Source organism: Lissotriton vulgaris, chromosome 12 (assembly GCF_964263255.1).
Source record: "Lissotriton vulgaris chromosome 12, aLisVul1.2, whole genome shotgun sequence".
In the NCBI taxonomy this organism is placed as follows: Eukaryota; Metazoa; Chordata; class Amphibia; order Caudata; family Salamandridae; genus Lissotriton; species Lissotriton vulgaris.
In genome coordinates, this window is record NC_141700.1 from 629,290,783 (window position 1) to 629,362,871 (window position 72,089).

Here is a 72,089-nt window from a genome sequence, read left to right on the forward strand (position 1 = left end):
AGCAGAGACTAAAATTGTTCGGGCGAGGAGGCGAGGTGACAACATAGGAAGGCAAGAGAGGTTTCTTGCTGGTTTTATGAGATACTAGTCCCTGTATTTAACATAAAGGGGTGGTGGGGCCAAGATCCAAGGTCTTGCCTTAACATATAGAGACTTCAATATGGCTTCGCAGAAAAGGAATGTTGCAAGGAATGAATCTAACTATTCTTGGTTTAGAGATAGATACTTGCCCATCATCAAAATGTGAAATAAATATTCAGTTAAATGACACAGGTTTGTGGCCTTGTAGAACAAAAACACCAGGGAATGAAACTAACCCCACTCAGGTCAGTTTAGAAAGCCCTCACTCACCAACCTGGTTGGTGACATGCTTCATCATTGGGCTCCACTGGAGAGGCCGAATACCCAGTGTGCTTCGACGCCAGATCTACTGCGGAGCGGGTTTTGTGAAATAAATGTGGAGTGAATTAGTTAACAATAATAGTGATAGTTAAAAATGTCTTATGTGTCTCAAAAAAAGTATTTAATGTTTGATCACTAGGACATAAATAAAAATTAGTGTAGGAAAATGGTCCAAATAAATTGTTTGGTTATTTCCAGAATTCCTCAATAGCTATCCCGCATCTAACCCAGATTTGTGCCTTTGCCTGGAAGTCAGTAAACATATCTTGGTAAGAGGGAACCAGTAAGCTCTCTACTTCAGCTTGTAAAACATTGATCTACACTATAGCATTTATTTCTAGGCATTGAGCACTGCCCCTGGTTGCAGGTTATGCAAACATCTCCATAGTGGATTCCATTCACATAATGTTCTCTGCCAGTCATCAACTGAATGTTTATACCTCTTGTGAGGCGAAGCGTAGAGTATTTACCTTCTGTTCTAGGGAGTCAATTTGCATATCTGCTGTCCTTTGAGATTGCTCGACCACCAATACTCTCTAAGATGGTCCCTCTAGTTTTGCTGGCAGGGCTTGCACAGCAGCTGAAAAATCATAAGCCTTTGTGCTAATACCCTCATGAAAAGTGTTGATGGATTTCACCTTAGCCATTCCCAACCACCCTCCCGACAGATGGAAAGTCTCTGTCCTCGACTCAAGCTTGGGAGTTGACTTTCTGCTGCCTGCATACTGCGCTGCATCTCTGGGGTCTTAAAAATCTTCTCCTGACTAGTATTTTTTTTCTTGACTGCCATAATGTCTATATTGTACACCATTCCAAAAGGGCTGCCATAGAGCCCAACTGAGCAATGTGTACTACGTCAGTTTAGGGTGGATACGTAGGAAGTTGAAACCCTCCATGTTCCAAAAATGCCCCAATGCCACTCTGAGGGCAGACAGCATCAGGACCACACGCTAGCTCCACAATACTGTCATGGGATCCAGATGTTGAAATATATGCCACAACCAAGCTCCCCATCAGAATTCCCTACCAACTCCTCCCAGTCCATGTGGGGCACTCCTTCAGCCCTGGTTTCAAAGTCCAGAGTCCAGTTAGCTAACACAAGGAACTCTTATGTGTTCACCAAATCCAGCCGCGAGCGCTTCCACTTCAAAGACTCCCATCCTGTCTCGCCCTGGCTGGGCGAGACAGGATGGGACTGTTAGTACTTGCTAGGTTAGAGAGAAGCCGCTATTACTATACCTTGGGGTAATCTTTTCAGGGATGCTGAGTACTTTGCAGGGCATCGCCCTTCCCGCCCCTTCTAGGCACAGTCTCCAGGGTTTTCATGGTCTAAAGGGTGCCACACCAAGTAAAGGAAGAATCACTACCATGAGCTCCCAAAAAAACATGGCCGTTTTGGACCCTGGTGGGCTACGCCCTAAGATTACCATGTTACTCTTAATTTCCTGTGGAAAGGGATATTGTGCCCAGCTATGCTCGAATTAGGATCGATGTTTAACAAGTCCAGAAAGTGAGGAAGGACACAAAATTAAGAGTCAGGCTCTAAGGAGCATGTGCTTTCAGTTTGGATTACCATCAGCACACCCTGACTGGAACTGCAACCAAACTACAGGCCAGAGCTCGCTGCCTAATATAGTGATGGCCAATTCATTTACTGGTAAACTTGGTTAGTCCAAGGCTTCCTTGTCTGGATCCTTACTACAGTGCTGATTGGAGAGGGAATCCGGCTCTCAGCCGGTACCAGTGAATGATCCCGCCTATGTCCTGGCACTGTGTGAAGACCCTGGGAAACATGCAGGCGTGTCCAGACTTTCATCCTGCTTCTCCCCTCAGAGAAGCAGAAGGCTCACAATATCCAGTGCAAGAGGTAGCAAATGCCTCACTTCACCCACAATCTTAAATCTCTCTACGGTGTCTTGATTGGGCGTAGCTGGAGGTCCAAAGAAACACTTGAACATCACATTTCGCCACCACAAGCAGCAGCCCATCAAGAAAAAGAAAGATACCCCTGCTCTGTGTAACTTCACAACTTACTAACAGATGAACTGAGATTTCAACGTGTTTTTACTTTTTCAAACTCTGAGTCTTTGTAAAGTATGCTGATCTGTGCTCGCCCTGTGGAACCACCAGTTGTATCCACCCGTGTGTGTCATTACACAATGAGTATAGGACATAATACAAGTTGAACATTTTTGGCACTTTGTAGTAAGTTACTTCCCATCGTAACTGATATTTACCAACCTTGGAATAATGAAGCACTGAGTTCAAACCTCCAAGGTGTCAAATGTATGTTTGGCAAGTTACATGGAGATATTTGCAGCGGTCACATAACTGAGATTGTTTACTAGAATTGTAACTTGTGATCTGCCGGTAACACAAGGAATGCCACTGGAAAATCATCAACAAACGGAACCTTTTTGGATAAAATACACATCTGTGACCTACAGCACACTCCCATGCTTTCTAATCTATGTACGATTAGAGCAGTTTTATCACGACTCACACCTGTGACCAGAGAGTGTACAAATATCTCTCCAGCAATTGCAGTAAACAACAGGGTTATATGAACATTCACTCCCCTTCTCATGGTGCTGCATTTTTGGCTCCACCCCCTTCTGCCACTGCACCCCCCCATTTATTAATTTTCTGAGTATACTTATTTCATTTTCAGCACTGTCTTATTTAACATGAGGACTGCAACAGTGAAGAAGAACTATAAGCAGGTTGTACAAATTTCAACAGAGGAGGAAAGGTAAGGAGAAGAAAAACAATGAAAAATGACGCAAGGGGAGAAAAAAGAAGGGGTTAAATAATTTAGAACTGCAGAAAAAGCATGCGCAAAAAATGTGATACTGACAATCAATGTAACAAAAATACAATAACGAAGAAGAAATAAAGTGATGGGGCAAAAGAGTCAAATAACGGAGAGAAAAAAAAGAAAGTAAATGTAGGAAAGTAAGGCAATTAAATGTTTTGGGCTTCTGTTTCGGCTTTGTATATTTTGGACAAATAGTGGGGCTGTGAATGCTGACAATAAATGGAGACCCATACAGACAGTTTCACATTCTGGCAAGAGAATGCAACTATTTTAATATTCTATATAATATGCAAAAAGTTTTATATAAAATAATAAATTATGTCCAAACAATATTAAACAGTCATGGAAACGAGTCTGTTTTTATTAATGTATTTAAAAAAGGTGTTACATTTCTGGTAGTTCCACTGCTTTAATGGAAAATCTTGAAACCTCCTCGTGCCGACGACTCCTCAGAATCGAATGTGACTTACAGGTTTTCACATTGGGCACATTGGGCTAGACTACTTCAGAAATGAATACTGCCACAAGAAATGTCTAGGTCTGATAAGTACTGGAGAGCAAAACGATTTATTAAGTATCCCGCAATCGATAAATAACAAAATGACAGAAACCATAAAAAAAAGCTTTTACTTAACTCTTTAAGTTAAAAAAGTATCCGGGACTATAGTAATTTAGGATGTGGCTATAATTCAGTAAAAAACAGAATATTGCAACTATTGCCACGCCAAATCATAAGCGACAAGAAGCTATGGACAATGGTCAGCTAGATGAGTATAGACGACAAAGGACTTCTTGGACCTGTAAGACATGAGTGAAGTTGATGCATCATGTTAAGAGATGCCTAAGACACTAGCGACAAGGGTGGGCCTTCACTTCCCGCCTTGAGCCTCGGATTCCTCCTCGTCATCTTCATACATTTCACCTTCTTCTTCAGCAGTGGCGTCCTGGTACTGTTGGTACTCGGACACCAGGTCGTTCATGTTGCTCTCTGCCTCGGTGAACTCCATCTCATCCATGCCCTCGCCGGTGTACCAGTGAAGGAAGGCTTTGCGCCTGAACATGGCAGTGAATTGCTCGGAGATGCGCTTGAATAGCTCCTGGATGGCAGTACTGTTTCCGATGAAGGTGGAAGACATTTTGAGACCCCTGGGAGGGATGTCACACACTGCCACCTTCACGTTGTTCGGGATCCACTCCACAAAGTAGCTGCTATTTTTGCTCTGGATGGCCAGCATCTGTTCGTCAACTTCCTTCATGGACATGCGTCCCCGGAAGACAGTAGCGACTGTCAGGTATCGGCCATGGCGAGGATCACATGCGGCCATCATGTTCTTGGCATCAAACATCTGTTGGGTGAGTTCAGGAACAGTCAGGGCCCGGTACTGCTGGCTTCCACGGGCTGTGAGTGGGGCAAAGCCAGGCATGAAGAAGTGGAGACGAGGGAACGGGACCATATTGACTGCAAGCTTCCTAAGGTCAGCGTTGAGCTGACCAGGGAACCTCAACGAGGTAGTAACTCCGCTCATTGTGGCGGACACGAGGTGGTTCAGGTCACCATAGGTGGGGGTGGCCAGTTTGAGGGTCCGGAAGCAGATGTCATACAGGGCTTCATTATCAATGCAGTATGTCTCGTCTGTGTTCTCCACCAGTTGGTGGATGGAGAGTGTAGCGTTGTAGGGCTCCACCACAGTGTCGGACACCTTTGGCGAGGGCACAACACTGAAAGTGTTCATGATGCGGTCAGGGTACTCTTCCCTGACTTTGCTGATCAGGAGCGTGCCCATGCCAGAGCCGGTGCCGCCACCCAGGGAATGGGTCAGTTGGAATCCTTGCAGGCAGTCACAGTTCTCGCATTCTTTCCGCACCACGTCCAGGACGGAGTCCACCAGCTCGGCTCCCTCTGTGTAATGACCTTTTGCCCAGTTGTTACCAGCACCACTCTGCCCTGTGAAGTCAAGCAGAAGAAACATACAACTTTAGGACTTGAACAACATGAGTTATCTCATCAGAACAGATGAGTCCATCTAGGGCTGGAAAAAGACTTTGATTGAGGTTTCACAGCTGTACCCAGATGTCACCTTATGATCTTTAAAGTACATTACACAGCTCCCCCAACCATGTGTCTTAGATCTTTTAGTGAGTGCTCTATCAGTGAAGCAACAGAAGCTCCACCTTCCTAAGGCATCATTCTCCTACAATATATTTCAGCCCTTTCCAAAAAGAAAGACCTTGAATGCCTGATGGATATTCACTTCTTTATCGAATAATAATAACAGCTATATTTCCTGAGCAGTATATCCACTGCCATCTTTTCATGGGTCTACCTCTCCAACCGATTTTGCTAATAATTTTATTCACGTACGATGCTATCTCGTCTTCTCGCAATTTAAACTAGTTTTGCCTCCATCTTTGAAGTAATTGCCGCTGGGGCATGATCATAATTCCCTGGCAGCTAATGACCAACTCAAAAAAGGGCTAGACAGGTGTACACGGATTGAAAGGATAGAGGTTGTAATGGTCTTCTTTTAAATTTCGGAATTTTCCCACATGATTAATTTGCTCTGGTGTACCGCCCGCCTCTGATGCCAACATCATGATGGATAGAAGTGTCCTTCTGCAATTCCAGACCCCTGCAACGCCCAACTCATGAGGAGGTCTGTGTTAGTGTTTGGGTCACGTATTTCTCTGGTATCAGGTGTTTTGGACCTAGTGGGGTAGAGCTGGTCTGTGCTTAGTGAATTCTGCCTGTGATGTACCCAGTGGAAGCAAGGCTAATCCAAAACTCAATTTCTCCTATCCAGAGCCCCTCGACCCCCTCAGACGAGGAGGGCCCTGTGCTGACTAGGAGACAGGGTTTTGTGTGATGCATGTACAGGTAAATGTAATTGCGATGGGAAGTGCGGGTCTGGATTTGCTCATGGATGCATACATATACCATCTGTGTTACTGATTGATTTCCGGGACATGCCTTGTGAGGCTTGCTGTATACATAGCAGGGCGAGTGCTGGTAGGTGGCTAACGAGGGAGCATGTGACACATTTGTGTGGTCGATCTACCTCAACAGAAGGCTGTAAGTGTGACGGGAGGGAGCAAAGAGCCCAACTGCTGAGGGAAACTCAAGGCTAGTAGTAGTCCAGGAATGAAGGCCTTGTGCCTGGGGCTTTTTGTCAACCTGGGCCTCCAATAACTGACTTCAAAAGACCTGGGAAGAGAGTGCTAGCTGTGCAAAGACACAACGTCTGGGCAACACTCGAAGCCTGTACAGCCTGGTTCCACGCTGATGTGTACCGAGACCTGCTCTCTCATCCTATTTCCCATGATGCGAAGTTCATGAGATGAGGGATAGAAGGAAGAGGTTTCTATAGTACAGATTACCACAAAATGCTCTCCACCCTTATTTAAGCCAGCCCAACGTGAATCCCCCTGTTGTTACTTGGGTTACAGCTAAAACACAAGCCCTGCACCTCTGAGGGATATTACCACATTCACCTGCCCCAAACCTGGGCTGCTTCCCACCATAAAAGAGATGCCTGTGGAATTCAATGGCAGCCAAAAAAATACAGAGAGCTAGATAAGACAGGAACTAATGCTAGCAGACCCTTGAGAAAACAGACACAGCCATACCAAGAGGTGCTACTGAGGTATCATCACAAGGAAACCAGCGCATCTAGCTGTAGATACGTACCAAAAATGAAGTTGTCCGGCCTGAAGAGGTGTCCGAAGGCCCCGGATCGTACACTGTCCATGGTTCCAGGCTCCAGGTCCACCAGGATTGCTCGAGGGACATACTTGTGAGCTGCAGGGAAAAGGAATGTGTTACACCAATGTGTACTTTTAAGGAGGGAGATGTGTCTATGTGTGCACAGGAAACTCTGCACTGGCACAGAACTATGAAGGGTGATCTACAAGGATTTGCAAACAGATGCAATGATGGATGAGCGCCTGCCTATAAATACCCGGGTACTCTCAGAAGTAAATACATCGCTGACGCGAAAGACATGTAGGACGAATGCGCAGGATGGTCCCTACTATGTAAGTGGGAACCTAAACAAGGGGCAATGTTATTGGTTTAAAAGCAGACATAAGCTGCACTGTCTTTACTTATCGCTTGTTAATGCCGCTAATTTAACACAACTTTACCAGCAGGTAAAGGGCAGAGCGGAACCCCATGGAATTCCACAGAGTTTTTATGCAACATCGTGGAATTCCGCGTAGTGCAACTCCATGAACTCTGCCCACCCCTAGGGACACTTCTGTAGGCCAGGGAGGGTGAGGCGCATGATTGGGGGTTAAGACAGGTGAGATGCATCTTTAGGGACCAGGCCAGGTGAGGAGCATCTTTAGGGACCAGGGCAAGTGAGGAGCATCTTTAGGGACCAGGGCAAGTGAGGAGCATCTTTAGGGACCAGGGCAAGTGAGGAGTATCTTTAGGGACCAGGCCAAGTGAGGAGCATCTTTAGGGACCAGGCCAAGTGAGGAGCATCTTTAGGGACCAGGCCAAGCGAGGAGCATCTTTAGAGACCAGGGCAAGTGAGGAGCATCTTTAGGGACCAGGCCAAGTGAGGAGCATCTTTAGGGACCAGGCCAAGCGAGGAGCATCTTTAGGGACCAGGGCAAGTGAGGAGCATCTTTAGGGACCAGGGCAAGTGAGGAGCATCTTTAGGGACCAGGCCAAGTGAGGAGCACCTTAAGGGACCAGGGCAAGTGAGGAGCATCTTTAGGGACCAGGGCAAGTGAGGAGCATCTTTAGGGACCAGGGCAAGTGAGGAGCATCTTTAGGGACCAGGCCAAGTGAGGAGCATCTTTAGGGACCAGGCCAAGCGAGGAGCATCTTTAGGGACCAGGGCAAGTGAGGAGCATCTTTAGGGACCAGGCCAAGTGAGGAGCATCTTTAGGGACCAGGCCAAGTGAGGAGCACCTTAAGGGACCAGGGCAAGTGAGGAGCATCTTTAGGGACCAGGGCAAGTGAGGAGCATCTTTAGGGACCAGGCCAAGTGAGGAGCATCTTTAGGGACCAGGGCAAGTGAGGAGCATCTTTAGGGACCAGGGCAAGTGAGGAGCATCTTTAGGGACCAGGGCAAATGAGGAGCATCTTTAGGGACCAGGGCAAGTGAGGAGCATCTTTAGGGACCAGGGCAAGTGAGGAGCATCTTTAGGGACCAGGGCAAGTGAGGAGCATCTTTAGGGACCAGGGCAAGTGAGGAGCGCTGTTGTGAGCGAGAATAGGTGAAGAGCCCTGTAGTGGGTCAGAGTACGTGGAAAAAGTCTTTGTGGCGCACTTTTAAGGGCCAGGGCCGGTTAGTAGCACCTCTGGCAGCAGGGAATGAGGATGACCTTTGGGAACCAGGGCAAGCGAGGAGCGCCTTGGAGTGTCAGGGCAGGTGAGGCACCTCTATTCGGGCCAGGAAGACGAAGAGCACTTCGGTACTGGAAGGAGGGGTGAGCTCCACATCACACAGACAGAACAGGTGTGAGGCAGGCTGGAGGCCCCAGGAAGAGCGTCAACGGACGGTACTCACAGGAGGCCTCGTTGTAGTACACGCTGATCCTTTCCAGCTGCAGGTCGGAGTCTCCTACGTAGTTTCCGCTGGGATCTATTCCGTGCTCGTCACTGATCACCTCCCAGAACTGAGGAGCAAAACAAAAAGATACAAAGAGTCATGAAAGGGCACACATACTCGAGGCACATATCTGAATGGGCGAGCTTGACTGCAGGGAGGGGTGTGGGGGTGTCTGCTGAGCACACGAGGATCAGTAGCGTAGGTTCAGTCGCGTAGCCAGTGTGCCATGGACCTTAGAACTAGGAAGGAAATGGGCCCCTTCTCTGCTGTTTGAATTATAAAATACAGCAGTACTCGGGGTTAAGCAGTGCTTTAAATGGGAAAAAATAAGTGCAGGTACTCATGGATATGAGCTAGAGGTGTGGTGAGTGGGTGGGGCTAAAGGCAACCCATGATGATACTTTATAGCTTCTATACCGTTGCAGCACATGCGAAAACACATGAGAAATGCGTTTATATTTTTTAAAAAACAAAAACAGGTTAACTCATTACACAGAATGGACACCAAACGCGATGACATGTTAACATTTCCTTGTTTTGAATATTTGCAGATTTTTAATGCCATACTGTTGTTTGCTGTTGTTTAGCATAAAACGATATATTCTCAAGGAGCACACACTAAGAAACAAGCAGACATGCACACACAAAGCATCCCACACATCTCCTTTAAATTACCTCCTTAGAGTGTCCCAATTCTCTCCCTCTTTCTCTCGCTTGTCTCTCTCACAAAGACATGCACACACAAGCAGACAAACACCCAGACATGTGCAGAAACTCCCACAAAAGACTTAGGTGGGGTTAAAGCCATTTTAAACTCCTTACTTGCCATGGCTATCTTAATTACTGCTGTCAGTGGACTGCTTTGATTTCTGTGTTTGCACAAATACACACAATAGTAAGAATGTGATTGACAGCACAGGGCCTGAATGGACCATGGTCTGTGAAACAAAGTGTGATGGTGAAGACCCGGACATTATGCAAACGAGCCCATGCTGAATAGTTCAGTTGGGGCTCAGCTCAGGGCTACAGAAGCACCTTGGCTGTCAGAGGCAGGTTCCACTCTGGCAGGCTAGGGCTCACAAGCACTAGAAGCCAGTGAGCCTACCGTTCATGAGTACTTGTACTCACCTCCGCAGTGGAGAACTGCCAGTACTCAGAGTGATAGAAATAAGAAGTTCATGTACTCAGTACTTATAAGTAATGGCCCATTAAAATCACTGGGGTTCAGTGGGCCCCTGAGGCCTCTGGGCCCCGGTGCCACTGCACCACTGGAAGCTTCGCCCATGACAAGATCATCTTGCGGATGTATGCTGCTATATGCAGGCTCCAGCAGCGGCCTATCCATATGGGCTGAGGAGCCATAACCCCGACCATTTTCCAGGCAAGAGGAGTGTCTGTCGGGCTGAACAAAGCCAGCTTGACAGACAATCATAGTTCAGGTCAGGCTATATGTTCAGGCCCCAGGCTGCTTGAGCTTAACTTTGCCAGGCTGAGCATTTCACAGCCCTGTGGGCATGGCCACCTCAGCGTGGCAAAAGTGCCTCGAGGTACTCGTCCTTGTGACCAGGGGGAGTGTCACAGATTGCCTCGGACCTGGGTGCTTCAGTTTTAAGCCCTGGAGTGCCCTTAAGTGCCCAGTGACACCTCATCACAGAGTGAGGTGGGGTTCAGCATTATCCCTGACCCCATCCCACTCTGTGACTGCTGCCTTCCCTCATTGGCTGACCTAAGTCACAACCCTCCCGGGACCTCCAAGGCTTTCCTCTCGGAGAGTTGTTAATATAAGCTTTATGTATTTTTTATGTTTGGTGCGTGCGTGTATGTATGAATGTATGGGTATTTGTTAGTGAGTGTTGTGAATGGGTGTGGGTCCATGTGTTAATGCATAGGTGTGATAGAGGTGCATGTGTCTTCCCCCGCCCCAATCTCTGGTAATATTACCAGCCGCCACTGTCAGGCTCTCTACGACGGGAGCTTGAGTCTGAAAGCAGGCATAGCCCTTGGAAGATTGTCCCATCCCCAGGTAAACGTATTGCCTGCTGGGAGGAAATGCTACTGTGCCCACCATTTTCCCCAGTGACCGCAGCCCCACCCCAATCTAGCTACGTAGCAAATAAATATTTTCCTTTTCCTGCTCTGAGAGCAGTGGGGCAATGCTCCCTTACGTAAGAGCCGCCCCTGCTTCCAAACATTTCCCATTTAGAACAACCTCTCCCATACCTTCAGAGTAAGATGTCCCAACCCCATCTGAAGCCTTCACTTCAGCAACTACCCCTTGTCTCTGGATCTGTGAGCTGCGGCAGCCCATGCCCCAAATCTGGACTCAACATCCTTTGAAAGTAGGGGTTCTCCATTAGAAAAAAAGCTTATCTTCAGAGACCCCCTAGAAACTCGTGTGCTCCAAGAAGAGACGATAGTACTGGGGTTGAAGAAGGACAGTGCCTAGTGAAGAGAGTCAGACTGCTGCGAGGACAGCTCATCCATACCACTTTTTAATGAGAAGACACCGAATTCTTACTTAACAAGCATAATCCTTTCCCATACTAATATAATGTTGGCCTTTTATAACCTGGGTTCCACAAAAAAACTCTTTCTTCTGCAGGCCTCTTTCGTATTTGCCTAATGTTGTAAGAATATACTTGAATATATATAATTAAAGATGAGTATGTCGTTCACTGGAAAACATAGTTAAAAACTTCTGTGTAAACACAAAAGAAAATGGGACCGTCATTTAACTATATTTTAGGAATTGTGTAGCTTTGCATCAAAAATTTGCAGATGTATGCAATTTGTAAAGTGCTCTGACATCGACTTTGATTTGGCCCTCCTCTACCACTACCCCACTCTCTGACTGATCCCAAATCTTTCTGCCTACTATGGACTCCCAAACATCTTTCTAGGCTCTTCCCTCTTTTCTATCCAACCCATCCAAGTATCAGGTGCACATGTCCACCACTGCCAATAACCACCCACATCTTCCAACTCAATTAATCCATCTCTATTCAAAACAATAGAGTAAAAACATGAGATCGCAAGACCACAAACTCGACAAGTTTACCACAACTATTACGACAAGGAGAAAGGGAATGACACATTACTAATCTATTACCTATTTACATCTATCCTTGAGCTCTGGAGTAGTTTGCACCAAAGAGGAGTGGGAGTCTCCATTTGAGCAAGCCATGATGTTGAAGAGAAATGGTTTGGTGGAAAGGAATTGCCGTTTGTGCTGAACCGGATTAGTTCTTTCAAAAGGAGCAATATAAAGTGTAGAAGCCTGAAAATTCTATGTGAAGGAACTACCCCTAATGCAGAAGAAGGGAATAACTCTTTCTAAAGGAGCTAGCCAAGGATCTGAAGAATGATAGCTCTATACAAAATAACTAATCAAGGTGTGGAAGAATACAAGTTCTATGCAAAGGAGCTATCCGTGGTGCTGAATAGCTCCTTTCAAAGCAGACAGCTTTGGTGCTAATGAGCAATAGTTGAGTGTCAACGAGCAAGCCTTGGTGCTGACCTACACGAGCCATCTCAAGTTCTGACAAGTGAGAGTTCTGTGTAAAGGAGATATCCATGATGCAGAACGAGAAAATTATTTCCAAAGGAGCTATCCAATGTGCTAAAGAGTAACAGATCAGAGTAAAAGACCTACCCTTGGTGTGTGCTGAAGGTTCTATATGAAGGAGCTAGCCAAGGTTCTAAACAAGGGCTTTTTCTGCAGAAAGGAGCTGGCCAAGGTGCTGAAGAGAGAAGACTCCTTCCAGTGGAGCTGGCCATGGTGCTGAAGAGGGAAGACTCTTTCCAGGGGAGCTGGCCAAGGTGCCGAAGAGGGATGACTCTTTCCTGAGGGGCTGGCCATGGTAAAGGTGAAGGTTTGGAGTAAAGAACTTGCCCTGGTGAGGAACAGGTATATATCTACCTAATCGAGCAATCTAAAATGATGACAACCGATATTTATTGGTGAAGAAGTTTGCCATGGCCCCGAAAAGTGCTAGTTCCACTCAAACGAGATAGACACTTTACTGAAACAGATAGTTCTAGCCAACGAAGCTTTAGCTCGCAAGAAAGCAGTATTATTTATTCCAAAAGGTGGGATTCCGAATTGTATTGTTTGCGGAATGTCACGAAAATACAGCTTTGCACGGAAGCCATCTTTGGCTAGACATGCTGCTGATAGTGGGAGAAAACAAAGCTTGTTTTCAATGCAATAGCTCAAATACATTTGGTGGTTTTTACTATGGCAGTAGCAAGTACACCAGCTAACTAAACTTCACTAAAAGAAACCAAATATCTACTGAACTGCTCCTGTTATAGATGCCCAACCATACCCTCTATGTACAACTCATGACTTCACACAAGATGACTTAGATGACAACACTGATGTCATCACAGGCGACACCATCTTTCATCCAAAATACAATGGGTTCCATTCTAGGCTGTAAACAGGAAGCAGGGACTGTCCTTGCACACTGAGAACATTGTGCGACGTTGGTGAGTCCAGGGCCCACTTTCACATCAACAATGAACATCTGTAACCATCTGCTGAACATTCTGCCCCTATAAATTCTGTCAGCATGACTTTCAACCAAGGCAATGTGTACAGGCCTTGACCAGTGGTTTCAATTCTTGGTCGGCAAACAGACCCCTGTTCTTAGCTCCTACTCCTAGTACCTGCTGGACATGGCCTGCAAGAGTGTCCAGTGGTCTCTGGGTGCAAGGACTGGACTTTTGCCACATTGTTATGTAAGACCCATCCTCTACCAGCCCAGGCATGGCCTTCAGCTTTGTCCTCTAAGCAGTACGTGCAGGCCATGCGGTACAGGCCAATGCGTAAAACTTCTTCTCCCACGCCTCACTACAGTGTTCCTTTGGCTAGTAACTTCTGGGCACAGGCCTTGGCTTTCAGTAGAACCGTCCAGGGATTGACCTTGACTCCACAGCAGCTTGCAGCTTTAATGTGGAATTCGATTAAGTGATTTGTGATGTCATCAGTGGTTGAGATTATGAGTAGTGTTTATGGTTTGGGGGAGTTTGAAATTTAAATTCCACTGGTTTTTCGGTTTTGAATTGTAACTATAGTGGGCCATCAACTACAGTTTTTTTAGGGAAATTTCAGTTACCATTTTTATAACAATAGTTATTTTTTCATTAGAGTAAAAACCCACACCTTCATGTTATCATATATTATTGCATACATTGTTTAGAGATATACTTTGAGCATATATTAATTGTATAGCCTGTTAATGTAAGTGATAGTAGTTACTCTTGCTTTCTCTTTCTTTCACTCCCTAAATCCATCCTACAGTTGATAAGCTCACACTCGGAGTCGCTTGACATAGAAGTTTTGGAAGTGGCTAACATTTATATATCCTTTTTTCTATAAAATTTATGAGAACTACACCTGCACCTCTCACCCCTTGCCACCATCATTTTATGTCTAATTTTGTTTTCAGCAGAATTATTTCACTGTTTTGTGGGTGTCCCAATATATTTTCAGGCTAATGTGGCACTTTCACAATGGTGTTGGGACGTGGGTGCCCTGTGCATGGTGTAGTCATATTCCCTTGCTCGGATTGCCCAGGGACGGCCTTAGGCATGTGCAAGCTGTGCACCAGCACAGGGCCGCCAAACCCCAGGGGCCGCCACGCCAATATATATCCTTAATATAATAATCCTCTGAGGATGGATACATATTTGCGTGGTGGCCCCTGGCAGGGATTTGGCGGCCTCCAGCTCTATTCCACTTCAAAGTTTTATTAAAACACCTTCCTGAGCTCGGGGGGCTCCGCCCTCCCCCCCCGGACCCCCTCTTCGGGGACCCTCTACCTATGCTCCCTGCCCAGGGCCGCCATGAGCCTAGAGCCGCCCCTGGAGTGCCCGCCTGTGAATATCTAGGATTCTGATTTTTGATTTTGTTTCCAACCTCACACTAATCTAGAGTGTGTCTGGGGGGCCTAGGGGTGTCCTTTGACATGAGTGAGGTCCTGGTCCTGGAGGGGCACATCAAGCATGCCCTCGTTTGTTTCACTGTGCAATACTGTCCCTGTAATGGGGTAAGCAAGTAGATTGGTGGTGGCAATCTACAGTGTTTTGTGAATCTGAACATTTTGTCAGACCTTTTAACCTGTGTTATTGGAGTAGAGGACTCTGGCCCACTCGTACCAGTATCTGTACCTATGTGCTTACCCAGGTCCTCACACTAACATCACAGCGCACGGTATGTGTGTTTGTTTTGTGTGTATCCTGTCAGGTGCATTCATTCTGTGTATGAGTGAACAAGAATGAATGAGTCCTGTGGGTTCCATTTGGAAAGGCCTGGCCTGTCCATGCATACAAGATGGAGATTATTATTATGATTATCATTTGTCAAGCGCAACGTATCATACCCGATGGGATCTCTCGCCGCAGCAGAATCAGACAACGATTAGAAAAGCAATGTCCGGTTAGAGATTGAACAGCCAGGTTTTAAAGAAGTTTTCTGAACTGAATTGAGTTGGAGCAAGTGTGAATGTGAAGCGGCAGCTTATTCTAGTGATGGAGGACCAGGAAGGAAAAGGCACAACCACCCAGTCTGGTTTTGTTTATCCATTTGGGGCATAGTAATAACTGGTCACTGGATCTAAGTAGCCGGGTGGGAGTATATGGCTGTAGTTTATTATTCAGCTAGTCTGGTCCCCTTCCTTGCAGGGTCTTAAAGCTCAGAAATAAAAGCTTAAATAGAGCCCGTTTTTTAATGAGCAGGCAGTGGAGCAGACACAATAAGGGTTGAGAAGGTGGCCGTGGAGGAAGATTTAGGGCAAGGCAAGCTGCTGTGTTCTGCACCACATGAAGCCTAGAAAAGAGGCCATCATTTCTACCAACCATTAGGGAATTACCATAATCCAGGTGGCTCACTATCAGAGCCTGAGTCAGGGTTTTCTGGCAGAAAGAGGTATCCAAGGGAACACCTTCTTACGCATGCATATCAGGCCAAAACATGTGCCCGATATGCTTTTAACATGTTCATCCATGGATAAGCCATCATCTAATAGGACACCTAGATTTTTCTTGACGAGGTTGTTTTCCGAGACAGTGGAAGTGTATTGCTGACATTCCTGAAGCTGGAAGGAGGAGACATAGACACTGAAGTAGGAGGAAATAGGAGACAGGGCTCCTTTAGATATATGATTAAGTCCTCTTGCTGATCCGTGTTGCTGATTTTTTTTCCTGAGCACTGCCATTTGAGGGAGGATGGGGTGAAGGGTGGGACTGCTGTCTCTGTTGTTTAGAGTGTGAAGGGTCCTTGAGTTGTGGCTGTTGATAACCAGGTGAAGAAAACACACACCTCTTTGAACCTCTGTTGTGAGGGCCCTAAACTGGAAACACTTTCCTGTGAGGAGCATCACTCTACACAAAGGCTGTGTCTGGAGAATAGCCTGAAGAGGACACATGAAAGAAGAAGCACCAGTTTGGAGAGTGCATATAGAGAATCCACATCCCTTATACTTTGACTGCATTGCGTAGAAGTGTTAGCTGCAGACCCACTCGTTGCTCCAGTTCCAAGTTTAATTTGACCCAGGAAGAGAGTGTGCCAGGCTGTTCTGCTGTGATCCTTAAGCGATGCCAAGACGCCTGCACCGCTGTATTGTCCTGAAATTGTGTCTGAGCAGGCTGTGCCGCTGCCATCCTGAAGTGGTGACTGAGGGCCTGGACTGTGGCACTGACCAGAAATTTGGCCAACACACTGTGCTACTGTGATCCTGAAGATGTAGCCGAGCAGACTGTGCCGCTGTGGACATGTGCTTAAGTGGACTGTGCCCCTGCAACAGACTGAAGTGTGCCTGTGCAGAGTAGCTGCTGTGACGACTGACTGCACTTTGTGATGACTGCTAACCCTGCACTGTAACCTGAGCTGGGATTGTGCTGCCTGCAGAACAGTGCCTTGAAGCAGTCCCGGGACTTCTGATGCCCCGGTTCACTACTCAACTCACCCAATGCTCAAAACAGGCTTGTGACCAGCCAGAGACCTACAATTACGCTGGAGTCTGCAAACCTGCACAGACTCTGGATAAAAGCCTCTGCTGCTGCTGCTCCCAGTGAATCTGACCCAAGTCTGAAGCTCTCACAGCCAGAGCGACCCCTCTCAGAGGAGGGAGAGCCAGGTGTGTGCTCTAAGTCCCTGCCATGCACAGTATGAAGCTCCTCAGTGATCAGATACACAAACTGTTGGGACCATTAAAAGCAACTGAGCACATGCACTCTAAGGGGGCAGGGGGTAGTACTGCACCTGTGTCTGATACCTGCAGCTGTCCACAGACTGACTTGAATCTGTGAATATTGGAGAGAGTGGGCTGAGGAAGTAAAGCAACAGATGTCAGATCCCGGAGTACAAAGGCCACAAGCCAGTAAAATGTCTGTAACTCTATGCTGTAGTTTGTAGAATTGTGTTTCCTGTGTATTAAGGTCGTTTATTTTTGAAAGACAAGAACTGGGTTGGACATTCAATGTTTTGCACTGCTGGCTGACTGTTGAGTCCTGAGCTTGAAGCACCCCCACACTAACTCCCTGAGAAGCCTGTGTCTGCTCTTCATAGCTATCCCTGACAGTCAAGTCCTGAAGGTGTTGTACTGTGCCAAATTTGCAGAGGCATAGTAGGGTGGACCCTGGGACATAAGAGGTGAATAGCCCCAGCCCCAATGGTTAAAGTGCAGTAGACCATGCTTGCCCGGTAGACCTTTGATTTGCTCTTTGCTATGTCTCACCTGTGTGCCGTTCCTTATGCTACTTAAGAGAAGTGCAAACAATGATGGATTATAAACTGTAAATGTAGGTTTTGGTGGAAATTCTAACCCAAGTAACCTATTTTTATGTTAGGCACGGATCACCTCAAGAGGTGCCTGCATTTTATGTTTTAGGAAGCCCTCGCTGTTCCCTCTTATTTTCACTTTAAGGATGAGGAAAGCAATGGGGGCCAATGATGACCTAAAATGGATGGCAAGAGATGACTAGAGGTCAGTCTTACCTTCTCCTTTTAACCTCTAAACAAATGCATGCTGTGATTTGTACGCCTGTGAAGGGTGATCCCTTAGACCCTAAACTCTGGGTTCTTGGACTCAAAACGAGATGTATGACGTTACAACGCATACATTTACAACGACCTACCATTACAACGAAACTTTTACAACGCAAAAACTATTACAACGCATGTATTTACAACGCATGTTTTTACAACGCAGGTACCTTTACAACGCATACCATTACAACGTAAGTATTTGTAAGTATATATTACTTTTTTAATTGTAAATTAATTGAAATAATATAATTTAATGTAATGTAATTTAATTTAATTTAATTTCATTTAACTAATTTAATTTAATTTAAATTTAAATTTATTTTTACCCTGTTCTCCTGTACCCCAAAAACCCAAAACTGACCCTGAACCCTAAAAATACCCCTTTACCCAAAAACTAAAAATTGACCCTGAACCCTAAAAATACCCTTTTACCCAAAAACTGAAAACTGACCCTGAACCCTAAAAATACCCCTTTACCCAAAAACCTAAAACTAACCCTGAACCCAAAAAATACCCCTTTACCCAAAACCCCAAAACTGACCCTGAACCCTAAAAATACCCCTTTACCCAAAAACTGAAAACTGACCCTGAACCCTAAAAATACCCCTTTACCCAAAAACTGAAAACTGACCCTGAACCCTAAAAATACCCCTTACCCAAAAACTGAAAACTGACCCTGAACCCTAAAAATACCCTTTTACCCAAAAACTGAAAACTGACCCTGAACCCTAAAAATACCCCTTTACCCAAAAACTGAAAACTGACCCTGAACCCTAAAAATACCCCTTTACCCAAAAACTGAAAACTGACCCTGAACCCTAAAAATACCCCTTTACCCAAAAACCCCAAACTGACCCTGAACCCTAAAAATACCCCTTTACCCAAAAACTGAAAACTGACCCTGAACCCTAAAAATACCCCTTTACCCAAAAACTGAAAACTGACCCTGAACCCTAAAAATACCCCTTACCCAAAAACTGAAAACTGACCCTGAACCCTAAAAATACCCTTTTACCCAAAAACTGACCCTGAACCCTAAAAATACCCCTTTACCCAAAAACTGAAAACTGACCCTGAACCCTAAAAATACCCCTTTACCCAAAAACTGAAAACTGACCCTGAACCCTAAAAATACCCCTTTACCCAAAAACTGAAAACTGACCCTGAACCCTAAAAATACCCCTTTACCCAAAAACTGAAAACTGACCCTGAACCCTAAAAATACCCCTTTACCCAAAAACTGAAAACTGACCCTGTACCCTAAAAATACCCTTTTACCCAAAAACTGAAAACTGACCCTGAACCCTAAAAATACCCCTTTAACCAAAAACTGAAAACTGACCCTGAACCCTAAAAATACCCTTTTACCCAAAAACTGAAAACTGACCCTGAGCCCTAAAAATACCCCTTTACCCAAAAATCTAAAACTGACCCTGAACCCTAAAAATACCCCTTTACCCAAAAACTTAAACCTGACCCTGAACCCTAAAAATACCCCTTTACCCAAAAACCCAAAACTGACCCTGAACCCTAAAAATACCCCTTACCCAAAAACTGAAAACTGACCCTGAACCCTAAAAATACCCTTTTACCCAAAAACTGAAAACTGACCCTGAACCCTAAAAATACCCCTTTACCCAAAAACTGAAAACTGACCCTGAACCCTAAAAATACCCCTTTACCCAAAAACTGAAAACTGACCCTGAACCCTAAAAATACCCCTTTACCCAAAAACCCAAAACTGACCCTGAACCCTAAAAATACCCCTTTACCCAAAAACTGAAAACTGACCCTGAACCCTAAAAATACCCCTTTACCCAAAAACTGAAAACTGACCCTGAACCCTAAAAATACCCCTTACCCAAAAACTGAAAACTGACCCTGAACCCTAAAAATACCCTTTTACCCAAAAACTGAAAACTGACCCTGAACCCTAAAAATACCCCTTTACCCAAAAACTGAAAACTGACCCTGAACCCTAAAAATACCCCTTTACCCAAAAACTGAAAACTGACCCTGAACCCTAAAAATACCCCTTTACCCAAAAACTGAAAACTGACCCTGAACCCTAAAAATACCCCTTTACCCAAAAACTGAAAACTGACCCTGAACCCTAAAAATACCCCTTTACCCAAAAACTGAAAACTGACCCTGTACCCTAAAAATACCCTTTTACCCAAAAACTGAAAACTGACCCTGAACCCTAAAAATACCCCTTTAACCAAAAACTGAAAACTGACCCTGAACCCTAAAAATACCCTTTTACCCAAAAACTGAAAACTGACCCTGAGCCCTAAAAATACCCCTTTACCCAAAAATCTAAAACTGACCCTGAACCCTAAAAATACCCCTTTACCCAAAAACTTAAACCTGACCCTGAACCCTAAAAATACCCCTTTACCCAAAAACCCAAAACTGACCCTAAACCCTAAAAATACCCCTTTACCCCAAACATATAACATTTTAAATATAATTATATACTTACAAATACTTACGTTGTAATGGTATGCGTTGTAAAGGTACCTGCGTTGTAAAAACATGCGTTGTAAAAACATGCGTTGTAAATACATGCGTTGTAAAAGTTTTTGCGTTGTAAAAGTTTCGTTGTAATGGTAGGTCGTTGTAAAAGTTGTGTTGTAAAGGTTGTACACCCTCAAAACGTTCCTGTTGTCTCTTCAATTTTACATCGTCTTCACTGTCCTTTCCAGGACTCATGGTTTATGTATTATTTTAGGCAGACAAAATATCTGGAAAAAGAACTGGACAGGGCTCAAGGGAGAAGGAATGGGCCTGAGGTCTTACCAGGGTGCATGTGTAGGTTTTTAAGTTCTCAGGGTGCTTACTTTATTAAAGCCACATTTACTAAGTGATTGTACGTCAACAGGGACACCATGTCACAGTCTTGGGTTTTTATTTACCAACTGAATTAATTCTGGATGCTGTAGTCCTGGCTCACAAACCACCGGGACTAAGGTAGTTATTTACGATAGACCAGTGGTTTTTAACCTGTGGTCAGGGGACCCCTGGGGGATGTGAAGCAGTCACAGACTCTGTCTGTGACTGCTTCAAAATTGAAGTAATATTAATTGATTCATTAAATGTATATAAAAAAAGAAGCAATTTGTAAAACTGAACATTGTAAAATGTTCTGTAAATGTGAAGGAATTTGCAATTAGAGGCTATTAAATTAAGTTGGTATCCTCAGAGTGATTCATGGGAGTAGTGCGGGTGCATCAAACAGAATACAGTATGGATAATGAGTGTCCTCTTTTGAATTTAGAAAAACTCCAATCTTCCCATGGAAATATTTCTTTTTTTATATTTGTTTGTGAAGTTTAAAAAAATGCTTCATCATTTGTGCATTTGTTTGATGGGTTTTTCTTTCTGTCCCCGGGTTCCAGTAATGATTAAATGGGGGTCCACAGTTGTCAAAATGTTAAGAATCACTGCAACAGACTGTATAAGGGCAGCCCTGGATGTGTGCTGTCCCAGATAAGAGCAAGTCATACTGACACTGTCCCCTGTGCTGCTGTGGCAGCTTGTCTTAGTCAGTACCAGCAATGTTATTGTTGACGGCATTTGTATTGTGTATTAACACCTTGACCGCAGTGCGAATTCCGCTGCGTGCTGGTGATTTATTGAGTGAGCGGGGTTTGGACGCCCCCCGGCCGTCCTCCGTACACGCCCACTGCCCACTGTGACGTCGGACGGGGGTTAATATCATTTGTGTTAGACTACGGGCTCACCCTGTTGTTTTGTTTCAGGATGAAGTATGTATATGTGACTGCAAGTGAGTGTGAATCCAGTATGACCAATAAGGTTAGTGTTTTGTGTCATGTGTGAAGTTCTCAGAAGTGCTCAGAATCATGGTTGATGGTGTACTTCAGCAAACCTATAGTTGGAAGAGTGGCATGTTCATATGTACCATCACTCAATATTCTGTGGGATTCTACAAGATCCTATAGGGTGTGATTTAATCTAAAAGGCTGGTCTTTTTAAAAGCGTGTGTGCAGAAGCAGGTGTTATCTAACAAAGAAATTGCTACAAAATTTAAATAAATCCTGGACGTTCGATCTTCGCTCTAGAGAATATCAGTTCTAACAAAGCCGTAAGCTCAGCAATAATACCGAGAATCCAGTCGCTACACGGAAATACCTACGTTGTGAGATTAGAACCATACACATTTATCCTAGATCTTGTCACGGTGTCACTATTATAGACGTCCCTTGATGAATTAGGACTAGTCATCCATTGTAACCGCCTTACGAAGGTGCCCTATGTAGACGGTGGTTTTTATTTTGAAGTCGACCTCTATGCTATCACATCCAGCTATCACTGGTACAGAACATATACAGAATTCCTGAGGAAGGCCATGCCGAAATGCATTGAAGGAATTTTTTCTGTATATAGCTATGAATAATAATGTTGTATCAAATGATCACTGTATTTTGTAAATGTGAATAAGATTCGATGTGTTGCACATAAAAATATAATATATAAAAAGAAGAAAAAAGGATAAAAAGATCTTTAATAAAGTAAAATACAATCAGAAACATAATTGTCATTTGAGTTACATTAGATAAAATCATGCGTCTTGAGGATGTGTAAAAGTATGCACAAACCCGGTGCTAATTGTGCTTTTCTTACAAATACGCTTTCTTCCTTGCCAGGGTTCATCCTTTAAGGCAGGGGCCCCAATTTCTTCTTAAAATACATTATCTAACTCACACCTGTCTTAGCAGGTGGGCTTAGTTTCTCAGACGCCAAGTCTACAGCCCAGGTACTAAAGACCAGTGATGAGTGTGCTGTGGCGACTCATGTTAAAGATGAGTAAATGGTACTCTAATGGTAAAAGACAAAGTACTACAGGATAGGTCACCATGCTTTGCAGCAGCCGCAGAAGGCCTGTGACTGAAGGGTGCTGTGTGTCTCAACCAATGGTGCAATGGCACCTACAAAGTCTTTAGTAGGAATTCGACTAATGTCACCTCTGCAAACGGCTCAGTCGTAACCTGGGGTACCGACGAACAGAGCAGGGCCTCATTTCCTGAGCAGGTTGCAGGGGAGGCGTAGGCAGATTTCTCATGCATTATAGGTGTCATCATTGCACCATAATACACTGAGAAACTAGACGTCAGGTTGGTAGGTTGTAATTGGTCCAAGCTATATATATTTTTTTATGATCGTTTATATTCACATCTTACACACGCAGTAGCATAAATATATCGGTCCTGAGGAAGGCCAAGATTACATTCAATCTAAAATGGCTGAAGCATGTAGACCTTGATTTTGGACTTATGCGGTTATTATTTCAAAAATGCATTTGCACTGTTTTTAATTTGGTGACCAATGGGCTATGAATAACGTTTTTTCTCTACTGACAACCAATTTTAGTGAGCACATCACCACTCACACTTTTTGCGCTGTGCCCAGCACTCTCAGAAATCTCTTTTCTTCACATCTGTTGGATTGTAGCAAATCCTAGCTATATCCATCATAAAAACATCCCTGAGCTCCTCCCTTTCAGAGAGGGAGTTGTAGCCCTAAGTTGCACTAGGTTGCAACTAAGAGGAGATCCCAGATGATAAAGCATGTCACCACAGTGAGTGATGGGATTCAGTCCTCTTAAAGAGGACTTCCACTGATTACACCACTAGGTTTCTTTCTTCTTGTGCCAGTAGCTTGAAAAGCCTTTCTTTCAGGCTTATAGACCCATGGATATCTTTGTTGTTGCTCTAGAGGCTAGCCAGCTTCCTATGATCAGGGAAGATTTGATCTAGCTAAAGTCAGCTGTTTGCCACTTTAACAACTCCTTTGTCTTCAGATGGTTGCTTCCTTATTTTGACTTCTTATGGGTTTTTCTGTCTGAGGCCCAATAATTCAAGGGACAGTGGGCATTAGAGAGTAGTAAGTCAGGGTTTTATTTCAGGCAATCCAACTTCTTTCCGCCATTCACGTGAAAGATGGGCTTACCGTGAGGAAGGTAAGTTTAACCGGCCAGATGAACCTATGAGAAGATGGGTGGAAAATACCAGGAGTTGTAGTACAGGGCTGCCCAGGGATTCATGTCAAATAAAGTTCTTCTTGGCGAACAAGGCATGCCCAACAATGCTTTGTAGCCGAAATGCAGCTGCGAGAGAGGGCTGCCTGGGATTGCTGCAATGCTGAGGAACACCAACGCCGCTGAACGTAAGCAGCCTACACACGTGAGATGCATCAAACAAATGGCTCACTCTGAAAAAATCTTGACAACACCAGGTACGCCTGGGACCACACTTAAGCACTATTCCCTCCAGGCAGATGGATTCTTGATACCCATCAGAACCATGCAATTAGCTATGACGACATCGTCGTGGAGTCCTAGGAAAGTCATGATCTTCTGGTAACCTTAACCCACCCATTTTGAACACTCATCTTCTCAGGTGCATTTTGAATACGCAACCAGCAAGGCATTTTATAAGGATCATTCTCCATGCCGTGGGGAGGTAAATAAAGTTCTTCTAAAACAGAATTTACAACCGGTAGACATACTTCTGAGAAGTAGAGTTGGGTAACTTCGATATATTAATATCGACTGACAGTCATGGAACCACCACCACTTTCAACCTCCTACAAATGGTACATACTTCCCCTACCAAGACACCACACATTTTCCATGCAATGGGTTGGCAGAAATTTCACATGATATAAAATGTCACATTTATGCAAAGTTTGTCTTTAATAAACTATGTGCATTCTGGGGTTCTACAGAGAACAATTTAGGTGGTTGCACTTTCTTAATAAATATAGTTTCGTTTTTTTTTAGGCCAAACTCTCCTGCCATTGGTTTTGATCCAGCCTGCTTGGGGAGTTCCACCAAGCACACATAATTTTAGATTGATAAAACTAGAGCAGCAGTCACCCCCAAGCTGCTTGCTACTAGTCCTCCAGTATATGCGCATTTGCCACAACTGGAGGTGCATGCCTGAGTAAAATGTCCATCATTCTCATCTGTTTGGTAAATACACTGACTCCCTCTACCAGTCCTTTGTTAGTAGAGTACAGGAGCCTCCTGTTTTATTCCTCTCCTTGCAGGATGACATCAACTCACCCAAACTATTCTGTTCTTGCTGGAAAATGTTAACTTCCATTCCTACTTTGCTTGTTGCTGCACAGCTCTCCTTGCTTAAAAAATATGTCTCCCCATTGTACTCCCCTCCATAGGAGCGTGTCCCAATTCCATTCCCAGCTCTTTTCTAAGAGAGTACACAACCTCCTCTACATACTCCTCTCATTACAGCGTACACCAATTCCACACCATCTGTTTGGTATGTTGGAGTACACTACCTCCCCATCATTACTCCTCTGCTTGTGAGCATATACCACTTCCACGCTATTCTGTTCCATTCTAAGGTACACTGACTCCCCCCATGGGGCTCCCTCTTTGTCAACAGTCCACTGACTTTCTATTCAATTTCACTCCTAGCTCGAAAACAGCGGTTCCCCGTCCTGCTCTGCTCTTTACTAAAGCCCACAGAGTTCCCAGGTGGTCACCTTTGCTCACTGGGCTGTGGTGGCCTGCCATACAATTCTTCCTTTTCACTGGTAGCGGATATTTGGGATCACAGCATCGGCACTGGAAGTAGCAGGCGCCATCGTCCACCTCACAAACCATACACTGTTTCCAATAACTGTCTTTAGGAAAAAACAGTGAAGTAAGAGCTACGGAAAAGCCTTTCCATGGGCGATCAAAAGAGTTTCTAGCAGGTGGCAGTCCCTGAAGGTCCCCGTGTATCATGTATGATGGTTAAGCCTACAACAGATACCACTACAACTAAATACATTCACCCAGATCTCAAATCTGGTTGACCCTGGGGAGAGCTATGCTAATCCACTAGAGAGGTGCCAATGGGCCGACTGGAGCTGGCGACACAAAGGTGTGCCACTGTCATCTACCAGCTGTACAAGAGGGCTCTTCCTTCGAGGCAAAGGAAGTTCTGTGTCATGAGTGATGGACTCGGCCACTGGTTGGTTGCACAGCAAACGGCGGAGTAGTCCAATGCCACTGAGGAGTCTGTGCCTGAGGGAGGAGAGAGGACTGACTTGGTACAGGAGGGGTAGACGCAGTACCCCAAACTCAGTCACTGCCCTCATCAGAATCCACTCTGAGAGAGAGGAGCAGGTCTCCGACCAGAGCTAGAAACCACCAGAAGACTTGCACCCGCCCTTTCTCAGTTTTCCTGCCCTTTGCTTTAAGCTTTGCACCAGAAATGGAGGGTGCATACATGATTTATTTACAAGGGCTTTGAAAGAGCACGCTGCTTCGATGACGGTAATGCGGCCTACAGGAGATGGTACCCCAATGTTGGCAATGGCTGAGAGGCATACTGGTAGGACAAGCTGATCGACTTGGTTGTTGAGCTCCCAGTGCAGGATAGAAATCAATTGTCTGCTAGAGCACGGATATTAAGAAGCTTGTGCCAAGAGAAATGTGCACATTTAAAAACTGTTTTATTAATCAGCTGTATAATGTTTTACTTTCCTACTTTTTAGTAGAAACGTATGTTCACTTCTGTTAACTGCTGTCTGTGATGTCAGCAGTGCACAACCATATAGGAGCATGTGACCCATCGTGACAGCAATGTATGCCATTTAACACTTTTTCTAAATAATTTTATATTTTCCTTTCAACAATTTAACCTGGTAACACTAAAAAAATTATGTTTGTCATCGTTCTGTTTCTCAAATTCTTAAACTTACCCAATTATAAACTCTTCTGACATTCATCCAATGATATGATGGCATAATTGTCTATGATAAAATGGTAAATACATTCTAATGATCGGCTTGATATAACTGTGAGAAGTTAAATGCACTTTGTGTGTCCGCGGCGAGACACAATTCGCCCTCTGTTGTGCTCTCTTTCATCCTCTTCCGGGCCTTGTTTACTGGGGTTTTCAAGTATCCGGTCTGCGTCACCGGGCCTGTGTTCCACTCTGGATGACCGACGTAGGCCTCAAAGGGCCTCAAGAGGAATGCCGGAAGGCCACACTGAATGGGAAATGCCTCGTCAGACAGCGGCATGTGGCTGCCCAACAGCGCATCTCTCCCGGACGTTCAGAGGCACCGACCGGGCTCTTAAGAAACCAGTTTTTTCAGTGCGCCAGGGCACCCCTGGTGGGAGAGGGCAGCGCGGCGTGAGGGTACCAGAGGCTGAGGTGTAGTGGGCAGACGGAACGACCAGTCTATGAAATACATTGAACTTTTGGTAAAGTGGAATACGTCTTTAACGGGGTGAATGCAGGCGCTGGTCGCGAGGCTGGTTGGAGCGCTGGTCGCGGGGCTGGTTGGATCGCTGGTCGCGAAGCTGGTTGGACCACTGGGCGCGAGGCGGGTTGCATCGCTGGTTGCGAGGCGGGTTGGAACGCTGGTCGCGAGGCCGGTTGGAGCACTGGGCGCGAGGCTGGTTGCATCGCTGGTCGCGAGGCTGGTTTCAGCGCTGGTCGCGAGGCTGGTTGGAGCGCTACAGGCGCCGGAGCAGACAAAGCCGCGAGATGCTGGCACGCGCCCACCGCTAATTGCTGATTCAGAAGTCTGCCTCCGGCGCGCTACGCCTGTCCCCGCATTAGGGGCGGTAACAGGTCCCCCCGGCTGGACCCCGGTCCCTGGAGAGCTGGGTTCACCGGCGCGGCAACAGCACCAACCCCCTCCACCCCCTTTGTCCAGAACGGAGAGGGGGTGGGGCAGAAGGAGGGAGACTGATGGGTGAGCACCTCCTTTACTTGGGGTAATATGGAAACAGCCGCTCCGTTGGTTAATGCGAGGTGGGCAGTGAAAAATCGTAAGGCCCCCACCTCGGACTGTACCACTGGGCGGATGACACAGCGCCCCGACCCCTCTCTCGCTCCATCATGGCCAAAAAGCAGGAGCCAGCTCTTCCCTCAGGAGCCAGATAGGGCAGTGGAGTCTAAAATGGGGCCTGGCCTACTCCATGCAATGCCACCTAGGGTCGTTTATGGGGATGTGCCAGGACAGGACCTTTGAAAGAAGGTCAGGCAGAGTCGTGTCAAGACTCTGACCCCGCCCTCCCAGGCCCTTAAAAACCTCTGCGTATCGGAACTGTCCCTGTTGCCTAGAAAAGGGAACAGGCACAGCAGCTGCACTGCCTGCATATTGGAGATTAACACGAACCCCACCCCAAACAAAATACATCGCATATAGATCCTTCAAGGGTTTCTTACATATGAAAATTATAAATGTGTGTCTGTATATATATATATATATATATATATATATATATATATACACTCACTCACACATACATATTGTAAGTACCCTTGCTTTCGCATTACTTGTAGATTGTCATGTCAATAAAGCATTATTTAATTCAGCGCACCGTGTTTTTACTCTCTAGCTAGTGCTACTAACACCCCTGCATACATGTGTTTATTATTGTACGACTGCCCCATCCTATTGAAGGGATGCATCACTCTCGCAGACATGGGAACAAAGGTGCGGCAGACACAAAACCGGCAGGCGGGGCCTCGGCAGTCACTGAGGAGCAACTGCGCCGCCTGAACCAGCAGCAGGAGTAAAGCTGGTGACAGAGGGCCTGCGTGCAAACAGCAGGCAGGGGTTGTGCACACTGGCAGGGCCTGTTGGGCCTGCTCTACCCTCGGGTCCCGTGTTTTGGAAGCAGGCGTGTGTTTTCCAGACTGGCCCCGACAGGGCACTTCGCCACCTCCCCCCACGCCTCCCTCTGCCCCCAACAGGGACCAGGCCGGAAACATTCTGTTCCTCACAGTCTGTGCGCGCGCCCTGTAATCACGGAGGCGCAGATGTCACCCTGGGGATAGGATGATTAGCCGCTCGGCGGCAGCAGGTGCTGCAATTACAGGCTTTGAGGGAAAGTCTGCATCTTAAGGAGACAGGCACGCCGCCCGCAGGGGGCTGGGGGAGGGGGGACTGGGAGGATATCTATCGAGTTATATACATAGCGCCTTTACCGACGGGTGAGGGTTTTTCCGCACAGAATCGACGCCTGCCTTTCGATACAGAGACCATACTTTGCATGTAGCCTGCTGCGAGGCGCTTTGGATTAAGTTGCTCCTATCAGGTGACGCACTGAGGGTGCTGGGGCCTAGTATCGCCATGATAGCGCCAGTTGCCCACAATCCTTACCAGTCACAGCCTCACACTGTGCCCTCCTAGCTTTTCACACGTGTGCCCCCCTAGCGCTTCATCCTGGACATGTGACCCAAGCTCGCTGAGCTGTATCTAAGTGCCCCAGGAACCTCACACAGGCTACCCAGTCGACCTCCTCTGTGTCCAAGATTCCCCACACTATATTGGCCCCACTTACTGACGTGTAGTATGTCCCAGACTCCCCAGACTATCCATGTGGCAACAGGCTTCATTCTGCCCATGCGCCACAAACCCCCCTCGCTGACCGTGTGCCCCAAGCCCCTCTAGCTGTCCACGTGCCCAAAGTTTGTAACAATGCAAAAACGTGTCCCATATTCCTCGCAGTTTGTGTGCCCAAAGCAGGGCTTGGGGGAATGGGGTTCCTCTGCGTTTCTGACGCCTGACAGCTCCCAATCCCTCTTGCTGGGAGAGCTGGCTGCAGTGCTGTATAGAATGCACACCCCTCTGGTTGGAGCTGGGCTTCCCTCTGAATCTGCAGCCATGGCCCAACCCTCATGCCTCTCACTTCCAGGGCAGCTTCTGTTAAAAGATGGCGGTAGAAAAGTAGAAACTCCGTTGGCCAACACCATGAATCTCACAGGACAACAGCTGAAGTTGAAATCGCTCCCTTTTCACCAGCCCTTCACTCCCATAGACTGAATTGACAGTAAAGTTCCTCGCTAGCTTTAAAGTCAACTCACGCCATGCGAACCCCATGTGGTCCCACCACTCCCGCTCTAGCATCTGTCTCTATGCAAAAAACAAGCTCCACCCACCATCAGAGCAGGTCCCCAGCCCCTCCCCCAAACCATCCGTCTTACATTAACAATTTCATACCACTACCCAAACTGAAGATCTAACATAACCAAGTGTTAAATATAATGGCACTTCTCTAACACAGGATCCTGCACAACCTACCCCAGAAGGAAGTATGAACCAATACCACTTTGGCAGATGCTTGCATCCCACTCAAGTCCATCTCTACGGAGGGCTGTAGTGCTAGTTCCTACCCATAGAAATAGAACAAAGACTAACACGACAGCTTTCTAAAAATGCATCAGAAGGACAGATGCACCTATTGGGCGAAATTCATTCTTAGAAATGGAAAAAGAATAACAATGATAGGTTCCAGAAAACAGAAAGAGAAGACATACAAAGCAAATTTAATTCCAAGGAAATAGAAGAAAGACTAGTAAACCAGCACCTATCGGAATATGGCGATAGAAATATAATGAGCTAGATTGAAAACTATCATGTCACGCTTTCTCTGACACAGTTCTACTTATTATCTTGCCCTCCACTTCATAAATGACAACATTTACACGAGAATGCCAATAAGCAAAGGAATGAAACCATCACACGGTTTGGTGAGGCTTTTAGAAATTATGTCACTCTGACAGAGGACGTGGTTATTATTCTCATCTATGCACTTTCACTTTTCACATATAATCTCTCTGAGGTGGACCCCAGATTATTTAATTTAGATTCTATAAACACATGAGATATCCAGCCAACTCTAGCTTTAGAAAATCACAGTTTGAGACAGGATATATCATAAGGTTATCTCCGTTCTGCAAGCATTTCCAATGCTATAGGTCTTGCATTTGCGGGCGTTTAAGCTAGTGTCATTCTAAATGACAATGCCTATTATTCATGTGTGTTTTAAAAGCAACACATATGTAAAAGGCATTGCAATTTCTAATGGCAATAGCTCAAACTCTCGCAAATGCGATACCACTTTAATTGTAGCCGCGCCCCTTTCATTAGTCTCTGCTCTCTGTATTTAGGTTACAGTGAGCAGCGTCCAAAGAAAGAGATGCGGCCAACATTGAAGTGAAAGCGCGGTATGGGGCGCTTTCACCCAAAAAGAAAAAAGAAAGAAAGGTTCTGTAGTGCTGCTGCGGAAGTAAAAGCGGACTGCGCCGTAAATGAAATAAGCGCAGATGCTATAGTTAAAGCGGACCACACTGTAAATTAAATAAATACATTACTAATAACAATATAAAAGCGGGTGGAGTGTTGCAATGTCGTGGGTGGAATAGGGGAAGTTCATTAACCCCTTCGGTGCTGATGACGGCTCCCGGTCATCATCAGTTACGGTGGGCGTGTGCTGATGACGGCCAGGAGCCGTCATGACCACACCCGCGATCGGAATGTGCCGCACAGGCGCAGAATTCCAGCCGCGGCGGAGGGGTTAAAGAAAATAGTGCTCACCGACCATATAAAGATGACCGTGTAACACAAGTAAAAAGTCGAATCCTTATGGGAGGTTACAAAAGCAGACAAGGCGGTACCAAGGAGGGGTTACTAAGCCTATTCCCGAATGAAAAGCAATGATTTCCAAAGGACAGTAACAGGAGCTAATTGAAAAGATGGACAGGAACTTGTCGGAGCTTCTATTCCATACCTCATACAGCATGCCTCACAGAGCTGCGCATGCGCTGCCCAGGCTCGACCTAATGAAAAATGGCAACGCGTGTAATGTGGTTTTCCCTTTTCAATGAGCTCATATGTAGATTGTCTCATAAATGTCACATCTGCCGCATGTCACCCTCTTTTTACATCCATTCGTCATCTGACAATCAAAATGCAGCCGTGGACTTTAGTGGGGTCACCTGCTTTCCATATATCAATCTGCCAAAAAGGTGTCCATTCTTTCACCTTAATTGGATCGCCCTTTAAACACCTGACTTCACCCTTACTTTTGAGTCGAGAGAAGTATGGTGCTTGTGGTTGAAGACACACAAACCTTCACTCACCAAGATGTCACTGGCTTGTTATTTATTTACCATGATGGTGGCCCCGCGTTGGGTTTAAATGAGCGAACTGCGATAAAAAAAAGTAGTTTCTGGGATATTGAGTACCCCGAGCCAGACGCTAGTGAGAGATCTGCTTTAGCAGACAAGTGCCTGCTGTGTTGAAGCAGTGGTATTTATTTTCCATTGTGAGAAACCTTCTGCCTGGTGCCGCTGGATTGATTTACAGGAGTTCTTTATCGCCCTGTCTTGAGGAGGCCAGATTTGTTGGAAGGCCGAAACACGACCGCGTCAACACTTTCCATAAGGAGGAGTCATTATTTTGAAATATTTTGGGAAATTATTGCTATTTGGCACATCCGATGATTTGGGTTCTGTCAAATCATTTGCTGAACCAGTTGTGTCTGACTACCTCTTAGTGTACCCCCTAGACCAGGGGTCTTCAAACTGTGGGGCGCGACCCCCAGGGGGGCCGTGGAGCGATGCAAAGGGGGTCGCGCCTTCCCATTCACAATTCTGCCCAGGCTAAAGGGCTTTAGCCCTCCCTCTTCCCCCGTCCTGTCTCTCAGCCCTGGTTGCTGCAGTGCAACTCGAGGTGCTGGGGGCTCGGTCAGTGGCGTAACACAGGCCCCCACCGCAACCCCCATGGGGGGGGGGGGGGGCAAGTTCCAGGGGGCCCGCTCAGCAAAGTCCAGTGAATGCCCCGGCTGCATTCTCATGCTAATGCCAGACGCATCGGGTGTGGGGTAATGTCTGAGTACCGGGCGAAGTGCTAATCCGCGCGTGCAGCTTCTCCATCCTGAAAAACAATGGTGACACTTGACCCCCGACCTCCTCAGGCTGAACAGGACAACCTTAAACTGTTTTTCAACTGCAATTCCACATCTCTCATATACTACTGCACCCACTGTGTGACTAAATGTCGGAAAAATATAAAGCAACCACTAGTCAGGTTAAAAGAGCAGATTTAGATGCAAGGTCGCTAATTCACCTTTAGTTAGTCATTTTTTTGCAGGCCAATCAAAACGAACATGAAACTTAATGGAGGAGACTTCGAAGAAATACTATGCAAAGAAGAAAGTAAATAGATACATGCCAGTAAATCATTTAAGTATAGCCTGAATATGGTCGAAGAATAGCATTTTGTTTTAGTTTAAGGAACCTATTTTGATCTGCATCCGAAACAACACTGAGACGACACACCCTTAGTGACAGATTGTTGACTGCGCATCCTCAATACTGAAATTAAGAACTGAATATGCAGAAAGAAAGTATCCATCCCACAATTCTTACATTGATGACCTGTGAATAAGAAAGGATTATGTGGCTGCCGTTCTCTGGTAGAACACATCTCGTACAATCCAGGTATGATCTCGACACCGAACATCACCAGTATAATATATCTTGTCTAACAAAGAACTGAATGCGCATACATGTATGCAACTGTAACTTGTACTTAATATGCTGCTCGTTCTCATGCCTTATTAGTCGTTGACTGCTGTAAAAGCTTGAATTTAATCCATCTCTCAGCAGAGTGTTTTCTGGAATGTTGTGGTTCCATTGCCTTTCTAAAGTTTATATGCTAATTCTTATTTTTTTTTATCAGTGGAAACCTATTTGTATCACCATTAAGTATTTTGTTTTCAGTATTTTTGTTTTCTGCAATTTTATTATTTCTAATTTTTTAATCCCTTTGACTCGCATTCATGCCAGGAATGCGATCTGTGGCACATGCAGCTTTGTTCTGGCACCTCTGCGCTTTGGAAAACCTGGTGCAGGACAGTAAGGATTTGCACAGCTGCACTTGGACGCATTTTCACATTTGCTGTGTCTAAATCTCAACATTAAGCAATTTTCAGCTTTTTCACAACTTTTGCTCCTTGTGGTTTTTGCGGAGGTCTGATCAAATTTTTCTTCAGCACAATATCAATCATAGCCTAATCTGCGAAGAAAGTACCTGCTGTCTGAGTCACATGTACTTCACTCACGAATGCGCACTTCAGTTGTCACTTTCTCAGCAATGGTGATTTTCCTACATTTTGGATTTGAAAGACACTACTTTTTTAAAGGTTTTTAAGGTGGGTTTTGAAGCCCTTGGCTGGTAGTCTGAACCTACTGTGATACACCAGTGCGGGGGACTCACTATGCATGCTAAGGTCATGCACCCGGTCATTGTTGAACTTGCTTCACCCTCTTTATCAAAACTTAATTGACAATTCATTGTGTCATAATGTGGCCCTTTGCCCGTTCTTGAAGAGATGGTGGCACGCACAAGCCTCTATTGCAGTGTATGCACAAGCCTCTATTGCCAGTAGTCTGGCACAGGCTTCGGGCACTCTCCTTTGCAGCAATGGCAGCCCAAGCTGTGCCCTAGCACAACAAGCTTGTCCTACTACCAGGGTATAGAACTGAGTCCATCTGGAAAGACCCAGAGAAGGTGATGGAGAGAGGGACATTGGCACCGACTGGCACAGGTGCTTTGGACTTCAGTGAGACTCCCTGGGGGTGAGTGCATCTTCTGAGGGCATCTGTGTGACACAGAAGCACTGCCTGGAGTCAGCTGGGAACACTCTCAGTGGAAATAAACTCTGGTTGGAAGCAGGCCCAGACACCCTGGAGGTCCCACCCAGCTGAAGCCCCACTGGAGGCAGAGATCTGCAAGAGGGGGGCAGAGATACTCTGGAGGCCCCACCCAGCTGGAGGCACAGGCCTGCAGGATGGTGGTACAGTGGCATAACACAGGCCCCCGCAGCCCCCAGCAGTGTGGGGGGGCTGAGTTACAAGGGGGGTACTCTCATTTGAGAGCTCCTGGTAGAATCCAGAGCGGCCCCCTCAAGTTTTGTTACGCCACTGGGCTCAGAGGGGCAGTGTATGGAGTTTTTTCTCCAGCAGGCCCAAGTTTTTCACAGGTCTTTAAAGACCATTTGCATATTTACATGCCTTTGTAAACTGGTTACAGAGGCTTAGTTTTTTTCCTGGTTCCAGTATCCCCTGTGTCCCAACTCTGCCTGTTCCTTACATTTGTATATTACATTTACTGCTGTGGTGTGAGGATGCATTTCATGAAAAGGAATATAAAGTAGGATTGCCAAAAGAAAAATACCTGATGTGTTTTGCTTAAAAAGCCTGCAAAGACCTCCTTTTGACACTAAATAGACGTATAAATAAAAAAGTATGTATGCATTCGTTATGTGACTTTTCTGTCTTTGTTCCCTTTAATTATCAGTCATGGATCAATGAGGCAGCCTTAGTACACAATTAAAAGTGGTTTCTATTTATATTTGCTGTTCGAACTACGCACAGATAGGTGCTAAAAATATGGCTTTAGGTGACAGCTTATTTTGTAGCGTCTGGGCCATCAAAATAATGAGCTGGCAACTCTAACCATAGGACTGGAAGTTTGGTGGAGGATCAGCACATTATTTATTTCCTCCAACCTCAATCCCTAATTAAAGCCAAAATAGCAACAGTTTAACTGAGATCTGAAACCCTACGCCGCCATCCATAACATGCTGATTTCCTTCAAGTGTCTGGGAATGCACTCTGCATTCAGACAACTCACTCATTCTCGCCCTTCTCTTTCACGCTAACCCTGTACTCACAGCGATCACAATGAATGTATGCTACCTCACCCTGCAGTCACACAAGCACACTACTCATCTTGCACTCATGGGACACTTCACTCACCTGTCCCCCTCACTGCTCAATATGAAACTCACTCAAACAAGCCCATCAGTAATCCTACATTAATTCGTCCCATTCCAAACTTGCATCCGCACCCAAATTCATACGCCACCTCACTCACCCTGCAGTCACTCCTCTTAATGAAGCAATGCTATCCTAAAAGATATGGCATCACATAACATCTTTTACATTTTCTTCCCACACAATTTAGTCAAGCCTGTCGCGTAATTTGGTCCTCACCTGCCTCACAATTCCTCTAGCCCTGCCTACAGGTTTAGAGATTTTTGTCAGGAGGGGGTCCTTACACCTCAAAATGTTGACAGGGGGGTCTCAGCATCCAAAAGTTTGAAGACCTCTGCCCTAGACTGAATAGGAGGACACTCAGCTGTTGCTGTAATATTGTTTCTGATTGGGTGAAGAAGAAATTATTTTGTGATTTTTTTTTCATTTTTTGTATAAAGTTTATATGTTATTTTGTTTGTATTCGTTATATATAGTGTGTACATATGTATGTATATTTGTGTATAGTGAAAAACAAATTTGATAAAATAAATTGGCGTAGAATAATTCTGCTTGATTACAATAAATAAAATGTGTAATCACGTCCTCACATAGTAGTGATGGCTTTGGTAATTTGTTAGCTATAGATAAGTGGACAAGTGACACAAACGATAGGAGAATTTAGAGTCCCCTATTGGACAAAAAATTAGATATATTTTTTCCTCCTTTTTCCACTTTTTTCGGTCTACTGGCTTGTTCCAAGCATGCTCCAAGGAGCATTTCCGCCTATGAGAATGTGTCCAGCTCTCCTTGTCCAGTGATTTCCCGCCCCATCGTGGATGCATTTGATGGTGCTGGGCTCAGACGTTAGCAGTGCAGGAGGAAGGCGCGAGACCACGCTTGGAGCCAGACCCTCGAGCAGCTGAAGAGTTTTTAAAAACATGGCATTTCGACTGCAAATGTGGCCTTGTGGTATTATCCACAGGTTGTGTGTGTGTGGCAGAGGCGAGTGCTTGCTGCATAGGTTGGCTGTAGCCACACCATAGGATTCATTTATCACCATTGTTCTCCAGGGTAGCCTGAGGCTCGAGGGAATGACGTCAGCTCCATCTCAGGCTGAACGCTGGTCCAGCAGGGGGGGAGCTTGGGGGCCTGAGTCCGGCTCTTTAGAGCTGGCCCTGCCCTTGCGCCCCCTTGTCAAACAAAGCACTGCGTGCAGCAGCCTGTGGGTGAGGCAGCTGGGAGGTCATTATAAGAAGTGGCCACAGATGTGAAATTGGGTTTCAGTCTGGAGGGTGGGAGGAGGAGGAGTTAACCTCTTTAAAGGTCCCCGAGAATATGAAATGACCTCACCCGAGGCCCGGTCCAGCGATGAGTCACCTTCATTAGGCCGCCTCTGGGGGCTTGTGATTTCTACTGAGTGCTGCTCTAAGAGGCTGCCCCCCCTAAGCCCCCCCTCCCCATTACCTTCTCTTCCTGTAAGCTGACTAATCGAAAGCCTCATCACATTTGACCACCAGATGGAACTTTGCCATTTCCCCACAACCTACCGGTACATACCTCTTCAAGTGTCACAATCACTGAATGGCCTCCTAAAACCCTATCTACAGGCTCCTACCTCTTCAACTGTCACAATCACTGCATGGCATCTTAAAACACTATCTACAGGCTCCCACCTCTTCAACTGTCACAATCACTGCATGACCTCCTAAAACACTATCTACAGGCTCCCACCTCTTGAAGGGTCACAATCACTGCATGGCCTCTTAAAACACTATCTACAGGCTCCCACCTCTTCAACTGTCACAATCACTGCATGACCTCCTAAAACACTATCTACAGGCTCCCACCTCTTAAAGTGTTACAATCACTGAATGGCCTCCTAAAACGCTATATACAGGCTCCCACCTTTTAAAGTGTCACAATCACTGAATGGCCTCCTAAAACACTATCTACAGGCTCCCACCTCTTGAAGTGTCACAATCACTGTATGGCCTCTTAAAACACTATCTAAAGGCTCCCACCTCTTCAAGTGTCACAATCACTGAATGGCCTCTTAAAACACTATCTACAGGCTCCCACCTCTTGAAGTGTCACAATCACTGTATGGCCTCTTAAAACACTATCTAAAGGCTCCCACCTCTTCAAGTGTCACAATCACTGAATGGCCTCTTAAAACACTGTCTACAGGCTCCCACCTCTTCAAGTGTCACAATCACTGAATGGCCTCTTAAAACACTATCTACAGGCTCCCACCTCTTCAAGTGTCACAATCACTGAATGGCCTCTTAAAACACTATCTAAAGGCTCCCACCTCTTGAAGGGTCACAATCACTGCATGGCCTCTTAAAACACTATCTAAAGGCTCCCACATCTTGAAGGGTCACAATCACAGCATGGCCTCTTAAAACACTATCTAAAGGCTCCCACCTCTTCAAGTGTCACAATCACTGAATGGCCTCTTAAAACACTATCTAAAGGCTCCCACCTCTTGAAGGGTCACAATCACTGCATGGCCTCTTGAAACACTATCTAAAGGCTCCCACCTCTTGAAGGGTCACAATCACTGTATGGCCTCTTAAAACACTATCTATAGGCTCCCACCTCTTAAAGTGTCCCTATCACTGCATGGCCTCTTAAAACACTATCTAAAGGCTCCCACCTCTTGAAGGGTCACAATCACTGCATGGCCTCTTAAAACACTATCTACAGTCTCCCACCTCTTGAAGGGTCACAATCACTACATGGCCTCTTAAAACACTATCTAAAGGCTCCCACCTCTTGAAGGGTCACAATCACTGTATGGCCTCTTAAAACACTATCTACAGGCTCCCACCTCTTAAAGTGTCACAATCACTGCATGGCCTCTTAAAACACTATCTAAAGGCTTCCACCTCTTGAAGTGTCACAATCACTGCATGGCCTCTTAAAACACTGTCTACAGTCTCCCACCTCTTGAAGGGTCACAATCACTACATGGCCTCTTAAAACACTATCTAAAGGCTCCCACCTCTTGAAGGGTCACAATCACTGTATGGCCTCTTAAAACACTATCTACAGGCTCCCACCTCTTGAAGGGTCACAAACCCTACATGGCCTCCTATACACTATCTAAAGGCTCCCACTTCTTCAAGTGTCACACTCACTGCATGGCCTCCTAAAACACTATCTAAAGGCTCCCACTTCTTCAAGTGTCACACTCACTGCATGGCCTCTTAAAACACTATCTAAAGGCTCCCACTTCTCCATTTGTCACACTCACTGCATGGCCTCCTAAAACACTATCCAGAGGCTCCCACTTCTTCAAGTGTCACACTCACTGCATGGCCTCCTAAAACACTACTACAGGCTCCCACTTCTTCAAGTGTCACACTCACTGCATGGCCTCTTAAAACACTATCTAAAGGCTCCCACTTCTTCAAGTGTCACACTCACTGCATGGCCTCCTAAAACACTATCTAGAGGCTCCCACTTCTTCAAGTGTCACACTCACTGCAAGGCCTCCTAAAACACTACTACAGGCTCCCACTTCTTCAAGTGTCACACTCACTGCATGGCCTCTTAAAACACTATCTAAAGGCTCCCACTTCTTCAAGTGTCACACTCACTGCATGGCCTCTTAAAACACTATCTAAAGGCTCCCACTTCTTCAAGTGTCACAATCACTGTATGGCCTCCTAAAACACTATGTAGAGGCTCCCACCTCTACAAGTGTCCCAATCACTGCATGGCTTCTTAAAACACTATCTAAAGGCTCCCACTTCTTCAAGTGTCACACTCACTGCATGGCCTCTTAAAACACTATCTAAAGGCTCCCACTTCTTCAAGTGTCACACTCACTGCATGGCCTCCTAAAACACTATCTAGAGGCTCCCACTTCTTCAAGTGTCACACTCACTGCAAGGCCTCCTAAAACACTACTACAGGCTCCCACTTCTTCAAGTGTCACACTCACTGCATGGCCTCTTAAAACACTATCTAAAGGCTCCCACTTCTTCAAGTGTCACACTCACTGCATGGCCTCTTAAAACACTATCTAAAGGCTCCCACTTCTTCAAGTGTCACAATCACTGTATGGCCTCCTAAAACACTATGTAGAGGCTCCCACCTCTACAAGTGTCCCAATCACTGCATGGCTTCCTAAAACACTATCTAAGGCTCCTACCTCTACAAGTGTACCAATCACTGCATGGCCTCTTAAAACACTGTCTACAGGCTCCTACCTCTTCAACTGTCACAGTCACTGCATGACTTCTTAAAACACTATCTACAGGCTCCCACTTCTTCAAGTGTCACACTCACTGCATGGCCTCCTAAAACACTATCTACAGGCTCCTAATTCTACAAGTGTACCAATCACTGCATGGCTTCTTAAAACACTACCTCCAGGCTCCTACCTCTTCAAGTTTCACAATCACTGCGTGGCCTCTTAAAATACTATCTACAGGCTTCTACCTCTTCAACTGTGACAATTACTCCATGGCCTCTTAAAACACTATCTACAAGCTTCTACCTCTTTAACTTTTACACTGACTGCATTGCCTCCTAAAACCCTATCTACAGGCTCCTACCTCTTTAACTGTAACAATCACTGCATGGCCTCTTGAAACACTCTCTTCAGGCTTCCACGTCTTTGAGTGTCACACTCATTTCATGGCCTCTCAAAACACTATCTAAAGGCTCCCACCTCTTTGAGTGTCACACTCACTGCATGGCCTCTTAAAACACTATCTACAGGCTTCTACCTCTTCAACTGTGACAATTACTCCATGGCCTCCTAAAACCCTATCTACAGGCTCCTACCACTACAAGTGTCCCAATCACTGCATGGCTTCTTAAAACACTATCTACAGGCTCCCACCTCTTCAACTGTAACAATCACTGCATGGCCTCTTGAAACACTCTCTTCAGGCTTCCACGTCTTTGAGTGTCACACTCATTTCATGGCCTCTCAAAACACTAGCTACAGGCTCCCACCTCTTCAACTGTAACAATCACTGCATGGCCTCTTGAAACACTCTCTTCAGGCTCCCACCTCTTTGAGTGTCACACTCACTGCATGGTCTCTTAAAACACTATCTACAGGCTTCTACCTCTTCAAGTTTCACAATCACTGCATGGTCTCTTGAAACACTCTCTTCAGGCTTCCTCTTGAAACACTCTCTTCAGGCTTCCACGTCTTTGAGTGTCACACTCATTTCATGGCCTCTCAAAACACTAGCTACAGGCTCCCACCTCTTCAACTGTGACAATTACTCCATGGCCTCTTAAAACACTATCTACAGGCTCCTACCTCTTCAAGTGTCCCAGTCACTGCATGGCTTCTTAAAACACGATCTACAGGCTCCCACCTCTTCAACTGTAACAATCACTGCATGGCCTCTTGAAACACTCTCTTCAGGCTTCCACGTCTTTGAGTGTCACACTCATTTCATGGCCTCTCAAAACACTATCTACGGGCTCCCACCTCTTCAACTGTAACAATCACTGCATGGCCTCTTGAAACACTCTCTTCAGGCTTCCACGTCTTTGAGTGTCACACTCATTTCATGGCCTCTCAAAACACTATCTACAGGCTCCCACCTCTTCAACTGTAACAATCACTGCATGGCCTCTTGAAACACTCTCTTCAGGCTCCCACCTCTTTGAGTGTCACACTCACTGCATGGTCTCTTAAAACACTATCTACAGGCTCCTACCTCTTCAAGTTTCACAATCACTGCATGGCCTCTTGAAACACTCTCTTCAGGCTTCCACGTCTTTGAGTGTCACACTCATTTCATGGCCTCTCAAAACACTAGCTACAGGCTCCCACCTCTTCAACTGTGACAATTACTCCATGGCCTCTTAAAACACTATCTACAGGCTCCTACCTCTTCAAGTGTCCCAGTCACTGCATGGCTTCTTAAAACACGATCTACAGGCTCCCACCTCTTCAACTGTAACAATCACTGCATGGCCTCTTGAAACACTCTCTTCAGGCTTCCACGTCTTTGAGTGTCACACTCATTTCATGGCCTCTCAAAACACTATCTACAGGCTCCCACCTCTTCAACTGTAACAATCACTGCATGGCCTCTTGAAACACTCTCTTAAGGCTTCCTCGTCTTTGAGTGTCACACTAATTTCATGGCCTCTCAAAACACTATCTACAGGCTCCCACCTCTTCAACTGTAACAATCACTGCATGGCCTCTTGAAACACTCTCTTCAGGCTTCCACGTCTTTGAGTGTCACACTCATTTCATGGCCTCTCAAAACACTATCTACAGGCTCCCACCTCTTTGAGTGTCACACTCACTGCATGGCCTCTTAAAACACTATCTACAGGCTTCTACCTCTTCAACTGTGACAATTACTCCATGGCCTTTTAAAACACTATCTACAGGCTCCTACCACTACAAGTGTCCCAATCACTGCATGGCTTCTTAAAACACTATCTACAGGCTCCTACCTCTTCAGGTGTCACAATCACTGCATGGCCTGTAACAAAGACTGTCCATAAGCACAAAGTGCCTCGATTACTGCATGATCTGTGAAATATATGACGTACGGCTCGTACTTCAAATGTCACAGTCACTGCGTAGACTTCAAAGAACACTATCCACAGGCATATAGATCATTGAGTATCATGATCACTGACGGCCTGTAGAAAATAACATGAACAATCAGACACTTCGACATCTGTCAATCATTGCGTGCAGATAAGAACCTAACTCTTATGCATGTCTCTTCATGGACCATTGACACTGCTTCTTCTGTCACAAGAACCATCCTAGGAAGAGACTGCACCACTTGTCAGTCATTGCATGGATGATAAGAGCTCACATCAGCAGCTACCTCTTATTCTGAAGAGAGGGGGACCAGACTTGACTTTAAGGAATCTTCCGACCTGGACTTGCTTGGGAAGAGGTGTGAAGCACGGGAACGCCTCCGATTTCCTGGGGTGATAATGTGTGATCAGGATCTGCAGTGGGCCTGGACGGAGTTTGCGGAGTTCTGCTGCTAAGTGAGCAAAAAACTGTAGCGCTACACGGAGTTCACAAGTGGCGGAGTGTGTTATGTTGCACCGTTTGCGCTGATTTTAAGTGCCAGGTGTTTGTTCCATCCTGTAAAATCAGCAAGAACGGCACCACACACAGCGCAAGAAGGCACTGCTTCTTTCTGCTGTTTGATTAGATGTTCTACTCGAGTAGCAGCTTTCTCATAGAAAACATAAGGTTTCTCAAAGTGAGCGGTAGCAACCATCGGTGACCGACCCCGTTGAGATATTTTGGCGAAAGGTGGTCTGGATTAAGATTTTCCTAGATTTTGCTAGCCAAGTTGGTGAGTTTGAAAAAAACTTTACTCTACTGTGCGGAACCGAGTTTTTCTGAAGTCCGCGCACTACGCAGAGTGCGGAGTGGAAAGAACTCTGCAAACTCCATGAGGTGGGTGGAATTTGACACCCAGGCCTAAGCTGCAGGTAAAGAGGCCTTTTTCCTAGGGGCAAATTATGCACGAAACTTGACATCCCATAGCAGGAGCTGGTCTATATATGACATGAGATAGGCAGGGAGTGAACCGTAAGGCAGTGGCCGCTAGTAATATCACATCAGAGAGGGACAGAGTTGCCACTGATCTCTCGGGAGAGGGTAATTGGGAAGATCTGTTTAATGTAAAAGAAAAATTAAGCAAGCAAGATAGATGAGGGAACAGAAGGGGAGGGAAACATCGTTAACAACGCGGTCACTACACCGCAATGCTGTTACAACGCGGTTGTTACAACGACCACGATGTAACCACGCTATGCCATTACAACGCAATTCTTTACATCGACTTGCACTAGAGGGCGTGCTAACATTACAAATAGTGTAGTTTACTATCCCAACACCTTCCCTACTGTTAAGTGGACTGGAGTTGGAATAGTAAATTACACTTTTTTAATGTTAGCACGCCATCTAGCGCAAGTCGTTGTAAAGACCTGCGTTGTAATGGCATAGCGTGATAACATCATAGTCGTTGTTACGACCGCGATGTAACGGCACACGTTGCAATAACTAGCGTTGCTCCGTCATACATCCGAAGGGGAGATGGATGAATGGTTGGATGGGGAGAAGGAAGGATGGATGTTGGTTGAATGACAGTAACATGGAAAGCGAAATGTCGCAGGAAAAGGAAGGATGGATGAGACAAAGGATTGACCGGTAAAAGAAAAGATGGATGAAAGAGAAAAAGACAGACAGGAAAGGAATGGTTGGATGAGAGAAAAAGACAGAGAGAAAAACGAATGCGGTCTCACTAGCCTCACTTGCTCAAAACTGGATATGGTTCAGAGTGGAGGGTATTTCATTGTTCTAACTACTCCCTTGTTTGACATGCATGGCGAACACTCACCCACTGCACTGGTGCAAGAGATACCGAGTGAGGAAGAATTTCCAAAGAAGGTGTCTGAGCACCTGCAGAGCAGAAGCAAGAACAGGCCTGCTGCAACCTGTGTTTTGCATACATATTTATAAATCGCCATTACCCCACCTGAAGTGTCCAAAGTTACACATTTCCTTCTAATTTGTGTTTGAAGAGTTATTTTATGCAGAGGCCTCCTGTCCTTCTCTGTCATGCCCGACCCCCTTTTTCCACTCACACATGATCCCATACACTGAGGGCCGTGCCAGCCCTCTTCATGGTTCAAGGGGCGACCCCCAATTCCCAAAACATTGAAAGAAGCCTCGTAGTTTAGTATTCGAAACACTTCATTCATTCGAACGTCATTCGCTGTCTTCATCTGACAGACCTAGAAAAGGGATGTCTGCCAAGCAGGAGTTTATTCATTTAAAAATAGACCCACCTCGCGTTACCTCGTGTAAATGAATGAAAACATCACAGCAATGCCGGGTTAACACACAAGAACAGTAGAATCAACAAGTTGCCTTACTGTTCAAAACGAGCTTATAAAATATGTAATGCCCGTCTAGAGCGCACACTTTTCCTTGATGTCAATAACGAACTGGGGTGAACGTGACACATATTGGGCCCATAGAAGGCCAGAAAATCACAATTCAAAAATATCATAATGTGAAAACATCAAGGCTGAGAGAAGGGCAAACCTTTTCTTGACAAAGCCCCAAGCCTGTTATTCGGGGTGCTACATCGGGACTGCACAGTGCTTCTCGCACTGTCCACGGATCCTGTCCGTGCAAACCCGGGGCCGAGGCTGCGTGTGCGCCCTGCGCCGTGCAGGGCCCGGCCTGCTGCAGAGCTGAGCTCAGGCCTTTGTTCTCGGGCCTCTGCTGCAGTCTGAGGGTGTGGCCCGCCACTGCACCAGCGCGCACGGCAGCTCGGACACAGGGCCTCCTCTTTGCCATGGGGGGAGGGGGGGCGAAGCTCGTGGTGGTGGTGGTGGGCCGGGAGGGGTCACACTAGGAAAGATCAGAATCTGGAGCCCAGGGAGAAGGCATTGTAGGTACCAAGGAGACAGCATCAACGCACTGCACAAGGTGTGACTATGTGTGGGGGCTACAGCACAGATGGAGTGCATTGTATGAGGTGGTCTGTATGTTAAAGATGGCGAGAGGAAGACAGAAGCCGAGCACTGCAGAAGGTGGTCTGTGTGTGAATGGTGATGAGGACAGATTTAGAATATTGTATGAGGGGGTCTGTACGTCAAAGATGACGAGAGGGAGACAAAAGCCGAGCACTGTAGAAGGTGGTCTGTGTGTGGAAGGGGGAGGAAGTAATTTATAACCCTTGAATAGCGTACTTTTGGAGAATGGTTGGTACCGGGGAAAGGGCAGGACATTGTGTGTACTGAATAGGGTTTGTAACCCAGGGACAACAGGTTTTTGGACGTGGCCTACATGTGAATAGTGGGTCTGTGTGAGAATGGGTGGATACTACTGCGACACAAGGACAGAGCATACGAGAAGGTGGTCTGTATGTGATTGAGGGGACTAAATGAGGGAACAGAGCACTGGGTGAGGTGATCGGTATGCGAATAGTGGGTCTTGGGAGACTGAGGCACTGTAGAAAGTGGTCTGTGTCTGAACGGTGGATACCAGGAGACAGGGCAGAGCACTGTAGGAGGTGGTCTGTATGTGAATAGGGAAGAAAGTTATGATAGCGAGGTAGGGTATTGTAGAAAGGGGTCTGTATGTGAACGTGTTTTACTAGGAGGCTGAACGCAGCATTGTAGGTGGTCTGCGTGTCGGTGGTCACAACATAGGGACAGACCGTTTCAGAGTGGTGGCCGTTGTGAGAAAGGACATAGCAAAGCTGAGGATGATTAACAGGTGATTGGTGGGGACCTGGAGACAGGGCCTAGCACTGCGGAAGAGATCCAGCTATGAGTAGGCCCAGACGAAATTTCCATTACACCGGCGTAAACTCACTTAGATTCTAAAAGTCTGCTTTATGCTTGTTAAGCAACATTTCCGAAATCACCCCATTAAGCCACGTGGGGTAATTGTACTGCTTTTGCAGCAACATTTTAGTGACAATAACACAAACAATCAGATATGAGCTGCTCTTGTTTACAGCACTTGTGTTTTCTGTGCTATTTTTGTAGCGTGAAAAGAATCCTCATTTCCAAAATGAAAGGACACATTTCGCACCAAAATATAGCGCTCAATACCAGTTTTGCATTGTGATAATTTTGCTTATTTTTGTGGAATTTCGCTTAATTATGCGAAAACAAATGATGTGATTTTTACACATTCATGGTTTCGAGAAAGATGGATAATGTCTTCCCATTTTACCAGCACCAGGGGTTGTCGTGGGCTGGCGTGATTGGCCAGGGCCCTGAATGCACTGCATTTTAAAGCAGCGAAGCAGGGAATGATGGAGGGGGTGTGGCGATCGCTCCCTGTCTGCCCAGATCGCTGCTGTTGAACAGGCACGTCTGCACGAGAGAAGCACTGATCTGCAGACAGTGCACACTGCAATATGCCTTCCTTATGCACATCAAGTACGGTTAGGGCGAGGCCTCAACACGCCAGCCTCCATCCTGAGGCGATCACACTGCAAGCCCTCACAGCCTCTGTAGAAACAGCTTTGACGCTCAGAGAGGCACAAAGGGTGGCTCCGCCCACCGTCAATGACAAATCAGTCTCAGACGAAATACCACCCAGAATAGGCGTATCTCAAACACATCATCTACTTCCAATATTGTCACAAGGCCCTCTCCATGCCCAGCCCAGCATGGAGACGGCCCAGCAGATTTGCCTGGAAAATCAGCATGGGCAGCTCAGCTAAGACAATGCATGCACCACACCCAGGCAAAGTCAAAACAGCAAGACACATTTAACTAACAAAGCACTACACTCCAGCGCGTCCACCAGCACACCAGTCCCACTACACCCACAGACCTGACACACAAGCACCCCAGCAACACCATCCTCACATAGCTGGTGATTTCATGCAACCCTCATCCCAGCACCCACAGACCTGACACACAAGCACCCCAGCAACACCATCCTCACATAGCTGGTGATTTCATGCAACCCTCATCCCAGCACCCACAGACCTGACACACAAGCACCCCAGCAACACCATCCTCACATAGCTGGTGATTTCATGCAACGCTCATCCCAGCACCCACAGACCTGACACACAAGCACCCCAGCAACACCATCCTCACATAGCTGGTGATTTCATGCAACCCTCATCCCAGCACCCACAGACCTGACACACAAGCACCCCAGCAACACCATCCTCACATAGCTGGTGATTTCATGCAACCCTCATCCCAGCACCCACAGACCTGACACACAAGCACCCCAGCAACACCATCCTCACATAGCTGGTGATTTCATGCAACCCTCATCCCAGCACCCACAGACCTGACACACAAGCACCCCAGCAACACCATCCTCACATAGCTGGTGATTTCATGCAACCCTCATCCCAGCACCCACAGACCTGACACACAAGCACCCCAGCAACACCATCCTCACATAGCTGGTGATTTCATGCAACCTTTGCACCAGTCCCACAGATCTGACACACAAGCACCCAAAGTCACAGCAGCCCCACAGAGCTTGTGATTCCATGCAACCTTCACCCTGGCACCCACATACAGACCTGACACACAAGCACCCCAGCCACACCAGCCCCACAGAGCTTGTGATTCCATGCAACCTACATCCCAAAGGCCACAGACCTGACACCCAGACACCACAGTCAAAACAACGCAACAAAGAGCGATTCTAAACCCTAGCCCCTAGAGTCCAGGTGCACCAACAAACCATCCACTCTATCCCAACAAAATGTGTGATTCTAGGACTCCCACACCTCAGTTTCCACAGAACTGCTACTGCAGCTCGCCAGGCACATGAACCCTACTACTTCCTAGCTCACAAAGACACCTTCCATCACTACCTCCAGTTAAATCAATTCCAAGCTGTAGTCTGCAGCCCCTAACCCCCACTACTACCCATTCACACAAGTTCTGACCAGTCGCTTTGTTAACACCCTCAGTCTTCCATTGGCGACTCAACTCTCCCAAAACCCTGTCACCCAGCAGACCGACCTGTGTGCCTCCAGGAATCTTCAGCAACTCCAAAACCCCGCGGGGCCTTGCCCAGCCCTAGAACACCAAGGATCCTTAATAGGTATCCGAACCCCAGGATTTGATAGCGAAACTCTGAACCTGGGAAGTCTTCAATCAGCCATGAAGCCCATGGGATATCAAAATCACTACCAGAACTCCAGGGATTCATAACTATAATCAGAGCCTCAGAGGCCCCTAACCAGCCCCTGTGACCCAGGGGATTCGTCATCAACCACAGAACCCTGCAGATTCTTAATCCACCTTAGTACAAACAAATATTCCCTACAATAACCACAAATCAATAATAGAACACAGGGGATTCCCAATCACCATGAATACCCCAGGGATACTTATTAAAACCCAGAACCCCAGGGGTGTCCGCTCCACTCCAGGGCCATAATATTTGTAAGTCCATTGGAGACTCCGGGGTTCTTTCATCATTTCCAAAACCCCAGGGTCCATGACTCCCAGAAAACCAGCCACCCACTATCAACCTCTGTCCACCAGGCACCTCCACTCAGCCCCGAAACCCAGGCTCTTTAATCAACCCCTGGACCCCAGAGATACCCCATCATCGGCAAAACCCCAAGGATCCCAAAACAACCGCAGAAACCCAAGAGATCGTCACAGAACCTCGTGGAGCTTTAATTAGCCTCACTGGCCTTTAATCCCTCCCACACCCTGAATACACTTTCTTTCAAAACCCCAGGGATCTTTAATCAACGCCAACCCCCAGGGACCCTTAATCAACGCCCCAGGGATCTTTAATCAACGCTGTCTCTTCCCATCCGCACTGCATGCATAGCACTCGGTCCTCTTAATGCCGATTACGCATTGTTCGCACAGCCTCTACAGAACTGCAAGCCTCCTCGGTTGGTGACTGCACGTCTCTTCCCTCCTGCACAAAATGCCACGCCCCCACCAGAGAATATCTTCCATCCAGTGCTCCGACTATCAAAAACACTGCATGGCGCTACCTAGCGCCCTCCTGCACTGCGTCACGCCCCCTCGGCCCTCCACGTCTCACTCCTGCACCTATAGCTCAGTCGTGCAGCCACAGTCCGCCCCTGCACTCCATCCCTGCTGCTTTACCTTGGCCCCGATCTGGTTGCCGCATTGGCCGGCCTGGATGTGCACGATTTCCCTCATAGTGCCTGGTGTGGTGGGGTGAGCAGTGGGTGCTGTGCGGTGCAAAAGGTGGGCTGCTCCAGCCCCGATGCCTTTTATACCAGGCTGATTGTGCAAAGGAGATTGACGTCACGCCCGCCAACGGCCAATCAGAGTCGATCTGCTGAGAAACGCTGCGGCATCTCTGCAGCATCAGCACCCGGGAGCCGGCGCGAGCAGGGCGTTGTCACTGTTCGTCGGGAGCGCGCCCGCTTTTGGCTCCGCGCGCTCCCAGTGCCCAAGAGGCAGATGTAACCCTTCCCAGTCCGGCAAAGCTACCGACATAGAAGACGGAATTCGGCACAGGAGCTTAAGAAGGACAATAGAATGACAGCTCCTTGTGAACGAGCATCTCCACAGTCATAGACATAGAAGACGCCTCTCACACAAATTAGTTCATAGGAAGGACAATAGAATGGCTCTTCTCTCCCTATGCACGAGACTCGGCACAGTCACTGGAATTACATAACATGTGATATAACAGCAGCTGGTCTCCGGAAGTCCCCACAAATCCTCGACAATAGAAGAGCAATACAAACTGGCATTGGTGACCCTTGGACATGAGCCTCGTGCTCTCCTGACAACAAAAGAACAGAAAAGCGGCCATGCCCACGTACCCCCAAGCAGCGAAGCTTAAGACTGAATGATAGTATAAGGGCGCTGCTTCGCAGACCTATAACAGTACATGAATGGCGTTCCTGTGTGTAGACACATATATGTAAAATCCGAGAATTGGCAGAACATGTATGTACACGAGCTTCTACACAGCCATACATACGCTCAAACAACAGAAAGGAGAATCTGTAGGCGAGTCGACACTGCACACTGAGATGGGCGAGCCAACTAATTAACAGGGAGAGCCGAGACAAAAGTCTGGCTGGGGTATAAGAGCCCAGCCCTCTCACACTCTTTGCTTCCCCAGTTATCATTCACTGATACATTCATCCATCCCTTATTCCAGTCCATCCATCCTGATTATACCAAATTGTAGTTCAGCTTCCGCCTCTAAACAGTTCAAATGGAGACTTACCAGTCATCATATGAGGGGAAAGACAATATGATACTAGACAATTCTGTAATTCTCTTTTCCAGTCTAACACATTGTTCTTAGCCACACATACCTCCTTCAGCCTGACCCCACTAGGACCTTCTAGTCTGGCTCCGCTTCGGGGCTGGCGGATACAATCAAGCAGCTGCTTGTCTAATCTCTCTGGGCAGCACAGGTTGGTGCGTTTAGGGCCATGTAGGCGATTGTTTGGGCTGATTTTCTTGAAGGGTCCTGATGTGGGCAGGAAGAAATTGTAGCAGCCAAAAAAAAAAAAATGCAACAACTTGGGTTGACACGCAGTGGAGGGCCTTTAGCTAAGTCCACTGGTAAGCTTTCAACCGGACAGTATTTTTATTTTATGGTTATTCAGGTAAGGGTTTCCTTTTGCAGTTGTCACATGCCAGGAAGTACGAGTGATGAAGTAATAGTTCCCCTAGTTGCACAACATGTATATACGGGTGTATAGGGTGATTGATAAAAGCTTCATAGGGTCCAAACGAGTGCCAGACGAAGGGGGACGACTTGCACATGGGATAAACATGAGGGGATACCCTACACAGTGTTAGCAGGGATGTCGCCTAAGCAAAACTCAAAGTGGCTGTATACTCATGATGAAGAAGCTTGTGGCCAGGCAGTGGACTGTCCAACTAATGTGATATGTTAAAGGTAGCAAGCATGCACCAAGAGGGGGATCCTGGAGGTTATCCAAGACAGACAAAAAAGACCCTCCCTATAGCCAGGCTTTTGTGGGTTGCGGGGCAATAAGGCGAAGGGGAACATGGGGTCAGAGCATTGATTGGCTACTACGTTTGAAGGGGCCCAGCGGATCCACCAAATGGACTGCAGCGAAAAAGGTGACTCAGAAGCTGGTAGTCTGACACCATTTCTGGTGGAAGTAGCAAGGCACTCACAGGTGGATCGAAGGGACCGGGCATCTGTGACCGGTCAAAGGTTCAGCAAGCAGGGTAGGCTGCGTAAGTTGGCTATTCTTGAAGGATTGCAGTGTCTATTAACAGGCACCTTACACTCTTTACCTCCAACAAGTTGTGGCGCCAGGCTATGTTCGCCAGGGATCAAGTGACAAGAACGGTGAACTTGTCTGGTCAATGGGGCAAATTAATGCACCCCAGAAGTAGACGACAAGGTGCAATTGGCAACCAGTTGGGGACAGGTGAACTTTAGTGGTCTGAATTTACCCCCTGCTCCCGTGGCATGGAGCTCTGTTGGGGGGGGTGAGGCAGCCGGCGCGCAGGAGGTCATCGGCACGATGCGTACATTTATTGAGAAGAGTGGTGGCTTTACTAGACATGAGTGCTACATGCCAAATTCGCAGGGTGTTTCAGGACAATGGGGTACAGCTGTCCAGTATATGCAGAGACCTGTTTCTTGTTGGAAAGGGGGGAGGCCCTAGAAACAGCACGTAAGAAATAGTAAGGAGGAATGCCGGCCTTGGTGGGGGGTGCTGGCTGCGACGGTCGCCACACCCAGGGCTGTGGCGGAGTTACAGGTCGATCCAGAGGCGGAAAGGTACTCAGGGGTACCCTTTTCAGGAGCACAAAGGATGCTGAGGCCTAATATCCCCAGGAAGTCTGTGCGGTGGACCTTGGGGTGCGACGGCACCCCGATATCTTACGAGCGGTTGGAAACCTGTACAACCGGGGGTCGCTTGAACGCTCCGCCCCTCGTGGGGGGGGCATGAGGAAGAGGGTGGGCCGATGGTTTACCGGAAGTAGGAGTGGCTATCCCCTCACCACAACCGCTAAGCACCGATTGGCTAAGGCCACGATGCAAGTATGGCCCATCAGGTGGTAGGCCGCGAGGGGCGGCTTGCCTTTGGATCGCCTGTAAGATAACCCGCCTTGTTGGCATATTGGTATGCTAATAAACCTGCAGCAAGTTTATCCACCAAAAAAGCTGTCTTGTCTGCTTATTTATGCTAAATGTATGTTGCTGCGGGACGGCTGGTCAGTGGGGCCAATATTGGCACTATGCGGGCTGACCGACTCGTCCCCGCAGTGGAACCTCATAAGAGGGCGGCCCCCTTAGTGCCACAGGATGGCACACGGAGCAGCCTAGTGTTCCTAGACCCCGGTAGGGTCCCGCTCGTCACTTCCGTCCGGGGTGGGGGGCGGGGAGAAGTATAAATTACTCCCACGTCCACCTGGCGGCCTCTTTGTCCCCTCACCCTGACGCCGTTTCCCTCCCTACCGCTTACCCGGCGTTTTCAGGGTGGGGGGGGGGGAATAAGCTTCAATGTTTTTATTTGTGTTGCAGGCGGAGAAACAGGGCGATCCAAAGGCGGAAAGGTACTCAGGGGTGCCCTCTTCAGGAGCACAAAGGATGCTGAGGCCTAATATCCCCAGGAAGTCTGTGTGGTGGACCCTGGGGTGCGATGGTGCCCCGTTATCCTACAGGCGGTTGGAAACCTGCACAACCGGGGGTCACTTGAACGCTCCGCCTCTCGTAGGGGGGACATGAGCAAGAGGGTGGACCGATGGTTTACCGGAAGTGGGAGTGGCTATCCCCTCACCACAACTGCTAAGCACCGATTGGCTAAGGCCACAATGCAAGTTTGGCCCATCAGGTGGTAGGCCGCTGTAGTAATCAGGGTTCCCAAGGCCTACATGCTCCGTAGATAACCCACTTACACTCAAGAACTGCTGGCACGGAAACTGTAAAAGTCAAAGAACAAGTTTATTAAGACCCCATGGGGTGGTGGTACACTCATACAGCACCCTTCGGTAATGCAAGAGGTATCACACCGAACACCGGTGTGACCCCGTCTTTTATACAGTTTTGAGGTAATAAAAGATAGGCGGCACAAGTTACAACACATTTATGTACATATATGGTCATGTTTTGGAACACAGCCAGCTCATTGGAGGAGGCACAACTCCGCTGGTCAGTTTGGCGCACATTCCTGAAGGGTAACTGGTCAGTGGGGACTGCGCATGCGTGAGCTTGACATGCACTAAAAATAGCCTGTTGCTGGGCAGACTGAAGTGGTCAGTGGTACGGACAACGGACTAAAGGGCACGCCGGCCACGAGGCCGCTTATGGTCTAAGATGGCCGCCGCAACATTCAAAATGGCGTTTTCATGTATAGCCAAGTTAAGGAGGAAAACGTGTAGTTTCAGCTAATCGCTAACGCGGCCATGCCAATTACGACAGACGACCCTTTTAGCGTTTAGCTGAATCTACCTCATAGTGAACATAATCAGGATGTTCGTCCTCGATGTCTATTAACATTATTTGTGTCACTTCTTTATGAAGCATCATTTTGTCATGGGCAAGAGCTCGTCTTGATGGTATACAAGCTGATAGACACATAGAACATAGGGCTGGGCCACATTGGATACATAAACATACAAAAAACAATACCCCCACTATTATACATAGAATCGTTAACAGTTTCCAGCCCCAAGCAGTAAGCATTGACCAGAACCATCCTGAAAGTGTCCAAGTTCCATTGTCCGGGTGTATTTCAGCTGCTATTTTATGGAGCTTTGATATGGCATCATAAACAGATGGAGAATTGTCAGGTATGTATACACAGCAGCTACTTCCGATAATTCTGCATGCCCCCCCACGGTCAGCTAGAACTACATCCAACACCATCCTATTTTGGAGCATAACTATTCTAGAAATCTGAAGTTCCTCAGTGATATTTCCTAGGGCAATGGCGGTGTCATTCGCTACAGCCTCAACAACACGTGTCAATCGTCTTATTTTCCGGCTGTTCAACGCGGCCCCCACAAAGGAAAACAGTCCCAAATTGAAGTCCACATACTGTTGTAAGGCAGTATCAGTCTGGTCTATGTCATCCAGAACAACAGTCCGCTTAACTCTATTCAGGACAAAATCGTGATACAGGACGTAGTCACTGTGATACATTGGTGGGGCAATGAATACAGGAGGTAGCACAAACAATACATAACACGTGCCCAACCATCCCAATGGAAGCTGATGATAACCCTTCGTTCCACAAATGAAATACGTGTTTCGAGATGCTACAAACGAGATGCCATTCGGGCTATCAAAAGTAAGTGTGGTGTTGCATTCACTTTTCCCTACCGCAATCGAACCTTTATTTCTAATACACAAATCGGCTTTAGTAGCAATGACATTAATGACATGTGAGCTGGATACATTGATGTTTCGTTGATTGCTGTACGCACGCGGGGCAGATACATTGTCGGGCCTGTACTCCTCCCATTCAAATCGAGTACCTTCAGCCCGTGGAAACCCATCCTTGTCATGGGAGCATATTTTATTCAAGCGAAAAAGCACCCCCCCTTTGGTTGGCCATCTCAGAGTAAAGAGGAGGGTGTACCAGGCATTGCAGGATCCATTATGCGAAAACGGGAGTGGAATGAGTGGGGTGCCCCCTCTCTTCTGATGCCCCGGTAACATCCCACACACCCAACAATTGGAAGTATTGGTCATATTATGCGTGTGATGAAGAATCTGAATAAAACTATTATTCAGATAAGGTTGCCGATGTCGTTCTTCATGGTAGGGTAATGTAAAGTGAAAATGTTCAAATGGAGCCGGGGTAGTCGGCAGCAAATGTTCACGTGCAGGTACCACAAGTTCAACTACCCAGGCTATTACAGCTATCACCACAATAGTCAAAACAAAGAGAATGGCACCCAAGATTCGCTTATCTCGTGATGCTGGTGATGCCATAGTTCGGAAAAGTTCTTACAGAGTCTCAAATAGTTCAAATTGTTCACAAAGTCTCAAATACACATGCGTGTCTACCTAAAAAAGAAAAATACGGTGCTGAACTCCGAGGTAGCCGTTGTTTTCTTCTCCGGGCCAAGACGGGTGTCGCTACACTGGCAGAACTGATCCCCCCCCCTTGGAATTCCCGGTTTCCGTTTCACAAACCTGGAGCGGTAACCAACCAGTCACGTACAAAAAACCAAAAATCTTCTTATCGAGGACGCAGGTTGTAGTGCTCTCGTCCAGCAACAGCGTGGTCCGGGAAGGCTCCCTCAACTTCGGCCAACGTCACAGCTGGGCTCTTTTCTTTCTCCAGAATCTCTTTGTAATCAGTCAGCACAGCAGGAGTCACCAGATCCGGAGAGACACGGCGGCAGTGTGTCGAGTGCACCCACCGCTTCCTGTTGGTCACTCGTACAGCGGTCCGGGTCGCAAGGAGGACCTGTTCGGGGCCCTTCCACCTTGGCTCCAAACTGCTCGCTCTCTCAAACGATCGGATCATCACATGATCGCCGGGGCGAAGATCATGGCCCTCTCCAGTAGAGTTGTCAGGGAGCGCTTCTCGAACCTGTTGATGAATAGAAAGCAAATCATTTGTTAATCGTGCCAAATAGTCGTTCATCATAACACAAGGCACATCATGTATTAATCGCGGCTTGGGCACCCCCCAGATATTCATGGGGCGCCCAAACACCACCTCATATGGTGTAAGGCCAGTTCGTGAATGGGGTACTGATCTAAGAGAGAGCAGTGCTAGCGGCAAAGCATCTGGCCACTTCAACGACGTGGATGCCACAATTTTGGCCAGTTTAAGTTTCAACGTAGCATTGTACCGCTCAACCAGACCTGCCGACTGAGGGTGGAACACAGCGTGGAACTTCTGCTGAATCCCTAACCCCTTCAGTACATACTCCACAATCTTCCCAACAAAATGAGGCCCATTATCGCTCCACAAAAATTTGCAAACTCCAAAGCGAGGAAAGAATTCCTTAAGCAACACCTTAGCCGTTGTCAGGGCTGTGTTGTCTTTCGTGGGGAAGGCCTCAACCCATTTGCTAAAGGCACATACCACCACTAGGACGTACTTCAGGTTGTTGCAGCGCTCGAGTTGTATGTATTCCATTTGGAGTACCTCAAATGGTGCAGAGGGTGGAACGAACCCTCCTTTCGGAGTATGGGTCCCCTTTCCAGGATTGTGTTGTAAACATACCAGGCAGGTCTGCACTACTCTCTTGGCTGTATTAGCAATCTCGGGGTGTTCCCAAACTCGTGTTAACAGTCGGGTGATTGCAAGGGCTCCGACATGTGCCAATCCATGTGTCATCTGAACCATCACCTGCAAGTAAGCTGCAGGCAATTTCCATTTCTCCATGTCTTTGCTTCTCCAACAACCCTCATCATCTAGTACCCCATCTGCTGCCCATGCCGCAAGTTCTGATTCAGTAGCCGATTTTTGAATATCCAATATTTCTGCTCTAGCATCGCTCCATCGCTCAGCCTGCGATTGTGTCACATACATGGGGGAGCTAGTCCGGGACATAGCCGTTTGTCTCGCTATGCTGTCTGCGAAGGCATTTCCTTGGCCCACCTTATCCGTAATCTTTTTGTGGGCACTGCATTTTACTATCGCTACTTTCTTTGGGCAAAGCAACGCGTTTAGGAGATCACGCACTAGTTCTCCGTGCATAATATGTTCCCCATGAGATGTCAAAAACCCACGCTCTCTCCAGAGTAGCCCGAAGTCATGTGCTACTCCGAAGGCGTACCGGCTGTCTGTGTATATGTTCACACATAGGCCAGCACTCAATTCGCAGGCTCTTGTTAAGGCTATCAGCTCTGCTGCCTGAGCCGATTTCTGTGGTATCCTAGCTGTTTCTACCACTGTCTTAAGTGTCGTGATCGCATAGGCTGCGGAAGTCGTACCATCTGGCAGCCTTAAACACGATCCATCAACCCACAGTTCCCCATCCACATCTGGAAGTGGCACATCCTGTAAGTCAACACGACCCTTTGTCTGTTCCTCGGTCAGGAAAACACAGTCGTGATGTTTTTCTTCCTGACCCTCCTCGACCGGATAGGGCAATAAAGTGGCGGGGTTCAGAGTAGCGCATCTTTTCAGTGTAATATGTGGCGCCAAAAGTGTCAGCTCATATCCTGTTAGCCGCGCACTCGTGAGGTATTGGGTCTTTGTTTGATTTAGCAGAGCATCTACTGCGTGAGGAACTAACACCAGCAGTTTATGTGATAACACTATTCCCTCACTCTGCCGTATGGCTACTGCTGTTGCTGCTACCGCTCAAAAACACCCAGGCAACCCTCGTGCTACAGGATCAAGAATGGCAGAGAAGTATGCACATGGTCTCTGCTTGTCCCCGTGTACTTGTACTAACACTGACAACGCGCACCCATCATTCTCGTGCACGTACAATGTGAAAAGTTTCGTGTAGTCTGGTGTGCCTAACACGGGTGCAGAACAAAGGGCCTGTCTCAATTGTTCAAAGGCCTTCTAACATTCATCTGTCCATTCAAGGGGCATTGGTGTAGCTTTGGACAGTAATGCTAGCAAAGGTTTTATGATGTGTGAAAAACCCATGATCCACTGTCTACAAAAAGACGTCAACCCTATGAAGGCACGTACATCTCTCTGCGTGAGGGGGACTGGTGTGTCTAAAATTGCTTGAATTCGATCAGATGTTAATGCACGCCCCTCCTTAGACAACAGATGACCGAGGTAGGTCACCTGAGGTCTACAGTATTGGAGCTTTTTCTTCGAAACCTTATGATTGTTCTGTGCCAAAAAGGAAAGCAACGCAATTGTACTTTCTTCACATTGTGCATAAGAGTCTGCAGCAAGCAGAAGGTCATCCACGTACTGGATGAGGACAACGCCAGTCTGTAACTCAAAGGAATCAAGCTGTCTTTTCAAAGCCTGGCTGTATATACTCGGGCTCTCAGTGTAACCTTGGGGAACACGACAAAATCTATACGATTTATTATTTAACGTGAAGCCAAACAAATATCTGCTATCAGGATGGACAGGGATGGAAAAGAACGCGTTTTTCAAATCAATTACACTAAAGGTCGTGGCCGTTGGTGGCACCAATGTAAGCAAGGTCGTAATGTCGGACACCACCGGGTATTGGGGAATGACAATTTTGTTAATCTCTCTCAAGTCAATAATAAACCGATAGACTTTGTCGTCAGTATCTCTCTTAAGGATCGGAAGAATCGGACTGTTACAGACATTATAAGGAACCTCTTCTACCACTCCTGCAATGATCAAATCCTGAACAATGTGCGTCAAGGCAATTTCACCTTCTCTCGAAATCTTATACTGGGGTACTCGTGGTAGAGGGACCCCCTCCTTAACAGTAATGTGTATTGGTGGAATACGCATCTCTCCCACATCCGTATCTGAGGTCGCCCATAACGTGTGCGGTAGAGAGGCCAAGGCTGGAATGTCTAAGATAGTGCAAAACCTATCCGAGTCAGGATAATTGTCATTCAGGATAACCCGCACTCCCTCAGGAGCGCACCGTATCGTTGCTCGAAAATATTTAGGCAAATCAATGCCCAGGATATTGTCTGGTGAATGGGGCGATAACAAAAATTGACCAAAACTGAAAAATTTATCAAGACATAGTGCAAGGGGCTTTGACCATGGGCTAGGGGAGGGTGTGCCATTGAACCCTGCACATGTTATAATTTCGCCAGACAGGGGAGCCCTCGGAAACAAGTTTTTCGACAAAGCGCTACAAGTAGCCCCTGTGTCGACTAGAAAATGATCAGTAGAAACCAGAATACCCGCTGTTACATATGGACCCTGCTGATCTACCGGCACTTCAACTGATTCCTTACCCCATCCTACGCAGTCCTATGCATGCACATAATCCTGGTGCTCCACATTCTCACCCTCCGAAATCTGATATTGATTCCGTCTATCAAACGTGTTTCGTTCATCCTGGCCACGGCCCCTGTCCTCAACCCTTCCACGATCACTTCCGCCACCTCTCGCTCCCGTATAACCTCCTCTCGACCTACCACCTCCTCGACCACGCTGACTACGCTGCTCACGAAGTACCGGACAATCATCAGCCCAATGCCCAAACTCCTTGCAGTAGGCACACTGATCCTCCGCTATATCCGTACGACCATACGACGCATTCCCCCCACCTCGTCTACCTCTATCATTCCCTCTGCCCTGTGTTCCCCGAACCTGCGCCAACATCACCTTCGTTTTCAATTCCTTCGCCTTTTTGTCAACACTTTCTTTAGCCTCCAACTCCTGCCGCTCATAATACTGAGCCATAGTTAACAAAGACGCAGGGGTCGCCGTGGCCCAGGAACTTTCACTCGATTTCAATCGTTTTGCAATCTCCGGTAGGAGATTAGCCACATACTTATCAACGAACAAATGCCGACCCGTATCGTCTGTTAAAGATTGACCACTGTAATCATGGAATGCCTCCTCGAAGCGTGTAAAGAAATCTGAAACCGTTTCATCAGGCTTTTGTTTGCACGAGGCTAACATAGTCCAATCGATCTTTTTAGAAGGAACAAGCGTTTTTAATTTAATCAAAATAGCCGCCGGAAGGTCTAGAATCAACTGACAAGGCTTACATGCCGGTTCCCTATCTAAATCGGCAGCATTTATTTCTTTCCATGTCCCCCCAAGTATTGTTTCATCATTATTTTTACGAATTTGCCTCCACATATCAGGTGGAAGAATTAACCCAAAAAACAAATCTATGTCAACAAGAGTCATCACACAAGATGAAATAGCCCCTTCCACCCCTTCATAAAATGCCGCCGGATTTTTCCGAAGATCAGGTAGAGAATTTTTCAATGCCATAACATCTGCCCTATTCCAAGGCGTATATACCCAGTTATATATAAAATATCCTTTCGCATCCTTTGACAATTTATTATCATCTGTACCTTCCCCTTTTGGTGGAACATACAAGGGCACGGCTTCACGCATAGGCATAACATGCAATGCAGAACTCTTATCTGAACCCCAGAGAGAAAACTCCTTAATCTGCTCGTTATTCTCCGGCTCGGACTCCTTTTGCTTCCTTTTCCGCTCCTCCCGCAATCTGGTTGTTTCATCTCGCAGCTGGATCAGTTGCTTGAAAAGGTCGTCAACATCTGCAAGATCAAATAAACCTTTATCCAAATTCTCACGATGTACTGACAAAGCTTTAGGTTCTAACGTATCTGAAAGTTGACGATACGCGGCAACAACTTCATCCACCAAATTAGACAGAAAATACAGTAATTCAAGATCCGTCCACCTACTCCTCTCCGCAACCACCTCAGCCTGAGAAACACAAGTCTTATTCACTTTACGAGCCCAACTACGTAAATGTGCGGACCTCTCCGTAGTAAACCTGAGAGCGGATATACCCTTCTTTTCCGACTTATCCTGCCCATCATCACCCGAATCTTCAGCTGGAGCCGTTGGCGAACCGTACGGAGGCGGTGACCGATCTAGCAATGAAAAATCATCAATTTCATTATTAAGGACAGGATAAAGCGGTCGGCGAATAGGAAATTGACCAGTCGTTTGCAATTTACGTTCCCGTTCCTCCCTCTCTCTTTTCTCCTGAGCCTCTTTTTCCTCAAGCTGTAAAGCCTTATCCCGAGCAGCCTTGCGCTGCTCTTTGTCCGCCAAGGCAACTTCACGTTTCATTCGCTCGCGCACCGCTTTCTCCCACATTCGCACACAATCAAACATGTTTTGTCTAGACCTGCGTTGAAACAAACATTGCTCCACAAACTGTACTTTACGTAAATCGAACGACCCATGTAGAGGCCATTGCAATTCAGGATCAGTTTTCGTGTACTTATGCCATAATTTGCTGTACATAATAGGGGGAAGGCCAAATTTAATATACATCTCCCTGTTCGGTGTTCCTTCTGGGGGAGCCGGCTGTGCTTCCGCTAACCTAATTGTGGTACCATTTCCAAGACAGCACATCCCTCGGAGTGTGCTGAAAACAGGCATGTTCAAAAAGTATCACGAAAGCGTGACACCGTATATAAAATGGCACTTACAGTACTTCACACAAATGTGCCGCTCAGAGGAAAAAAACAAAGTTAGAGAAACATCTCTACATGCCTGCCTATGTGAAGTGCACTACACATATAGATTCAAAGTTCACAAATTCACAAACGTTAGCTAACTCAAATCAAAGTCGTAGGTCATAGGACTCCGGCAAGCGTCCGAAGACTACCTTACCGATCACAAATCATAGAACTTCAGCAAGCGTCCGAGGACTACCTTGCCGATCACAAATCATAGAACTTCAGCAAGCGTCCGAAGACTACCTTGCCGAACACAAATCTTACCCAAAATCTCAAATGTCCAGATTCCAACTGCCAAGGTCTTGTGATCAAATCAGCCAAACGGCACTTTCCCAGCAACGCAGACGATCGAAAACTCAGTCGGAGACCGGCGCCACCTGGAAGGTCAGATCAGAAGGAAAGGAAGAAACACCGTGGGTGCCAAGACTTGGGTCACTCAGTGGCAGCGCGCGTCCATGGCGAGTTTCCAAGCCTTCGTCACGACCTCTCCTTCGGGCATCCGAGTCGCCGATGAGTCCCTTCGTGGTCGCCAATTTGTAGTAATCAGGGTTCCCAAGGCCTACATGCTCCGTAGATAACCCACTTACACTCAAGAACTGTTGGCACGGAAACTGTAAAAGTCAAAGAACAAGTTTATTAAGACCCCATGGGGTGGTGGTACACTCATACAGCACCCTTCGGTAATGCAAGAGGTATCACACCGAACACCGGTGTGACCCCGTCTTTTATACAGTTTTGAGGTAATAAAAGATAGGCGGCACAAGTTACAACACATTTATGTACATATATGGTCATGTTTTGGAACACAGCCAGCTCATTGGAGGAGGCACAACTCCGCTGGTCAGTTTGGCGCACATTCCTGAAGGGTAACTGGTCAGTGGGGACTGCGCATGCGTGAGCTTGACCAGCACTAAAAATAGCCTGTTGCTGGGCAGACTGAAGTGGTCAGTGGTACGGACAACGGACTAAAGGGCACGCCGGCCACGAGGCCGCTTATGGTCAAAGATGGCCGCCGCAACATTCAAAATGGCGTTTTCATGTATAGCCAAGTTAAGGAGGAAAACGTGTAGTTTCAGCTAATCGCTAACGCGGCCATGCCAATTACGACACCGCGAGGGGCGGCTTGCCTTTGGATCGCCTGTAAGATAACCCACCTTGTTGGCATATTGGTATGCTAATAAACCTGCAGCAAGTTTATCCATCAAAAAAGTTATCTTGTCTGCTTATTTATGCTATTTGTATGTTGCTGCGGGAGGGCTGGTCAGTGGGGCTGATATTGGCACTATTCATCCATCCATTATTCCAGTCCATCCATCCTGATTATACCAAATTGGAGTTCAGCTTCCGCCTCTAAACAGTTCAAATGGAGACTCACCAGTCATCATATGAGGGGAAAGACAATATGATACTAGACAATTTTGTAATTCCCTTTTCTAGTCTAACACATTGTTCTTAGCCAATTTCCTTCAGTGTCCTGTGCAACCTTTCCACCATTCTGTGGTTTTGCGATAGTATAAGGCTGATCTCTTACGTCCCACCTCATATGATGCCAGAAATTCTTTTACTTCCTTGGAGCAAAACTGTACTGCATTACCTGTTAATAATCTGTTCAAACCCCTTCCCTCCTGAAAAGACCTTCTAAAAAAACGTATAATAGCTCCTGAGTTTATATCCAACACACATAACAATTCAGGCCATATCAAGACCAAATCCACCACTACAAATAAATAAGGCGTGGTCCTCTCCCCACTCAACTGACCCATTAGGTCCAGAGCTATTTCTTGCCATGGGCCTCTAAGTAACTTTCTACAAGCCATGGGCACACTCAAAGATTTGTGTATGTTGTCACTTTCCTGCCACTCTATACACTCCCGGATTTTCCTCTCAGTCTCTATGTCCAAACCTGGCAACCAAAAGTCAGGTCTAATTCTCTCTTTAGTTTTGCTCACTCCTAAGTGCCCTTCATTAGTAATATTGATAACTCTACTCCTCATGCTCACAGGAACAACTAAACCATGGTCCCTAAACACTAACCCGTCATGAACAGAAAGTTCATACCTGACGATCCAAAATAGACCAACTCATCCTCTGAGTTGGCTTTTAACAGGGCACCCATTCATGGTCACGGAATGATGAACATAAAATGTCATCATTCTTCACCTCTGTTTCCACTCTTCTTCACTAATAGCACCATTTATCACAGCACAAACACTTTCATCCACCCATATGGTCTCATCCAAATTGCCATATCCACCATCAGAATATTCTGTGACTAATCTTGACAAACAGTGTGCAGTGCAATTTTGAATACCAGGAGCATATTCGATGGAGAGTGTGTATTCATATAACTCCACCACCCATATTCGAATTGTAGCTGATACACTATCTTACTCCTTTCTCAAGAAAATCTCCTTTAGAGGCTTATGATAAGTTACTACTGTGAATGACCTTCCCCATAAAAAATATTTGAACGTTTTAATTGCCCAACTCACTGCCACGCCCTCTTTCTCAATTACGGAGTAATTGTGCTCTGCACCTCTCAACGCACACAATGCATGTGTGATAGTATGCTCCTCTCCATCCTCAAGTTGAAGAACAGCCACAACCATAGTAACTGGCATCAGTAACAACCTTGGTACGTCTGAGTGCCTTAAACATGTTTAGATATGGAATTTTCTGTAGCTCATCTTTTACAGGATTAAACTCTATTTGACATTCATCACTCCAATTGAATTCTACTCCTTTCTTGGACAAACTCTTAATCTCTACAGTTTTACTAGGCATATTGTTTATAAATTTACTGTAGAACTCTGTCATGCCCATAAAGGACAGAACTTTATCTTTGTTCTTAGGAGGAAACAGTTTGCATATGGTTTCTACCAGCTCCAGTTTGGATTTAACCCATTTAGGTGTGATAGTTTGACCCAAATATGATATTTCAGATTTGCCAAACCAACATTCCCTTACATTCATTCAGCACAGATTGATTCTAGGAATTTTTCCTTAAACACACCATTAACTATTATGGTAAGCCATGAACAGGAGTCAAATAACATATTAACATCAACATCGCCCACTTTGAGTTTATCTGCTTGATAGTCTGATGCTTTGATATCAACTTTTTTCTCACTGATAGGTAAAACATATTCTTGCCCAACCTCTTTAACTCCACAGTTTTAATACTTTTTCTCTTTTGAATTGCCATTTTTTTCAGCACATAAGGAATTGGATTTAACAGAACAGCAACATTTCATTAAATTACCTTTTCCATGTATGTTAGCTTAGGGAGAATAACCATTTTTACTAAGTTAACCCTGCCAAATATCGTCAAAGGGACATTCTTCCATCTAGCAAATATATGGTCCACCTCTTTGATAGTCTTTTTTAAATTGATCTGAGGAATTTTATCCAGGTCATTTACTATGGTAACACTCAGGTATTTGAACTCTTTGCTTACCCTGCCATACCAGTTATCAATGTTCCAACACATCACCTCGGTTTTGGAGATGTTGGCTAGATGCCCTGAATATGAGCCAAATTCGACCAATAGGGCTTGACTCTTGGCATTACCACTACCGGGTCATTGGTCTACAGCAGCAAGTCATCTACATAGAGAGCCAACTTGCCACAATAAAGATGGGACCTACAAAGAGTAATCTGCTCATCTAATCTTATTGCTTGGGCCAGAGGCTCTATATATAAGTCAAAGAACAGGGGCAAGATGGGACAGACCTGTCTAGTACCTTTTTGAATGTAAAAATTAGATGTTAACATACCATTCAACAAAATTACAGCTGGAGCCCCTTGGTAACAAATTATCAGAGCCTGGATAAAAATAAGCCCAAAGCCCATCCTCCTGAGTGCCTCCCAAAGGTATACCCAGCAGACTCTATGGAAAGCCTTGGCCACGTCAAGTGCCACAATGGCCAAGGGCTCCGACTGAGCTGTAGCCAAGTCTATATTGCTGATGAGTGTCTGCTCCTGGATATATCTCCCTGGAATAAACTCTTTTTGGTCCGAGTTAATCAACTGCGGGGCTAACTTTATCAATCTCCGTGCAAGAATACTCATAAAGTTCTTATAATCGGCATTCAGCAGGGAGATAGGTTTATAGGAACCCGCTTTAAGGGGATTCTTCTCAGGTTTCAGGATGAGCACACTAGTTGCCTTTTTCCAGGACCTAGGTGCCTGACCTTCCAGATTGTATACAGAATTAAATTGTAAATTCAACATCGGAACCAGTTCATCTTGGAGGAGCTTATAAACCTCATTGGGGAGCCCATCCATGCCAGCTGCTTTAATCATCTTACATTTGTTTCATTGTACTATAATCTCGCCCTCAGTGATTGGAGCATCTAAACTTTCTTGACTTTCTACTGTTAATTCAGGTAGAGCTTTATCCCTCAGCCAACTTTGAACAGTTTCAGTGTTAGGCACTATGTCCTCCCTATACAGCTCTGAGAATAGGGAGAGAAGGCGGACTTGCATGTCCTCCACACTACTCGATGTCTCCCCACTATCATTTATTATGAATTCATTAATGTTGCTCTTAACTCGTTCTACTCTAGCTTTCCATGCCAGAAGAGCACTCGCCCTCTCTCCATACTCGAAGTTCTGCATGTTCTGAGTCATCCACTGAGCCTTCACCTTCTGGTCTAGCCTTACCCTATAGTCCTGGCGGGCGCATTCTAAGTCACTGAGGACTTGTAGCAACCTTTCTGGACTCACCTGTTCTAAGTCACTCAGGACTTGTAGCAACCTTTCTGGACTCACCTGATAGAGCTGAGTCCTTTCTTCCTCTAAATTAAGAATTTTCTGTTCCAAATTTCGTAGCTCCTGTGCCTCTACCTTATTCTTTGAGACGATTAATCTATGTAGCAGATCCCTATTTCTTTACTTCTGGAGCTATCGCGGCACCCGTGCTTTAGGTTAAGACTTTAAATGCTAAAGCACTGTCCTGCTGTTGTAACAAAAGTAAATAATTAAGGGAAAAAAGCGATTGGCCGCCATGTTTTTTTCCTATTTATTTACTTTTTGTTATGCCACGATCTTTTACTTTTTGTGGTCTCACCTTCTCTGAGTGACCTGTGAGGGCCATTCGATGACTGCCTTAGTACCCATAGTAGGAACGCTTTTTTGTGAAAGTTTAGTTACCATTATAAGTCCCCTTGTCTTAGAAGGAACAGCCCGCTGGGTGAATTCCATTCTGACAAATGACTACAGGAAGGGGTAGCCGGACCCTCCAACTCGGTGAGTCCTCAACTCACAGTGTTATCCCCACAAACTGACAAATAATTCAGACTTGTGTGAAAAACTTTAGTGCTACTACGCACCTTGTAACACAGCACTTTATCAAGCACCGTATCTGTTTTAGCTGGCAGGACAACTGAGTGAGTCGAATAGTCGCGTATTAAACATGCAGTAATCTGCAGGTTACACGTTAATATCTCGTCCAGGGCAATTTAGGTTTTTAGTGGCTTGTCACATTAGGGAATTGTGCTGTCTGCTATCCACAGTGCTTAGGAATGGCAGAAATGATGAATTAAATGCTATCTGAAACACAAGTCATTATTGGAAGACCTGTGCCCCCACAAGAAACAGTAAAACATTATTTAGTATTACATCTCTTTATTTGCGAAAAAAATAAGCTAAAACAAAAAAGAAAGTGCTCTTACATACAGCTGGGAGATGGCATAAGATAATACAGATAACAACGTTTGCGATGCATAGCAAGATCTGTCGAGCTCCATTCTAAGCAAAAGTCATAACGTCTTATAGTCCTTGGGAGCCACGAGCTCAACCAGCAGAGATTATCCAACGCTCAGGAGCCACAAAAGAAGAAGAAAAGAAAACATCGAACCGTAACTCATCCCCTCAACCAATACCCAAAGCCCCACCCCCCTCCCACCCTCCGGATCCTTCTTCCAACCCCACACTCATGCCTCATACATTCATCCAGAGTCGTCGTCCACTTGTGACAAGCGGAGCTCGCATGTAATGGTCATCTTCTCGAAGTTCAATGAAATTAGACATATGACGTAATAGACTGTCAGTTTTTTTTTAGAGTTTTATATAGCGCGAGCTAGACCCGAGACATTGGGTATCAGATCGCTTTACATGAGCACAAGTTTCGTTACAGATGGACACATTCATTTTTTTAGGCATAGGGAGATTAAGCGATTTGCCCAGAATCACAGGATGTTGAGCGTCGTTGCCGAGACTCGAACTCGGTTCCCCAGCCTCGAGGTCGACCGCAATATCTTGTCCAATTATCAAGTTAAGATCTCGGGGCTTGATGGGAAGCTGTTGTTTCATGAACCGGGCTCTTTACTCAGAATTCCTTCTGCCCTCTCTTGAAGGCAGCGTGCAAAGGAGCTTTCTTGAGTTTCCGGATGGATGTTGTCACTGCAACAAAGACGGTTGAGCAAAGTGCATTTTCTTTATTGAATTTTGTAGGCCTGTTTAGTTTCTGTTCTAGTTATGACGGGTGATGCGGTCACAAGGCTTTTAATGTTACGCATGCAGTGGCTTCTCAAGAAAATGTGTTCACAGGCTGTTTTATCTTCCAGTAAGATCTGAATACGCGAGTGTTTGCTAAGGTTAATTTTTCCTGTTAATTAGCAAGCCAATTACCAGCTGTACATCTCTGCCATGCAACATGGTAATATACAACAACATATAGGGCATTCAACCACCAACTGTATGGCTTCTAGAAGCTGTATGGTTTGTTGTAAACCACCATTTCCAGTGAAAAAACCATTGCAATGACCAGCGCTGGATTTAGGACCCCCACTTCCTTGGGGGCCCCCAAAAAATCCCCCCAAAATTATTATTAGTCCCAATGCTGCACGTCCGGGATGTCCCATACTCTTCGCCCAATTTTTTTAGCCTGTATTTTCGAAGAACAAAGCGCTATTTGCCTAGGGCAGGGCAGGGTCTCCAACTCCAACTGGTCGATCGCGACCTACCGGTAGTAGCTCGCAGATCCTCTGAGAGTAGCTCGCGCTGCTATCTAATTATTGAGACGTCATACAAGGCTTTATAAGCATTGTATTTTGTAATCCTTCATTGTCTTTCACAGCTATCATCGCCCTTGCCCGCCCTCACACAAACCAGCTCCTCCGATTGGCTGAAGTGAGCTTAGCTGGTGCGGGGCGGGCTGAAGAACGTGATGTTCTTCCTCTTAGTCATGCGCCACCTGTCCTTTCCGGGCTGGCACCGCGATTTGCAGCCTGAAACAGTACATCGCAGCCTGGAACCGCACTTCGCATTTGTTTTCGATCTGGGCCTCCCGGAGCAGCTGTGAGTTAAGTGGGCCCCTAATCGAGCAGTTGCAGAATCTGTAAAATCGGGCAGTTATGAGGTAAGTGGGCCTCTAACTCAGCCGTAGCAACGTTGATAAAATCGAAGGAATGCCTGAAAGGCCCCTTGATTTTAACGTTGCAGAGATTAGATAATAAGCCTTTGTAAATTGTGCCTTTTAAAAAAACTTTTGTTTCTTTTTACCAGAGTTTGCATTTTTTGTTATGAATAAAAATTATTTTAAGTTAAATATTTATTATTTCACTATTAATATACTTCTTAATTGAATTTCAGTTTAACCCTCTAGGTATCTGAAAATCATATTTGTCACTGACATAGTCACATAGAATATCTGGACTTATAAAGGGCCCCATATTTCAAATAGCTTAGGGCCTTATCAAGTCTAAATCCGGCGCTAATGACGCCACTGGGTGTTTACTTTGCTTTTCCTCCTAAATGAGAAGGCCCACGTTTCACTGCTGAGAAGCCTCATTCACGACCACTTTTGAAGTAGCTATTTCACCGCATTAACCTTTTGATGTCCCTTAATACCTCCATTACGTTCATATTTCACTATACTAATAAACCACTAATCCTTTATGGGTTCCGGACTAGCGTGCTACTCGCCGAAAAAGCGCTTCAAAACCCCATCAGGGGTAACAAGCGCTAAATAAATGCAAACCTTTTTCCCTCTTCTATCCCTCCACTATCCTTCTGAATCCAAATAACTGACTATCCTATCCACCACCAAAATTACTTTCATAATTCACTATACTAATTCAACACTAATCCTTTATGGGTTCCTGAGTAGCGTGCTACTCACCGAAAAAGCGCTTCTACGCCTTGTCAGGGGTAGTAAGCGCTATATAAATGCAAATACAATACAATGTTTTTGTACAAAGCAGAGGGGTGTTCTCGGCAGCAGCTGGAGAGGTTAGAGGAAAGACAATTACGGCCCCAGCTGGCCTTTTCATTAAGCCTTGGAAGGCGTCTCAGATTACAGATAGTTTACAACCCACTTGAGCTCAGGATGGTGGTGTTCATCAGTGTGTGATTGACCCCATCCCTCGAAGCAGCTTCCACTCATGGCTGCAGGATAAACCCATGCGCCTGGAAAGAAGAGCAGGTAATCCGATATCCCTGCTCTTCCAACCTCCATGCTTCCATCCACCCGCTTGCCAATTGCATCAAAGCAGCCTGGAGTCGCATGTGTTCCAGTTCAGAGGGTATCTGCCTTGGTGTTTCTGGCAGGATTGTTACATTGCTGCAGGATCAAGGCTAATTTGCATATAGCTAGTCTCTGAAGTGGTATAGCAGGTGAAAAACGATGGACTAGAATGCGTCCCCAGCAAATACCAACGGCTAAGACTTTTGCAATCATTCCACCCAACTGCGTTGTTTTTTCCTTAGCATCAATCGAGAATCTCAATATTTAATCCCTTCCATGCTCATGACGAGCTCATCTCGTCATGCAGTACACTGCTTGTGTGCTCATGACGAGCTGAGCTCGTCATGAACAATGGGAATCATGGATCTGCAGCACAGAGGAGGAATTGCTGTAGCATGGATGTGGTTAAGAAAAGTGCAATGGGGAAAAATTATTTCAGAGCACTGTCCTTTTATTCCCTTTTTAATGTTTTGTATAATACCCGCAAATAATGAGGGTAAAACAAAACTAAACGTAGATCCACAGGAATAACTACCATCTGCATAAGGAGTCAAAATGTCCTACAGACGCCACAGCCCAAGCACTGTGCGGCCTCATAGAATGAATATAGCTGGCTTGGACCAATGATGTGACTGTAGAACCTCAGCCAAAGGCAGAGCAGGCAGAAGAGAAGGCATTTATTCCAGTATTTCATAGTGGTGTAACATTGCCTTGCGACCGCTACAGGCAACTAGGATGAAAGGTATAGCACACCCCGAAATGGAGCATGTGCCCCTATGTCGATTGACTCAAACTCTGCGCACAGAACTCTCCCAAGTCTATGGAGTTCAGTGGTAGAAAGTTCTCTGATATGGAGGTAGCTGGGCCCTGCTTTCCCACTATGGTTCAAGTCATTCAAGTTGCGACCCAGACTCCCGGTGATTTGCCTCAAAATATCTTGCTTGTGGATCACAAATAATTTTCACCACCATAAGTTCCTGATCAAGCCAAATCCTATGCTCTAGGGGTCTTGGTGGACGGTCTCTACATTTTTAACTGTTATCCACCACTCCAACATTTCCAGTGGAGGGCCATCAAAACTAGTTTTACCTGTCAAAATGAAAGAAGATGAAAAAAACCACCCAAGCAACAACTTGGCTGCCACATTAAACACGCATTTGCAATGCAATAGGTCTCGCATTTGCAATAGGTTGAGCTATTTGCATTGTAAATGACAATGCCCTTTATTTATGTGTTTTGAAAACCTGCAAGCAGTGTGTAAACACACACTTCATACTTCTAGTCCTTGCTTACGAGAAGCACAGTTAGGAGTAAAAGAGGCGCAGTTACTGCCAGCCTTGATTCTCGTAAGCAATGACTATATTTGCAAAGCGGGTGTTTATGCACTGCTTGCAGATTTTCAAAACACATAAATAAAAGGCATTGTTCAAACTCTCTCAAATGCAAGACCTATTGAATTGCAAAGGCCTGTTTCACCATGCTGTCTATCTGCTCGACTATTGGTCTCAAATTCATGAAGGACATAATGAAGAGTCACTCACAAGAAGCACGCTCTTCTGTATTTTTCTTTAAAAAAAATATAAATAAAGACAGGTAACACATTGTTTTCTGTCTATATCTCTAAACAACAGTAAAAATGGAAAAAAGGGAGCCTTATTTGTAATGTAATGTGATTAATTCCTTATATTGTTCAATAAGTTAAAACGTACATAAATACGTAAATTATGATAACGTATGTATAATAACAAAAATGGTAGACCATTAGCAAATTTTGAATAAGTGACTATATGATAAAATATGACAAATTCCAAACAGAAAGTTTGGAAATGTGAAATTATATTCTGACTGTGACTATTGTCTAATTGTATCATTTGTGAATGTTACAGCCGTGATAAAGTAGTCCAAACACGAAATACGCATCGGCTCTGGAGGTCAAAATGTGTTTTGAAATTGCAATAACTGTAAAGTTAACGAATTTAAGCAAGAAAGTCTAAAGAATGTTCTTGGAATTACAATTAATGTTCCACTTAATGACTGAAAAGACTTTTCTATCCATGGATTAAGAGTTATGTTAATAATGATGACTTTTCATCTTTTTATTGTTATATGTAGGGTAATTATAAATGGTAACACCAGTGGGTATCAGGGCTAGACAGCCCATTTATTCCACTGGTCCTTTTCTCAGTGGCGGCTGGCATCTACTGAAGGGGAGTGGCGGGCAAATGGGCGGGTGCCCGCACGGGCAAACAAAATTAAAAATAATGAAAAAAGAGAAAACACGATGTCCTCCTCACTCCGACCTCTTCTGCTGGGACTGCAGTGCAGGCCCAAGCAAACTCCCTCGAACAATCCCGGCCTGCTCACGTGCTGTTAACCAGCATTTGAACTGTGCCCTGTTTGGTGGGAGCGGACTCGCTCAGCGCTCCCCAGCGCACTGGAGGACTGCACTTGCGCTCAATCTAGCTGTATTAAGACAGCTGGGTTGAGAGGTTTAAAGTGTGCATGTATGGCTGACAGGGGCGGATTGGCAAGGCGGGCATTCGGGCATGGGCCGAAGGGCCGGTGCCTCAGTGCCCTCTGTGGGCCGTTTTTTTCTCCCCTGTCCCAGTCCACAGAGAGTGGACTAGG

The 72,089-nt window shown here is 46.1% G+C and overlaps 1 protein-coding gene across 1 annotated transcript; it reads right to left on the reverse strand.

Moving 5' to 3' along the window:
• Positions 1–3,454: 3,454 nt before the first annotated feature.
• TUBB3 (tubulin beta 3 class III) lies at positions 3,455–49,125 on the reverse strand. Its single transcript, XM_086945783.1, has 4 exons — positions 49,054–49,125; positions 8,740–8,848; positions 6,906–7,016; positions 3,455–5,165 (listed from the first exon to the last, which is right to left on the reverse strand). Exons 1-4 carry the CDS (start codon positions 49,108–49,110, stop codon positions 4,090–4,092), a joined length of 1,353 nt encoding a protein of 450 aa, XP_086801909.1. The 5' UTR covers positions 49,111–49,125; the 3' UTR covers positions 3,455–4,089.
• Positions 49,126–72,089: the final 22,964 nt, after the last annotated feature.

Bases quoted from the DNA above. Each gene is read 5' to 3' on its own strand.
- TUBB3 (XM_086945783.1), bottom strand. From the start codon at position 49,110: ATGAGGGAAATCGTGCACATCCAGGCCGGCCAATGCGGCAACCAGATC. The intron at 8,849-49,053 runs GTAAAGCAGCAG...TTTGCTCCTCAG, and splicing joins GCAACCAGATCGGGGCCAAG to TTCTGGGAGGTGATCAGTGA. The intron at 7,017-8,739 runs GTGAGTACCGTC...TTTTCCCTGCAG, and splicing joins GTACTACAACGAGGCCTCCT to CTCACAAGTATGTCCCTCGA.